Below are 72,089 nucleotides of genomic sequence, written 5' to 3'. Positions count from 1 at the left end.
GAAGAAATTATTTCAACTGTTAACTTGGTGCTAAGAACATCAAAACCATAGTTTTGGAGCAATTTATTTTATATTTGAAATACTATACTGCTATTTAAGACATTTTATGGAAACAAAGACCTTCACACAGATATTGGCCTCTGCAAATTATATTGCATTGGAGAGTGCTCAATATGTAAACTCATAAGATATCTATATATTTGTGCTGAATTGGCTCTGCAAATGTGATCTATAGGTATGATGTGTTATGGAGAGAGTGTTTATAATTATATTGCATTCTAAAGTGAGTTTTTGCCTGCCTCATTGCTGCCCATAGCCCCAGGATACAATTTGTATCCCATTAATGGAGATATCAAAGGCATCTAATAGTTATGATCGGCACTCTGAGTTAGCTATAAACAAGATCCCTTGAGTCCTGTTCTTTAAATTGTTTAGAGCAAGCATTAGACATGTTATTAACCAGTTAGTATGTCTTACTAACCAGATAAAAGGTAGGTATGAGCATAAACATGGAAGATCCTTTCACTGTCATGTTAACAAGAGCTGCCACCTGTTAATTGGAGGAACAACACTTGATTTTCCGTCCGGGCACTCGCCAACTGGATGACATTAACATGGACTTCTCCAGTTTCTGCTAGCCTTTTCTCAATTCTCTCTCTCCTTTCCTTTTCCCCTTGTCTTCTTTCCCATAGCTCTCCACCCCTTCCCTCTCTATTCACAGAGCTATCCCTCCTCCACCTACTTGCTGTTCTTCACTCCTTCCCTCATCCACCTACTACCTCCTGGCTGTCGGACAATGCTCCTCCTCACCTATAATTTTGGTTGGATGCCTGCCGACATTTTCCCATGATGATGAGCTCAAGCCCGAAATGTCAGTCATGTATCTTTATCTTTGCTACATGCTTCTCTTCTACATCATTGTGTTGTTGCATCAACTATGGTGTCTACAAACTTTTGGGTTTTACTCAAGAGCTGAGAGGAGAGAGAGAGCAGCCTGATGTCTTGGTACATGTGGGTACAAACGACATTGACAAGAAAAGGGAGGAGGTAATGAAAAGGGATTACAGTGAGCTGGGACGAAAGCTGAAAGACAGGAACGCTAGGGTGGTGATCTCAGGATTACTACCTGTTCCAAATGCAAGTGATGAAAAGAATGTAAGGATAAGGAAAATGAACGTGTGGCTGAAGCGCTGGTGTACAGGGCAAGGATTTGGCTTCTTGGATCATTGGGATCTCTTTTGGGGAAGGCATGATCTTTACAAGAGGGACAGATTGCACCTAAATCCAAAAGGAGTCAACATTTTGGCAAGTATGTTTGGTACATCAGTGGGGCAAGGTTTAAACTAATTTGGCAGGGGTATGGGAACCTGAGTGATAGGGAAAAGGGTAGGGAAGATAGGGAAAAGGGTAGGGAAGATACAGTAATGGCCAGGAAAAGTAAAATAGGAAAAGTAATGTTGGGAGGAGAAAGTAAAAGATCAGATGGTGCAGTGAGTTTTCGGGTCAATGATAGTGTTAAGAAAATTACAAAGAAAAATAGTGCGCAGAAAAATCAAAAGAAAACGTTACAGAAGTCACTAGATATTAAAAGGACAAAGAGGATAAGGGCACTTTATCTGAACGCCCGCAGTATTAGAAATAAGGTTGGTGAACTTGAGGCGCAAATCGGTACCCATGCCTATGATTTGGTAACCATCACGGAAACATGGCTACAAGGTGACCCTAAATGGGAATTAAACTTTCAAGGGTATCAGGTGGTGCTAAGAGATAAACAGGATGGTAAAGGAGGTGGAGATGCACTCTTAATCAAAGATGAGCTCCATGTAGTAGTGAGGGATGACATAAGATCTGAAGAGCATAATGTTGAGTCCATTTGGGTAGAGATAAAGAATAACAAAGGGAAAAAATTATTGGTGGGTGTTATCTATCGCCCACCAAATAACAATAGTTTAGTGGCACAAGAAATTAATAGAGAGATAAATGAGGCGTGTAATAATGATATGGCAGTAGTCATGGGGGACTTTAACTTCCACATAGATTGGGAAATTCAAGTTGGTCGTGGGAGTCTGGAAGAGGACTTCATAGAATGCATCCGCGATAGCTTTCTTGAGCAGCATGTTAAGGAACCCACAAGAGAAAATGCTCTCCTGGATCTAGTGTTGTGCAATGAGATAGATAGAGTAAATAATGTAATAGTCAGAGACCATCTGGGAAATAGCGATCATAGTATGATTGAATTTCTCATTCAGATTGAAGGGGAAATAGTTAGATCTAAAACTAATATATTATGCTTAAACAGGGGTGACTGCCATAGGATGAGGGAGGAATTGGGCAGAGTGGACTGGGAGCACAGGCTAATTGATGAAACAGTTGAGGAACAGTGGAAGATTTTCAAAAAAATATTTTGTAATGCTCAACAAAAATATATTCCGGTCAGGAAAAAGGGCAGCAAGGGAGGGAAAAATCAACCGTGGTTAACAAAGGAAATGAAGGAGAGTATAAAATTGAAGGCGCAGGTGTACAAAGCTGCAAAGAGCAGTGGGAAACTGGAAGATTGGGAAAACTTTAAGAGACAACAAGGGGATACAAAGCGGGTAATAAGAATTGGGAAAAAAGATTATGGAAGTAAGTTGGCACAAAATATAAAAACAGAAAGCAAAAAATTTTATAAATATATAAAACGGAAGAGGGTGGCCAGAGTAAACATAGTACCCTTGGAGGATGAGAAAGGAAAACTGGTGGCAAAAAATGAGGAAATGGCCGAGGCATTAAACAAATATTGTGTCAGTCTTCACGGAGGAAGACACGTCCAGCATGCCCAAGTGTGGAGTTAAGGATGCGAATGTTGGGGAGGGCCTTGATAAAATAGTTCTTACAAAGGAAGTAGTGATGGAGAAACTAATGGGACTAAAGCCAAACAAATCACGTGGTCTTGATGATGTGCATCCAAGGGTTCTGAAGGAAATGGCAGAAGTTATAGTTGATGCATTGGTGGTCATATACCAAAATTCCTTGGATTCTGGGCAGGTCCCGACAGACTGGAAGACAGCAAATGTCACGCCACTTTTTAAGAAGGGATGTAGGCAGAAGACTGGAAATTATCGACCAATTAGCTTGACGTCTGTAGTTGGAAAAATGTTTGAAGCTGTCATTAAAGATGAAATAGTGAAACTTTTCGAACATAAGGGTTCAATCAGGCAGACGCAGCATGGTTTTAGAAAGGGAAGATCTTGTTTGAAAAACTTGTTAGGATTCTTTGAGGATATAATGGGTGCGGAGGATAGATGGGAACAGGTTGATGTTGTATATTTGGATTTCCAGAAAGCGTTTGATAAGGTGCCGCACAAGAGACTTATCAGTAAGCTACAGGAAAGTGGAGTCCAGGGAAGTATATTGGCCTGGATTGAAAATTGGTTGTCTGACAGGAGGCAGAGATTCGGGATAAATGGGAGTTTTTCAGGTTGGCAGAGAGTGGTAAGTGGGGTAACCGCAGGGGTCGGTGTTAGGCCCACAACTGTTCATCATTTACATTGATGACTTGGAGGAGGGGACAAAACGTGGTGTAGCCAATTTTGCGGATGACACCAAATTGAGTGGAAGAGCAAATTGTAATGAGGATGTGGAGTGTCTGCAGAGGGATATAGTTAAGCTGGATGAGTGGACAAAGGTCTGGCAGATGGAGTACAATGTTAGTAAGTGTGAGGTTATCCACTTTGGCAAGAAAAATAAAAGAGCTGAATATTATTTAAAGGGTGAAAAACTACAGCATGCTGTTGTGTAGAGGGACTTGGGAGTGCTTGTGCATGAATCGCAAAAAGTTAGGTTGCAGGTGCAGAAGGTTATTAAGAAGGCAAATGGAATGTTAGCCTTCATCGCTAGAGGAATTGAATTCAGGAGTAGGGAGGTAATGTTGCAACTGTATAAGGTACTGGTGAGACCGCACCTGGAGTACTGTGTCCAGTTCTGGTCTCCATATTTGAGGAAGGATATACTGGCTTTGGAGACGGTCCAGAGGAGGTTTACTAGGTTGATCCCTGGGATGAAGGAGTTGACTTATGATGAAAGATTAAATCGTCTAGGATTGTATTCGCTCGAGTTCAGAAGAATGAGAGGAGATCTTATAGAAACATATAGGATTATGAAGTGTATGGATAGGATAGATGTAGGAAGGTTTTTTGAGCTGGCCGGGGAAACTAAAACGAGAGGACACAGTCTCAAGATTCGGGGGAGTAGATTTAGGACAGAGATGAAGAAAAATAGTTTTTTCAAGAGAGTAGTGAATGTTTGGAATTCTCTATCCAGGTAAGTGGTTGAGGCTGCTTCATTAAACATATTTAAAATTCGGATAGATAAATTTTTACATGATAGAGGAATTAGAGGATATGGGGAGAAGGCAGGTAGGTGGAGTTAGGTCATAAATTAAATCAGCCATGATCTTATTGAATGGCAGTGCAGGCTCGATGGGCCATTTTTGGCCTACTCCTGTTCCTACTTCCTATGTTCCTATGTTCCTACCTCCTGTCCAGAGAGAAATAACCCTATCTTCCAAATTCCATAATAGGGATTAACCCTTGAACATTAATACACATAAGTGCTAGAGAAATTTAGCTGGTCACGCATTGTTCTTTATGGCAAACATATATCACCAACACTTCAGCCCTGAGCTCTTCATCAAGGTATAAGCAAAAAGCAGGCAGACACTTGAATAAAATAGTATGGGAGGGGCAGACGGAGGAGCACAGGCCCGCGGGCAAGGGATCTTGTCAATATGGGTGGGAGGGCATGAGAAAATAGCTTGGAAGTAATAGGAGCAGGAGATAGCTCTCTGAATGGAGAAGGAAGGGAGGGGAGACCTGGAGGAAAGGAGACATAGGGATAGAGAAAGAGAGAGATAGACAGGGGCAGGGCCAAACAGAAACCAGGGAAGTCATTCTTAATGCCTTCTGGTTGGAAAGTGCACAGAAGGGATATTGTTCCTCATTTATGGAGGTAGCCTCAGTTTGGCAATGCATAAGGCCATGGACAGATGTTGGCATGAGAATGGGGTGCTGAGGTGGTACACCACCAGCCTAGTGCAGGGGGAAACCTCTGTATCTGCAGGAGTGTAAGGGTACAGGACAACACCTGACCGGCTGCCAATCAGTTGGCCTGAATGGATCAAGCCCCACCCGGTCGGTTGTCAATCACCTTCTGGGATATAAGCCTGCGCCGGCCTCCTGAAGCCTCAAACTGAATTGCTGCACCCACAGCCAGCCTGGCTCTGTGGAGGTTTTTGTGGATTAAAGCCTGTTGTTCAGACTTTAATTTGTGTGTGTCTGATTCTGTCTAACTGTGCACCACAATTTAATCCACAAAATTTTCCCACGGCTGCCATGGAAAAACTCCTGTGCGCAGGTCAACCCACACCACCCAGAAGCCCAGACATGCTTCAAGATCTGGCAGCATGCGGTCAAGGCAATCATTGAGGCACATGGGGGCGACATCCTGGACTCTGATCAGAAGAGGTTGGTCCTACTCCGGTCAAAGCTGGGTCCCCGAGCCTTCCAGGCAACCAAAGGCTGCTCCACGTACAAGACCACAATGAAAACTCTTGAGAACTTGTACAAGCCCCCCATGAATATGGTCTGTGCAAGGTACCTCCTCAACACCCGAGCCCAGCAACCCGGGGAGACGGCTGAGTCTTACCTGGGACACTTGTCTGGCTGAACCCGGGGTAGGTGTAGAGGAGGTCGAGAGGCTGATCCGGGATGCCTTCGTCCAAGGGCTACGCTCAAGGGCCATCCAGCAGAAGCTGCTCGAGGACAAAATTTATGCCCTAACCAGGACTGTGGAAGTGGTCCATACCCTGGAAGCAGCAGCCCTGCACGTCAAAGTCTTCAATTCCGGGTTCCCCCAGGCTCGCTCATGGCCCTCTCACACTGCAGCTGCAGCCCCAGGCCGAGCTTGGGAGGAGAACATCGCTGCAGCAGGCGCCCGGCACCCCTATAAGTACTGTGGGTCCTAGTGTGGGTCAAATTGACGATCGCGCCAAAACTGACCAGCTAGGAACCTGTATTGTTCCCGAGGAGGCAAGAAAGGCCACTTTGTAAAAGTGTGTCTCTCTAAACCTGCCGGGAGCTCAGCAATCCTCTATGACCTCCCTACCTCCCCCGCAGACCCCTTACGTGCACGTGCCAGACGGCACATTGTCCCCGCGACTAATTCCGTCTTCCCCAACTTTGATCACGCAACATCTGGCCCCACCAGCAACAGTCGCAGCATGTGCCCCGAGCATCTGCACCAGCCCTCACTGAGAACTACAGCGACGTCACTTCTGGCTCACGGCGTGATGTCACTTCAGGCTGACGTAACGATGTTACAGCCGCCGGCCGTGATGACATAACTTCCCCGACGCAGCGGACACATCTGGGAAGGAGGCCAGCCATGCAGCGCCTCCCCGCCTGCCGCCGCCATCTTGGGCCAGGCAGCGCCCGACACAGAGGGCTCCCGACAACATTGAGAATGACGTGGTCAACACGGGCGATGACCAGGCCACCCTACCCACACTCCCCACACCCTTGGAGGCCATCGGCTACTGCATGCTACACCTCACGACCGATGTCGACATGGTCAACACAGGCGATGACCAAACCGCCCTGTCGATGCTACCCATCCCTTTGGATAGTGAGGACTCCGATTCCGAGATGGTTCTGGCCACCACCACGCTGACCAGGGACATTCCCCATGATCTCGGTTGCTCGATGAAGGACGTGCAAGTCAACGAGCATGTAACAAAGTGCCTGTTGGACAGTGGCAGCACTGAGAGCTTCATTCACCCAAGTCTGGCCCACTCCCTAAGGTTTAAAGTCCACCTCACCACTTGCTCGATCACCCTCACCACCAAGGATAAAACTGTTGGTACCTTTGGGCACTGCTCGGTCGATATAACGGTGGGAGGAGAGACTTACACAGGATTCAGGGTCCTGGTCATGCCCAAACTCTGAGCACCACTCCTCCTGGGCCTGGATTTCCAGTGCCACCTGCAGAGTGTCACCTTTGCCTTCGGGGGACCCCAACATCCACTCACATTGCACAGCACGCCAACCAACCAGCCCCGGCCAACCTGCGGCTTCTCTGCACTGCGAATCACCCCACCAGCGCTCTTCCCACATCTTGCGTTAGGCTGCAAGCCGATCACCGCCAGAAGTAGGTGCATTGTGCTGCAGACAGGGACTTCATCAAGGCGGAGGTGTGGTGACTGCTGGTGGAAAGCGTTATAGAGCCCAGTAACAGCCCTTGGAGAGCACAAGTCCTGGTGGTCAAAGGGGGAAGTAAGCCGAGGAGGGTCGTGGATTACAGCCAGATATTAATCGGTACACCCAGCTGGATGCCTACCCCTGCCGAGGATCGGCGACATGCTCAATGAGATTGCCCGCTACCAGGTTTTCTCCACGATTGACCTGAAGTCGGCGTATCACCAAATCCCTATCCACACGAAGTACAAGCCCTATACTGCCTTTGAGGCAGACGGGCGTCTGTACCAGTTCCGCCAGGTTCCATTTGGGGTCACGAATGGGGTCTCCGTCTTCCAGTGGGAGATGGATCGCATGGTGGACCGGCACAAGCTGAAGGAGACATTCCCATATCTGTATAACATCACTATCTGCGGCCGTGACCAGCAGGACCACGATGCTAACCTGGAAAAATTCCTCCAGACGGCCGCCGAGCTGAACCTCACTTACAACAAGGAGAAGTGTGTGTTCATCACCACCCGCTTCGCCATCTTGGTGTACATCATGGCCCATGGAGTCGTCGACCCAGATCCGGAAAGGATGCGCCCATTAATGGAGTTACCCCCTCCCGCACACGCTAAAGGCCCTCCACAGGTGCCTGGGCTTGTTCTCTTATTACTCGCAGTGGGTCCCTCACTTCTTGGACAAGGTTCACCCACTGGCCCAAGCCACAACTTTTCCACTTCCACCTGAGGCGCAGGCAGCCTTCACCCGCATCTGGCAAGACATCGCAGACACCACGATGCAGAGTGTGGATGAGAACTCCCCCTTCCAGGTGGAGAACGATGCCTCCCAGGTGGCCTTCGCTGCTACCCTCAACCAAGGGGGGGGGCGCCCCATTGACTTCTTTTCCCAGGACCCTCCATGGCTCTGAGCTAGGGCATCCGCCATTGAAAAGGAGGCCCAGGCGATTGTGGAAGCAGTCCGCCACTGGCGCCATTACCTGGCCAGCAGGAGATTCACGCTCCTCATGGACCAGTGGGCCATGGCGTTCATGTTTAACACTACCCACAAGAGCAAGATAAAGAACGACAAGATCATGCGCTGGAGAGTTGAGCTGGCAACCTACAGCTACAACATCCAGTACTGCCCCGGGAAATTTAATGACTCCCCTGATGCTCTCTCTCGCACCTGTGCATCTATGCACGATGACAGGTTGCAGGCATTGCACGAATTCCTTTGCCATCTGGGTGTCACTAGGTTGTACCACTTCATTAAGTCCCGAAATCTGCCATACACCATCATTGACGTTAGGGACATGACCGAGGCCTGTCGGGTCTGTGCGGAGTGTAAACCCTGCTCCTTCCGCGCCCCCCCCCCACCCACCCCCCATGCCCATGTTGTAAAGGCTACTCGGCCTTTCGAGCATCTTGGCATGGACTTCAAAGGGCCCCTGCCTTCCACGAACCGAAACATCTACTTCCTCACAGTAGTGGACGAATACTCACACTTCTCTTTCGCCATCCCTTGTCCGGACACCTCCACGGCCACCATCATCAGGACCCTGGGGCAGATCTTCACCATGTTTGGCTACCCCGCCTTCATCTACAGTGACCGGGGGGTCTAGTTTCATGAGTGACAAGCTACGCCAGTATCTGATGGCGAGGGGCATTGCGACCAGTCGCACGACAAGCTATAACCCAAGAGGCAACGGGCAAGTGGAATGCAAGAATGGGATGATCTGGAAGGCAGTCTCCCTGGCTCTCAGGTCAAAAGGGTGGGCCACTGAATTCTGGCACTCCATGCCATTCGGTCATTGCTGTGCATAGCTACCAACAAGACCCCTCACGAATGTCTGTTCTCATTCCCAAGGAGGTCGGCAATGGAATGTCACTCCCAGCATGGCTTACATCCCTGGGACCAGTGCTTCTGCGTAAACATGTAAGGACACACAAGGTCGAAGGCCTGGTGGAGCAGGTTTTCCTGCTTAATGCAAATCATAACTACGCTTACGTTAGGTTAAGCAGTGGCAGGGAGGACACCGTCTCAACCAGGGACCTGGAACCAGCTGGAGAACCAACCACACCATGCCACCCTCCAACCCAGGATAACGTTGACCAGGCATACACCCCTGTCCCCATGCAGCTATGGGACATGCAGAGCCTTCTTGACCACCAGGGGCCCGCTTCAGCCTTAGGAGATGAACCTGCCCCCCCCATCCATCCAATACGATCCATATACATTGACCCCGGCTCCCCTGGCCACCCCTCCATGTGGCACCACACCAGCCACACATACCCCTGCCGCCAGCCCCCCCACTTCCCCTCTAAACAGTGACCAGGAGCCAATCCTACGACGGTCACAGAGACCCCAGCGGCCGCCGAATTGTCTCAACCTGTAAATATTGTATGTACATAGTGGGTGCGATTTCTTGTTACTGCCCCCCCGCCCCCCCACTTCCAGGACAATTTTAAAGAAGGGGGTGAATGTGGAGGTACACCACCGGCCTACTGCAGGGGGCAATCTCTGTACCTGCAGGAGTGTAAGGGGACAGGACCAAACCTGGCCGGCTGCCAATCAGTCGGCCTGAATGGATCAAGCCCCACCCAGTCGGGTGTCAATCACCCTCCGGGATATAAGTCTGAGACGGCCTCCTGAGACCTCACACTGAGTTGCTGCAGCCACAGCCAGCCTAGCTCTGTGGAAGTCTTTGTGGATTAAATCCTGTTGTCAGTCTTTACCTTGTGTGTGTCTGACTCTGTCTAACAGCGCACCACAGGTGCGGAATTGTAAGTGGCCAGCCATGGAAAGTATAACCAATATTTGTACTAACCCTCTCACCATCCATTCTCTGCTTTTTTCTCTTCTGCTATTACATCCATATCCATCTCTGACCTTTTGCCTGTGGTAGCTCCTCCCCTCCCTTTCTTCCCTCCTACCCCAACTCTTTGATTCAGGCAACTGCCTGCTTTTCTTCTTACCTTGACAAAGGGCTCATAATATTGGCTAGACATCTTTGCTAGAAGAAACACTGTGATTTGATGAGTTTCTCCAGCATTTCTATGTACTAAACTACAATTACAATGTCTGCTGACTTTCTTGTTTAACCCTCGAACCTTCCAGTTTCAACAATTAGAATACAAAGGAATCAAACTTGTACTGAGTAATTAAGCACTAATATCCAGAGTAAATTTGATTTCATCTGATCAATATGGGTTAATCCAATACACCACTTAAGCATTTGGAAGGGGGGAGCATTGGTTTGTTCCTGATGACTCAATTTACAATAGTTTCAGTCACCATCAACCTTGTGCACAAGGCTGGTCAACAATTTTATGGGTTCCAGTGTTCATACATAGAAAAGATGCTGCTTTTATTTTCAGTCTTTAGTATTTCCTTTTATTACAGATTCAGGTTGATATAATCAATAAAAGCAATTGTGAAAACCACACAAAACTGCAGTTGCCAGAAATTTGAAAAAAATACAGAAAATACTGGTCAGAAAGCATTTGTGAAGGAGAATTAAAGTTTTAGCTCATAGACTGTTCATCAGAACTGGGAAAGAGAAATAAGAAAAGGTAATTTTGAGTTGCAAAATTACAATTATTATTGTGGTTTTCAATTCTTCTCTTTGTAGACTGCAGGGGATGGATGTATTTCATGCTTCTGTACATGATGGGGATGACCTCCTTTTCACTACCCAACCACATGGCACTCATGAGATTGGGAAGCTCCAATGTTACAATGGTATGAGTGTCTTATAAGTCTGTCAGCTCTAGTACTCTGGATCCAACAGATCTAAATCTTTAAATGCAGAACAAATTTTTTTAAAAATAGTTAAAATGTTGAAGTATGAATGGATGAAGTTGCAATATTTATCCCAGAACCGGCACTGATGGAACACATAACTTGATCGTTATCACCAAGGTGCTTCTGGAAGCTGGCTGTACACATGGCTACTGAGATTCCATTACAGGACCCCCATCACCTCTTCTTACTGCTACCATTAAGAATGAGGCTACAGAAGCCTGAAGTCCAAAGTTTTTATCCAACAGCTGTCAGACTCACGAACCTCCTCGTACTAGTCCAACCATAAACTACTTTGGGATCATTTGCAAAAATGATCTGCCTGCATTATTGCAACACTACTTTTTTTTTCTTGCACTAACTGTAAACTGAATATTTATATATTTATCCTTTCTATTTATTTGTCCTTCCCAAACAGGGGTAATTTAATGCATGATATTGTAGTTGGTGTATCTTATGTATCTGAGGAAGGGCTCAGGTCCGAAACACCAGTAATATACCTTTACCACCTTTGGACGCTACGAGACTGGCTGAGTTCCTCCAGTATTTCTGTGTTTTGACTATCTAACATAGCTGTGTGGCTGCGGCAAGTAAGAATTCTGGTGCATTGATACATTGCATTGATTTATATTATAATATTATCATTATCATATAATTACTAAGGGATCAACTGAGAATGGGAAAGACTGAGCAGAATTTCAAGACTTTGTAGTATTGTTTATCATTAATAAACAAAAACATAATTTCCACAGGCTTTGTTTCCACAGCTGACAGCTATTCGTAAATGTAGGAACACAGTGCGCTGACTCCACCATCGCATACCCAGAGGGTATGTCAATCTTAAGTCAGGGAGGCAGCCAGGCAGTCTTGACATTTCATACACGCTTGATCTGAGGTGATCTTGTGCAAAGGAGGAAGGGTGAGCAGTTAGCTTTACCTGTCAAGAATGTGCGCTGCCTACAAGATATTGCATAGATATAGACCTCCATCTGGGTCATAATTGAAAGGGCTGTCTTATTTTACATCAGGTTGTGAATGGTGTATATAGAGCTATCTTTCTCAGCATTCTCATTCTCTTCTGCTTTCCTACCTGCATATTCCTATAAACTCTGACCTATTACCTATTAGCTCCTCTTCCTTTCCCTTTCCTCCTCCCTATTGTCACCCACCCCACCCCCAACCCCCCGCTCACCCTTTTATTCAGGTGTCTTCCTGACGAAGGGTCCAGGCCTGAAATTTTGATTGCTTTTCAGATACTGTGTGACCTGCTGAATTTCTCCAGCATGTTTTGCACTGGACCCCAGCATCTGCGGATTTTCTTGTTTACCACCAGTTTGGACAGATTGGCTGGTCATTATCACGTTTCTATTCATGGGAGCTTGCCGTTGTGCTGTGTTTCCAACATCCCAAAATCGGTATGTAGTAATTCTGTGGTTGTAAAGTGCTGGGGAGGTGCTGAAAACTGCAGAATTGGCAAGTTTTCTTTTCCTGTCTTGGTAAGTGTTGGCTGAAGATGTGGATTTCACAGTTATTCTTTTATGCCTGGAATGGACTGCCAGGAGTAGTTGTGGAAGCAGATGGAATGGTAGCATTTAAGGGGCTTCTAGATAGACACATGACTATGAAGGGTATGGGAGGGATATCTATAATGTGCAAGAGGTAGAGTTTTAATTTGATTTGGGCATTATGTTCATCACAGACACCTGTGCTGAAGGGCATGTTTTTGTGCTGCCCTGTTATATGTCAAATTCAGCAATTAGAGGTTCAAAAAAGCATGAGGAGGAACAGTGGTGAAGTTCACCAAATCCATTAAAGGATTTAAATGAGATTGGATTTCAAGGAATTTTGAAAACTGCAAGGTGTGAGAATGTTAGGCTGATAATCATAAAATACTAACTCATTGCAGGGGTCTATTTTGTTCATTGCATCTGATCTGGCTTCATGGAAGGAATATTAATCAGTCAGGGGATTATTCGGAAGAAGACGATGGAATTCTCCCCCGAGTTTTGGCCAATATTTATCCCTCTTTATTGTCATTAAGAATTCATCATTATGACATTATTCTAGAGTGGAATTTGACTTCATGAATCTTCCCATTCAGGTTAGCTAGTGAATAACAGAAGTCTGTTGACAATTTAAAAAAACAGATTATCTGTTGCAGTTGTAATGTGTTGTGGAGCTGTAATGTTATTTTGTTTTGGTGTGATATTAGAAAGGAAAGAATCTTACTGGTATGAATGTGAACAGAAGCATGGCAATAGATAACTAATGGGACTGAAGGCAGCAAAGTATATGGGAGCGATTATGTTCTATCCAAGGCCTGTTAAAGGGTACAAGTGAATTTACAGAGAAAGTACCAGTCATAATCTTGCAAAGCTCACTTAATATTGAGTTACAACATCAGAGGATTGGAAAATAGTGACTGCTTCACCATTATTTCCAAAGGAGAAAATGCACTCAGTCCAGTCCATGTCATGCCTTTGATGTGAAGGTTGATGAAACCTATTATCGGAGCTAAGAGCTAGACAGAATGTAGAAAAGCATAAAATGATCAGTTAGAATTGATGTGATTTTGGGAAAGATCATAACTATTCTAATAATCCTTTGATAGAATCACTGAAGTGGTAGATTGAACAGGATCAGGAGATGATGTTCATTGGTTTTCAGTGGGGGGGGAATACAAAAGTACATTTATTAATTAAAAAGAAATGAATAGCATGATTTAAAGAGGAGCATGAAAGAGATAGTGCATAAATATACTGTTTCCTTTGATTTGTTGCCTATTAAAATACTCAGACTACATGTATACTTGAGCACAAGCTTGCATAATGATATGACCCACAGTCTGCTAGATATACATTGCACACAACCTCTGTGGGATGAATTTTATAGAGCCACTTTCCATGCTATATGACTCAATGAACAGAGGATAAGAACCAGAGGGCTTTGATTCAAAGTAGTTCATTGAAGGTTCGAGACTTATTGTATCACTAAAGGAGAGTAATGGAGCTATGGCATTCTCTGCCTACTGAAGCAGTTGGAGCTGTCTCATCAAAGAGTGACAATTTTTTGGATGAAGGGGAATAAAGGGTTATGGGAAATAGGCAGGCTGGTGGAGCTGAGTCCATGGCCAGATCAGTGGTGATCCCTTTGAATAGTGGAACAAGCTCGCAAGGCTGGATGGCTCCTCCTACTATTCGTTCTTATTTCGTATTTTCCATAGGTAGAAGTGGAGACAGGTTTTACCTGGGCAGTGGTAGAGATCAGGAACTCTCTGCCCAATAAAGGATCATCAACTCATTGAGAGCTTGAATGGCCACCTAAAAGGCTGTAATTTGCGGGGGTATTTTGGGCTATATTTCTTTTCTTAAGTTTATGCCCATACTTGGCCTCTACTGTGCCAGCGATTTTATTCCTGTTCGGAGGTGGCCTCGAGAACAGAGCTGAGCAAAGCTCTAGCTTTGAATGGAGTAGAACCCATTGTAGCCTCAGATATCGCAAGGGGAATGATTTAAATGGAATTGGAAAGATGGAAAGGTGGAAATATCAAGAGGAAAGCTGCAAAAATATTTTATATATAACAAGAGATTTTTTTTTAACCAGGTTTATAATGGCAATGTCCTTTTGGATTATACAGAGATTATCAGGCACATTAGTTTCAGAGAAATACACAATGCACTAACTATCATTTCTTCTTTCACTTAGTCACAAGGACAGATAGTCCATGGAGACTCATTCAACATCATATTTAACCTTTAATACATCTGGATTGAGGTAGAGAAACATCTCAAGAATATTACTAATAGCACCCAGTATCTGCTGCTGTGTGGGCATTATGCGCTGGAATTGGTGCAGCATCTGGTGCGGAAATGCTCATCAGTCAAATGAATGTTAACTTGTCCTTAATGTAGACCTATTTGTTCTTGTGTCTTGTACCAGAAATGGCGGAGGACACAAGAACAAGTACTAACAGCAGGTGTCAGCCATCTGGTCCGTTGAGCCTTCCCTGTCATTCAATAATTCACGGCTGATCTGGCCATGGACTCAGCTCAACCTTCCTGCCCTTTCCCCATAACTCTTAATTCCCCCAACTATGTTAAAATCTACTTGACTGTGTCTTACATGTATTTAATTAGGCAGACTCTACTGCTCCCTTTCTGTGCTGAGGACTCCACAAGTCCAGCTCCTCTTTGGGAAAAGCAGTTCCTCCTTATATCTGACCTAAATCTACTCACCCTGAATCTTGAGGCTGTGCACCCTAGTTCTCATCTTGCCTACCAGACAAAACAACCTCCCTGCCTCTATCTGGTCCACCTTTTGAGGTTTGTCTTCACAGGGAAAAGCTGAGTTCCATGAAAATGGTACCACAATGAGTTTAAAAATTAATGTTGCATTTATTTGATTTTTTCCACATATATCCTGTAAGATCAAATTTTATTCTGTTTCTCAAATGTTTAAGGAGTGATGTGTTAATTTTGTAAGGGAGATTTTCCTTACCCGAAGTGGCATTAGCTTACCTGTACTCACTCTCCTTATCTCTGTCATTTCCCCCCTCGTCCCCCCCGCCACCACACACAACTGCTTTTATTCATGGACTCACAGTCACCCTTACCCTCCTGATAGAAGTCTGTAAATATCTGAGATGATGAGGCAAAGATAGGGTAGATCCCCATGGGAGGGGCAACAAAAATGAGGATGTGGGTTTAAGGTGAAGGAAAAAAGGTTTAAAAGGTAGATATTTTCCACAGAGAATGGTTGATATTCGGAACTCGCTGTCACAGGAGGTGGTGGAATCAAATGCAATCATTACAGTTAAGAAGCATTTGGACAGGAACTTAAATTGGAGAGCTGATAGAATTGAATGAGTTTAGATGTACAAAAGTATCAAGGAAGCCATGGTGGGTCAAAGGCCCAGTTTCTGTGGGTGTATGACTCCATGATGCTATTCACAGGGTGAACTATAATTCTCAAGATATAGTTGAAATGGAAGGGGTGTGCAATGCGATCTCAACTTGAAGGCTGCCATATAGAGCCAGGATGTGGCATGAACACTCCGTCTACTAAGGAAAGTTGTTGGGCCTTTGGATAACACAGTAAGGCAATCTGCATCAAAACCATCTGCTGGAGGAACTCAGCAGATTGAGTAGCATCAGTGGGAGAGAAAGGATGATTCATATTTTAGGCTGGAACCCTTCATCAGGACTGAGAGAGAAGACAACCACTGTGATGTCCTCATTGGGACAGGGTAGGAGGAGTTGGATGGGAACCAGTAGGGGATTGGTAGGCAGGGAGGAAAAAAAGGATGACGAACAGAGACAGGTGCAAAGGTGGAGCAAAGAAAGATATCAGATGGTATAATCTGCATTGTTTTTCAAAACACAGGAAGGCAAGTTTTCCTGGCTAGCAAGATGAGCCAAATGTACAAGGCTGTGTAAGGGGAATTAATAGCACTGCTTTTGACCGGGATAAGTAGAGTTAAGGGAATATCATCAACAGTACACAATCTGCTGAAGGAACCCAGCTGGTCAGGCAGAACCAGTTGGAGAAAAAGAATGAATAATATTTTAGGCTGGAACCATTGATGAAGTATCTCGACAAAGAGTTATGACCCAAAACTGGCCATTCCTTTTAACCCCACTGATGCTACTCGATCCACTGAGTTCGTCCAACACCACAGCAGATAGTGGAATCTAGACTCGCACTGGATCTCTGCTTCCCCACCTCAAGGAACCAATCTCCATTGTATTAGTCTGTGCAGAACTAGGCTTTACATCTGAAAGGCCTCCAGCCTGTCAATCAAGATGCTAGTGGCTAAGAACCCACAAAGAGCAGCTCTTTCCCAACTTCACAGTTACCTTCCGAACAACCCACCCCCCCAGCTCCCGTACAGAATCTGCCTCAGGGTTAAGATCCAGACCCATCCATTAGCAAAGGATCATCACTCACACACAATTCAGATTTTCAGTCTTTGTTGTTGGATTTTCATCTGTTATCCATGCGTATTTTCACATCCCTCTTTTGCTGTAATATGCATTACTGTGCATTTTTATTTGCCAATGTTAGTTCATCAACTTAATTTCTGCAATTTCATTGAAACAAAGCTTTGTATCAGCAGATTGGAAGCCTGAGGTTTGGAATCATCAGCAGATTTTATATTAATATGACCAGAAGTTTCACCTCCCAGGCATATTATGAACTGCATAAACAAATGAGGACCCAAAACAAGTCTCAGTTGAATTCTATTCATTCTCAACCCCAGTAATTTATAATCACGCTTTGCAATTATTGAATCAATATTTGAGTGAACTGGTTAAATCGTCCTTAACCCTTTTTCCCTGGGTTTGAACATTTGTATCTCGTTAGTTTGCAATCCATTCCCTGAGTTGGAAAGGAATGGGCTCAGATCTCACATTAGCAGCCTGACCTGAGATCCCAGTGTTGTGCAGGGGGGCTCAGTGTTGTGCAGGGGGAGTATAGGAGAGGGCAATTTGTGGAGGTGAGATGTTGAACAGAGATTCTGTTAGCTTCAGAAGAAAATCCAATTGTGCTATTTCAAAGCACAGCAGGGAAAGCTGTACTCCTGAATATTTAAACTTCGCACAGAGTCACAAGGAGTGTTAATCAGAGTTCAAGTTTGGAACCAAAATGGAAAACTCACCACTGAGAGCTTGGTTTGGCAGTTTGATTAAGTGTACATCCGGTACCACACGGATGGCAGTCTCTTCAATCTGAGGCGCCTGCAAGCTCACACCAAGACACAAGAGCAACTTGTCAGTGAACTACTCTTTGCAGATGTTGCCGCTTTAGTTGCCCATTCAGAGCCAGCTCTCCAGCGCATGACGTCCTGTTTTGGGGAAATTGCCAAAATGATTGGCCTGGAAGTCAGCCTGAAGAAAACTGAGGTCCTCCATCAGCCAGCTCCCCACCATGATCACCAGCCCCCCCACATCTCCATCCGGCACACAGAACTCAAAACGGTCAACCAGTTTACCTACCTCGGCTGCACCATTTCATCTGATGCAAGGATTGACAAAGAGATAGACAACAGACTCGCCAAGGCAAATAGCGCCTTTGGAAGACTACACAAAAGAGTCTGGAAAAACAACCACCTGAAGAAACTCACAAAGATCAGCGTGTACAGAGCCGTTGTCATACCCATGCTCCTGTTCGGCTCCGAATCATGGGTCCTCTACCGCCATCACCTACGGCTCCTAGAACTATTCCATCAGTGCTGTCTCCGCTCCATCCTCAACATTCATTGGAATGACTTCATCACCAACATCAAAGTACTCGAGCTGGCAGAGTCCGCAAACATCAAATCCATGCTGCTGAAGACCCAACTGTGCTGGGTGGGTCACATCTCCAGAATGGAGGACCATCGCCTTCCTAAGATCGTGTTCTATGGCAAGCTCTCCACTGGCCACCAAGACAGAGGTGCACCAAAGAAGAGGTACAAGGACTGCTTAAAGAAATCTCTTGGTGCCTGCCGCATTGACCACCGCCAGTGGGCTGATATCACCTCCAACCGTGCATCTTGGCGCTTCACAGTTTGGCGGACCGCAGAGCCCACCTCACTGACAAAAGACAAAGGAGGGAAAACCCAAGACCCAACCCCAACCAACCAATTTTCCCTTGCAACCGCTGTAACGGTGCCTGGTTGTCCCGCATCGGACTTGTCAGTCACCAACGTGTCTGCAGCAGACGTGGACATACCCCTCCATAAATCTTCGTCCGCGAAGCCAAGCCAAAGAGAAAGACATCACACTAAGTTATGCCGCCAACTGCAAACCCCAGTTGAATTCTGATTCCAAAAGCTTTAGAAACTAAAAGATAAACAAAATAATTATACAGCTGCTTAATTTCTGCTCCCAGTTGCTTGAGAATCAGTTTCTCTCCTTCTGAACTTTCATTGAATTCTGAGTCCCATCCTTCATGTTGTCAATTCACTTCTCATAATTCTACCAATTTCCATGACCCTGACCTTCCATGACTCCCTCGTTTAGTCCTTGCATCAACCCGAACTAAAACCTTACCTTGACTATGCATTGAGTTGTACCTCTCCCTGACCCCTCCCCCACCGTCCTTTAATCTAATCCATCCAATTCCTGATCCAATCCTTGTCCTAATCACCCTTGTGACCTCCTAGCTCTGAAGTAGACTCTTCCCAATGACCTCATCTGACTCTTAAATTACCATTTTCTTTGCCTGGTGCCAATACCTCCTTACCACCCAACTAGCATTTCCCTTTCCTGGAATTTCCCCCCACCCCTCCCCTCCTCTCACCATCCTCACACAGATCACAACTTCCTTGCTCATACTTGAATAACTTCTGTTCAATGTTTTAATTCCACACACCATCCTCAGACCAACATGTATCTCCATGGCCTCATGCACCGCCAGACCAAGGCCTCCCACAAATTGGAAGAACAACACCTTATATTTCGTCTGGACACTCTCCAACCAGACGGCATTAACACAAATTTCTCTATTTTACATTCCCTGAGTCATTCTCTTTCCTTATCCCTCTTTCTCCTTTCCTCCAGCTACCCACTGCCTTCCCTTCCCTCTCTATTCAGAGAGCTATCATCCCCTTATCACTTCTCAGCTTTTTTCTCTTCTACCCTCCCACCTGTATCTACCTATGATCTCTTCTCTCTGCCTGTACTCCTCTCCCTGCCCCTCTCTCCTTTCTTGCTCCCCACTCCTCCCAACTTTTTATTCAGCATCTGCTTATTTTTTGTTGATGAAGGGGCCAGGCATAAAAAAAAAACATTTGGTAAATTTAGTTTCTCTGGTTGCTATGTGACCTACTGAGTTTCTCCAGCACTTTTGTGAACTGACCCCAGGGTCTAGAGACTTTTCTTTTTAATTTCTGATCAACGTGTTCCTGTGTTTAGCAGTCATGGAAAGGGGATTGATAGAGAACCCAGAACCCACCACAAAGAAGACCTGGCCTCACACCTCCTGGTGAGAGGTGCTGCTTCATGTCAGAAGCCACTTTCTGTCATGTAAATTATGTGTGTGAGGATATCAGTCATATGATGTGTCCAGGGTCAAAAAAATCTCTGATGAACTGGGTGAAGAAATATGCCCTCCAATGACAGATCTGTGTCAGTGGGTCTGACGCTGATGGTCAAAGACTAGCAACTTATTTTCTTCCCATGCATGAGTGGGAGTCAGATTGATTTTGTTTTAGGGAACCTCAACATCTTCTCAGCATTTTTTCCTTTCTCAAAAGTGTTTATTCTGTGATTACAATAAATCATATTAGTACAGTATTATATTATTACAGTATTTCAGTTACGTCCTATTTACCATCCAGAATGCACTCAAGCCCCATGTGGCGCCCACCGGTTCCAGAAATCCCCATCATACCTATGGACTCGGAGTGCTCCCTCACCAGGGACACATGGGCATGAAGATAACTACAGAATATGGGCAGGCAATTATCCAGGCTGAACCCTCAACTGCCCATGCATGGACCCATGGATGGCCAACTTGGTCAGGGCCAGAAGAAAATCGACCAGGAGATTCCCCAAGCAGCCTACCCACTTCTTCGACAGGTGACCGAAAATCAGGAGCATGGGGCTGAAACATCTCACACACCATGTATATATGGTAAACTGTCTCCTCCCAGTCGCAGAATTGACAGGCAGCTGGGGTGTCAGTGAACCAACTTAAAAATCTGTTATGTGGGATTGCACTGGATGGTAAATTGGATTGCTGGTGAGTGTTTGGGTGGAAGATGAGGGCCAAGAAGTGTAAGGTGTGCAGGAGCATTCAATACAGTAAACACCTCGGTGCATCACAAAACGGCACAACAGGCATCTCTGCAAGACGGCTCACGTGGTAAGGGACTGGCTCCTGAGAAAGATTCTCCCGCGAAAGACCCAGGATCGCTCCACACTCCCTAGCTCCACGGATACCCACTACAACAGGGTGAGATGTGACTGTACTGGTAAAGGTTAAGGTTTTAACCTTAATTTTAATTTTATGTCTATCCCTTTAAAAATCATTGTTGTTGGTAGTGTTACCATAGTTACTATGATGTCATATGCCATAATATCTGGGCATATGGTGAGCTTGCTCTCATTCTTTGAGGAATCATGACAGAAATGTAAGCTCTTGAGTTACTTTTCTTTGAATTCATCTTAATCATCTTATTTTGTTTATTTCTTTTATATTTATTTAAAGTTGAATATCATCACTATACAGGATGCTTTGTTTACTCATTGTATGAAAATCTCAATGCATAGTTATGAAAAATGTTTTATGAATGAATTAAAGCTACTTACAGCTCCAAATATGAAGTTTGATTTATATTGGAAATAAGATAGTAATTTGGAATATCGATGCTTACGCTTCTGTGAAGATGACATGTTTTGAAATTGGGAAATACGAGAGATTGGAAAGTGTCGTCTATACATACTCCAGACACACATTAGTTCTCGACAGAATCCAGACAGCTTCTGCAATAGAGCATGGTTGACATTTGCCACTGGGAGCCATATGTCCTCCTGATGTCAACACCCTCGGTGAAGAATAAATGTCACCAGTACATGCCATCACAGAGGGTATTCAGTAAACAGGTATCTCTGCAGTGGAGAGCTGCCAGCTGAGTACTCACGTTTCCAATGACTGACAACCCTCCTCAGTCAGGAGGCTCAGGACTTTAGCAGAGACCTAGTATCTCCTGTTGCCCCAGAATAATTCCACCAACGTCCTCTGGGTCATGTAACAAAGAGAGCAGGCAGGACCAAAATGACTAACCAGTACAACATAGAGGCCACCAACTGGTTTATGACCAGCACTCTGCCCCGGTAAGAAATTGCTAGGAGTATCCCTGACCAGCATACTAGCCGGGCACTGACTTTCATCTCCAGTTCCTGCCAGTTCATCTGCTAGGTCTCCTCTGTGGAACTCAGGTGAACACCAAGATACAGGAGGTTCATGGTGCTCCACACAAAAATTCTTATCACCTCCCACAGGCCGTCCATCTAACACTGACCCACCTAGAGACCAGGATACTTCTCCAAGTTAATCCTGGTAGAGGATGCAGCCAAGAAAAGCTTCTGGCGCTCGTACATCTTCTGTAGGTCAACAGGATCGGTCACCACAAGGACATCATCATCAGCATGCACTGAGAAGATGATCTCCATATCAGTATTTGTTTGCAGTCACATACTTTCACCACGGGCTCGCGGGTGAATGGAAAATTAAAACAACAAACATGTCATTTAATTAAGAATAAAATTGAGAAATGCACAAATTATATGATTAAGTCCACCAGCACAGATCAGAACTTGCTACCATCTCTGTGCTAATAGCCTCCAGTAAGCTCTCTACAATCATCGAGCCAAGCTCGATTGCACAGTTTTTTTCCTCTTCCTGGAAGACCTTTTCATGAATTGCTATTATCTCAGCTGGGGTTGTTCATAATCTACTAATTCTGTCCCAAAACTCTCATCTCACCTACGGCATAAACGCTTTCTTGCTCCACTTAATTTTGTTTAAATATTAATCACTCGGCAGGTACTGGAGTGTTCTAATGTAATTCTAATTGCTTAACAAACAAGTTAAATACAAGGCAAAAAAAAATAAATGAATAAACCTCAGCTTTGTGAATATATTAACCGATGCTTTCGTAAACATACTGACACATTCAGCAATACAGTGAAATGCAGTATTCTGAGGAACTCGGCAGGTAAAGCAATATCAGGTGGGTGAGGAAGAATGAACAATGTTTGGTGCTGGAAATCTTCATCAAGACTGACTGTTCTTTCTCTCCCACTGATGCTGCTTGACCCACTGGCACTCCTCCAGCAGATTGTGCTTTGCTCCAGATTTTAGCATCCGTGGTCCCACAGGTGTTTCTAGAAAAATAATGAGATTCATTCTGACATTTCCTTCTCGACAATCCTTTCCTTACATCTTTCCCTGCTTCTAACTCTATGTAAATTGAGAATGAGTTTATTGTCTTATAAATTGTACAATGTACATTTACTCTTTAATTCTTACTTGCTGCAGGTGAACAGCTATTTTGCAAGAAAACAGTTACAAAAAACAACCAATTAAAAAATAATTTATTCAATTGAATTATAAACAGACAAAAATAGAGATAAATAATACTCACAGATATCCTGGTGACAAACAAGTGTCTAAGCAATAATGCAGACAGTCCTCTTGTGATGTCGGAACATTCCCTGATCAGTGTAACAAGGGGAGGTTCAAGAGCCTTGAAAGAAATTGTTCTTGAACCTAGAGGTGGTGTTCGTCAGGCTTCTGTATCTTCTGCCCGAATGTAGCAGTGAGAAGAGGTTGTCTCCAGCACGATGGGGGGACCTTTATGATGCTGGCTGCCTTCTTGATGCAGCACCTCTCTTTGATACATTCAGTGGATTGGAATTTGAAGTAAGGTGGATAAGGTTAGGTAAAATCTTAACAAGCTAAGCTGCATCTATGGAAAGAGAAACAGTTAACATTTTGGTTTTTCATAGAACTCGAGGGGAGATAATTCAAGCAAATACTGAATAGAGAGAAGGCTAGAGGGAGGGGATGTGATGATGTGGAGAACTTGAGGCTGAGTCCCACAGCCTTGCAATTATCAGTACATCACACAGAGCTAATGTGCTGAGAGTGGCTCACTCATTCATTTAGATATACCCAATCTGAAATATTCCCCTTTTTTTACACATCCCTCCCCGCCTTCTCTCCTACTGAAAGCAGCTTTATTGATTTCCTCCTGGCTCTGCCAAGGGTCTTGTGCCTAAAATGTTGACCATTTCATTTGTTTGTTTTAATTCTTTTGTGGGACCTTGCTTTGTTCAAATTGGCTAAATTTAATAGTAATTTTACATCCAAAAGTTCTTCCTTTGGTGGCACTGTGGAGTGAGGGTTGCTGTCTCACAGCTCCAATGACCTGACCAGGTGCTCTCTCTGTGGCATTAGCAGGTTCTCCAAAGGGCCTCAAGCAGGTTCCTCTGCACCCTTTGAGGCACCAAAGGGACAGAATCCCAAAGGTACACTGGTAGATTAAGAGAAGAAAGTCTGCAAATGTTGTGATTGCAGTTAATACACAAAAGTACTGGAGGCAAATATATATAACTATGTTCTGGGCCTGAGACCTTCATCAAAATTATACCTTGATGACAGTCTCAGGTCCGAAACATTGCTTGTATATTTTTGCCTACTATGGTCTCTGCAGGGCCTGCTGAGTTTCTCCAGCACTTTGTGTATTAACTGGAAGATTAATTGGTTCCTTTGAATTATTCTTTAGCGTTGCTCTGTGTGGTTGCCATCAGCAACAAGGTAAGAGTGTGATTGGCCTAACGTCTCAGGAAAGCTGCCAACAAATTAAAGCACTCATTCTACTCCAGACACACTCCCTCCTTCCATTGGGAAGAACCTCTAGGTTCAAAGATAATTTCTTTCCTGCTGTTATCAGACTCCTAAATGGATCTCATACTGGCAGTAACTGTTTTTAACCGTACTTTTCTCTATACCTTGCACAGCTTGACTTATTTTAACACAACTCCCAAAAGCTGCTGTTTATTTATTTATTTCTTTATGCGTCATTATTGCACTACATGCTATACAAATTGACTTGACTGGAGAGGACGCAAAGCAAAGCTTTTACCCTATCTCTGCACAGGAGACAATAAACAATTCAATTGAACTCATTTCTGGAGAAACACAGCAAGTCACACAATGTATTTCATATATCAAAGATAAAGATACATAACCAAAGTTTTGAGGCCTGAGCCATTCATCAAGCTATGATCAAAATGTAGGCAAGTGCCTGAATAAAATGGTGGGAGGGAGGGAAACAAATTAAAGAACTCATCCCACTCTGGACCCACTCCCTCCTTCCGTTGGGAGAAGATACATAGGTTGAAAACACAAACCTCCTGGTTCAAGGATCATTTCTTTCCTGCTGTTATTAGACTGGGATATTGCTTCATTGAGCACCTTCACTTTATCCCCCGCGATAGCATGAATCTCCCTATGGCAACTAATTTCAATTCCCCACTCCATTTCCTTGTCTTGCCTTTGTCCATGATCTTATCCACTGAAACCGGATGAAGTAAGATGATACCAGTTCGATGGGGCAGGACCATGCAGAAATAATGGGTTGACCGTCACTAGATTTGCAGACTCTAATTTTTCATTCAATTCAAATCACTTTCTCTTTATATTACATTGAATATTTGTGAAGCATCAGGCCTTCAAGAGTTACAAAATATAGCTCCATCTTTCCATTAGAATCTTTATTGAATTTATCCTTTGACCTTCCTGGTGTTTTTGAGATGTAGCTGCAAGTTTATCTTGACTATTTCATGAGTTCATCCAAATGAATTACGAACAAATCAACCATCTCTGCTATGCTTGGCTGCATGTTGTGAGTTACATATTTCAATGAATGATTCAAAGGTCCTTTTAAACCTTTAGTTTTGAACTGAGCTCAGAAGCAACTTCAAAGATGATGGGAATTCCTGCAGATATCTCATCACTCCTCCACTATCCTCATACGCCAACAATCTCATCTCTCTTTGTTTTATGTTCATTTCAGCAGAGAAGTTAGGGGGTTTGGCCATTTGTTTATTCTACTGGAGACTTCTATAACAGAGAAACAAGTCCTTTAACACAGCTTGTTCATACCCAGAGCTAGTCATTCCATCAAAATGTTTTGTGTGTGAAACCAGTTTGATGGGTTCCAAGGGCAACGAATCTGGTTGAAGAGCAGTTTTTATTTACACACATAGGGGAGTTGCAACAGGAATAAAAGACACACACAAACACACTTGCTGGGTTAAATGACATACTACAGGTAGAAGGCTCTACAATCAAGTTACAACAGGTGATACCCGCCACCTCTTGATATCTCTTGCAGGTGCATCTCTATCTAAACTAAACCAGGAACATTTTTAGACACACAGCTCCCAACCCTTTGTCTGTGCATACTTTACAAATGACTGTCCAGCATTGCCCACAATTCTCAACCTGGAGTAGAGCTAGAGTTTGTCCCAGATGAAATGAGGCAAATGGCTCACATGTGGTGAGCCTTATAGTGCCATCAGCGAGAGAGTCTGGCCCAGGTATCATTGAAGCAATTAAAGGGGCAAATGACCAGGTGTGTGCTGACCTATGGGCAAGGCTTGACCTTGGTTGACAGGGGAGGTGGCTTCTGACTAGTTTCCTGATGGAGAGGTCACATGACCTGCCATACTCACACTACACCATATCCCTCTGAACCTTTCCTTCCCGTGTATCGTCCAAGTGTCTTTTTGGTGTCATAATTGTCCCTGCCTCTATAACTTCCTCTGGCAGCTCTTTTCACACATCCGTCACCCTGTGCATGCCCCCACATAAATTTTCCCTCTCACGTTAAATCTGCGCACTCTAGTTTTAGATTCCCCTTCCCGTGGGTGATCTTTCACTTTAATTATGTCCCTCGTGATTTTACGTGCCTTCAACTAGTCACCACTCAGCATCTGACACTCCAGGAAAAAGAACGGTTGGCATGTTTGCTGTAGCAGTTAGCACAACACTGTTAGAGTGGCAGCAATCAGGACCAGGGTTCAAATCCCATGCAGTCTGTAAAGAGTTTGTATGTTCTCCCCATGTCTCTGTGCATTTTCACTGGGCGCTCCAGTTTCCTTCCACCATTCAAAACCTACTGGGGGCTGTAGGTCAATTGGGTATAATTGGACAGCATGGACTTGTGGGCCAAAGGGTCTGTTATTGTGCTGTATGTCTAAATTAAATGTCACCCAATCTAGCTTCTCCTTATAACTCATGTCCTCCAGTCCTGGTAACATCCTTATGAATCCCATTTTGGACCCTTTCCAGATTAATGACATATTTTCTACAGCTGGGCATCTAGAACTGCAAACAATACTCCAAGTGTGATTTGGTACAGCTGTAACATGATGTCTTAACTAACCCAAATGTCCCAATATTGTCAATGCCCTGACTGATGAAGGCAAGTGTACCAATGCCTTCTTCACCACCCTGTGTCACTACTTTCAGGGAATCATGTCCCTGTATCCTGAGGTCTCTCTGTTGTACAACGCTCCCCAAGGCTCTGCAATCCCTGCTCTGGTTTAACTTAGCAAAGTGCCACATCTTGCGCATGTCTGAGTTAATTTCCAGATTTCCTGCAGCATAACGATTTCCAAAGTGGATGGGCTGTACGTAACAATGCCATGCCAGTGCCCCAGTGTTCTCATTTCCCTGTAGAAATGTCAGGAAGTTTGGAAAGTTTATTCAAGTAACTGTGAACATGAAGATCCCAAATTTGTGGACGCAATGTTTGCCAGTGACATTGCAGCACTGGACTCCAGCAGTAACACTGCCCACTGAATTCATGCCAATATTTTGAGTATATCCATCATTTTCTGTCATTTTCTTTAGATTTCCAGCATTTTTTTTTGTTATTTAAGAGCATAAGATTACAAGAAATAGGAGGTCATATTCATGTGCCTGCTTGATCCAATGCCACTTCCATGTATCAACTCCATATCACTTTATTTCCTTAATAATTAAAAATCTATCAAGTTTAAATTCATTATCATCTGACTGTACATATATAACTAGATGAAATTGCTTATCTCTGGACCATGGTGCACACACATACACAGCACATAAAATCATATTTATGCAAAAAGATATAATGTTTAATTAAAAAATATATAAATATTTTGAGATGATTTACTTGGTTACAAGATACTGTTCCTCAATCTCACAGCAGTCAGGAAGAAGTTATATCCCAGACTGGCAGTCCTGATTTTGATGCTCATGTACCTCCTTTATGTTGGTAGTGTGTCAAATATCTAGTGTGCTGGATGGAAATTGACATCCATAATTCTTTGAGCCCTATTTAAGCAATGCTTCTGGTGAACATCATCAATAGAGGAAAGGGAGACCCCAGTGATCTTCTCTGCCATTTTGATAATCCTCTGTATTGACTTCTTATCCAATACTTTGCATATACTCTTCCAAACAATGATACAGCTAGACATGGAACTCTTAATTGTGCTCTTTGAAAATGTTGTCAAGATGAGGGACAGTAGCCCTGTCCTCTTCAACCTCCTCAGGATTCCCCTGTCTTAAATATACTCAGTGTGTGTGAGCCTCCAAGTCCTCTTGGTTAGAGAGACCCAAAGATTCACCATCAATTCACTCTCATCTCAGTTCTTTATGAGTGACCTTAATTTTAGACACCATAAGCCAGTGGAAACATCACTGATGTAATAAGTTTTCATTGCATAACAAAATCTTCTCCCATTCTGTAAACAACGCCAAATAAATAATCACAACTGCTTGATTCTCAAACTCACTAGTCTTAAAATTTAGATTTTTCCCAATATCTTCATTTGATTTAATACTGTGCAATTTTATTTTTGGGAGGCTTGGTTAGTGTAACGCTTATTATAAGGTTACAGGGTTATTATAGCGCTAATAACCCTGATTCAAATCTAAAACTCTGCATGGGTTTTCTCTGGTTCTAAATTTTAAATTTAGATTTCTTCCTACCCTTCAATAAAGTATGGGGTTTGCAGGTTAATTGGTGTATTTGGGGGGATATGAGCTTGTGGGCTGGAAAGGCCTGTTACCATGTTGTATATCTAAATTTAAATTTAAATCTCAATCCAACAAACTTCCCACACCTCCACCCTCACCCCCACCCTCACCCATCATTATTGCCCCAGGGCTTCTGCCTTCCGTCAATCTTTTGATTGCACCATTTTATTGATTCTCCATGGGCCCAAAGACTGGAAACTCCCTCCCTCTGCCGATTCTGCTGTGTTAGCTCATCCTTCTATTTTACAAGGCACTGCTTGATGAATCATGTGGTAACCTGTCCCAATATGTAAAGGCTACTCAGCATCATCTTTAGTTTGGTTGCAGCCCTGTGAATTGCTCTGAGTTTCTTTTAAAAGCTGTTTCAAAATGCAAGCACAGAAGTGCTGGAGAAACTCAATAGGTCACACAGCCTCCTCCACAGCTGCTGCATGAATGGTGTCTACCTGTTTATTCCATGTCATTACTAAAGGGTTCAGGCCTGAAACATTAGTTACCTCTTACTGGCTATGAGCACTGTATGACCTGCTGAGTTTCGCCTGCCCTTTTGTGTAATGTATTAGACCCTGGCATCTGCAGATTTTCTGGTTTAACTCCATTTTAATGTAAGCTGTTGTAAAACATACACTGACACATTCAGCTAAGACAACATCATCATTGAGGTGAGCATCCAGAACACCCAGACCAACATATTCCACAGCCTTATCATTCAGATCCCTCCTGTCATGAAGGAACAATGATGGGTCTGAAGAATTGCTTGGTAAGATTCTAGTCACAGCGGTTCAAACAGAAGAGACATCCCTGACTGTCAGTGTCATTCACAGCTGATTAATTGCTTTACAAACTAACAAGAGGAACTTCTTTGGATTGTTATCTGCTGAAATGTTATTCTAGATGCAGAATTCAAAGGGTATGATATTTACAGATTCCAAAAGGTCTGCCATAGATTAGGCTTTTTAAAGCCAATGAAGTTTCGGAATGTATTTTTTGCTTCCTTAGAATGCAGAGAGAACCAACATGATCCAATGGGCCTAATGACCTCCTATGTTATATGAAAATCCCATTTTGGTATTTCTTTAAGTCAATAACACAGGATAATATAAAGGTAGCATCAGCAATAGTGACCAGGGAACTGCTGGACAGCAGTGAAAGTCTTTGGTTTCTCTGATGTCTTTCAGGGATGGAAGTCTGAGTTTTGGGTGATGAAGAAGCCTTTTGCCTTTCCCCCACTGAGGACAAGAATAAGATGTGTGAAAGCATTCACCAACAGGCTTAAAGACAGTGCCTTCCCCGTAGCCATCAAGCTCGTGAATGAACCCCACAACAGGGTTGTCATGCTGACCTGCCTTGGTGCTAATTGTAATCCTATACTCTGTAAATCGTGCTTTTACATGGTTGTATAAATAATAGCAATAGCTTGTTCACTGAAGAACCCTTCACTTGTACTTGGGAACTTGTGACAAATAAACTGTGGGATGATTGTGTGTGAAATTCCATGAGTACGAGGGTGATAAGTAAAAACACAGAAATGCTGGAAGAACTCAGAAAGTAGGAGGTAAAGATACAAAAACAAAGTTTTGGGCCTGACCCCTCCTCAATGTGTGAGCAGAAAACAGGCAAGAGCCCATATTAGAAAGCTGGAGAAAAGGGGAGAGGAAGGAGTACAGAGCAACTAATTGAAGGTGTTAATTGGATATGATAAGAGGACAGGAGAGAGGAAAGATGAGAATTAATGGGGGGTAGTCTTTGGCTCTGTGAAAGGAGGCAGAGGAAAAGGGAAATAGAGAAAGAGAGAGAGAGAGAGTGAGGAAAGGAGACAAGGAAAGGATGGGGGCGTCTAATGGAAACTGAAGAAGTCAGTGTTAATGCCATCTGATTGGAGGGTGCTCGGATGGAATATAAGGTGTTGTTCCTCATATGTCTCTGGGTGAAGACCATGGACAAACATGAAGGCAAGGGAATGGAGCGGGGAATTGAAATGAGTTACCGCTGGGAAATCCATATTTTGTATGAGGCTTCACTATCTTGCTCTTGCAACAAACAGTGTGAAGCTGCTCAATGAAGCAATATCCCAGTCTGTGTCCAGTCTTTCTGATGCAGAGGAGACCACAGCTGGAGCACTGGTTACAGTAGATGACCAATGCAGATTCACTAGTGAAATGTTGCTTCACTTGGAAGGAGGACTGTTTGGGGCTTTGAATGGTGGTAAGATATGGCCACAAGTGGAACACCTGAGATCACAGGGGTAGGGGCCAAGGGGTGATTGGTGGGAAGGGTGGAGTGGACGAGGGAGTCACATCCCTGTGAAATGTGGAGAGAGTAGGAGAAAGGAAGATGTGTCCTGGTGAAATCACACACTAGGTGGCAGAAATGGTGGAGGATGATATGTTGGATGCAGAGACAGGTGGGGTGGTAGCTGAAGACAAGGGGAATCCTGTCCTTGTTGTATCTGGGAGCAGAGGGATCCAGGACAGAAGTGTGCATAATTAAAAATATGTTGGTGAGGGAAACCATGTTGTTTGAAGGAGGACATCTCTGATGATCTAGCATGGAAGATCACATCCTAGGAGCAGATGCTATGTAGGTGGAGGAACTGAGAGAAAGGAATGGAATCCTTTCAGGGGACAAGTTGTGAAGAGTTGTAGTCAAGGTAGCTGTCGAAGTTGATCTGTTTGTAGAAGATTTCTGTCAAGACTATGCCTCCTGAGATGGAGACTGAGGGATCGAGAAAAGGGAGATTGTTACTAGAGGTGGACAAAGTGAATTTGAGGTCAGGGTGGAAGTTGACAGCAAAGTAAAGTAAATAAAGTTGACAAATTCTTCATGGGTATACAAGGAAGCACCAATCGATGTAGCAGAGGAAGAGTTGGGGGCCTTACCTGTGTAGGCTTGTATCATGGATTGCTTCACAAAGCCAACAAAAAGGCAGGCATAGCTTGGACCTATGTAGGTACCCATGGTTACTCCTTTAATGTGGAGAAAGTGGGAAAGTGGAAAAGGACAAGTTATTAAGGGAGAGAATAAGATCTTCCAGGTGGAAGAGGGTGGTGGTGGAGGGAGACTTGTTGGGCCTGTTGTCAAGAAAGAAACAAAGTACAAAGTACGCCTCTTTGAGCACTGTTGAGGGGGACATCAAGGTTGGGGGGAGCGACAGTGGCTGTGCCTCTGTCATGAGGTCGGCCCCTGTAGCTCAGAAAGGGAGGGAAAGGAAGAGGAGGGCAATTGTAGTAGGAGACTGCATAGTTAAGAGGACGGATAGGGGATTCTGCGGACGCAGCAAGGAGAACCGGATGGTGGTTTGCCTCCCTGGTGCCAGGGTCCGAGATGTTGCTGCTCGTGTCCCAGATATCCTAAAGTGGGAGGGATAGGAGCCACAGGTCGTGATACATGTAGGTACCAATAACATAGGGAGAATTAGAGAAGAGGTCCTAAAAAGTGAGTACAGGCAGTTAGGTAGGGAGTTAAAAAGAAGGACCGCAAAGGGGGTAATCTCTGGATTACTCCCTGTGCCACGTGACAGTGTGAATAGAAATAGAATGAGGTGGAGGATTAACACGTGGCTGAAGGGGTGGAGTAAGGGGCAGGGTTTTAAGTTTCTGGATAACTGGGACCTTTTTTGGGGGAGATGTGACCTGTACAGTAAGGACGGGTTACACTTAAATACCAGGGGGACCAGAATCCTGGCAGAGGTATTTGCTAGGGCTACTCAGGATCCTTTAAACTAGAATGGTTGGGGGGAGGGAACAAAATAGTACAGAGCAGTAAGGAGAAGGTTAGAATGCAAACAAAGAAAGTTTGTAGTAAGTATTTGAATATGGATGGGCAGGTGATAGAGAAGGGAAATGCTCTGGAAGAAGATGAAGGGCAATTGGCAAGAAAAGTAAATAATGTTGTTATTAAAGATGAGGGAAAACAGGGATTAAAAATTGGGAAATCTCTGAAATTCATATATTTTAATGCCAGGAGTATTGTAAAAAAGGTGGATGAGCTGAAGGTGTGGATTGATACTTGGAAGTATGATGTGGTAGCGATTAGTGAGACATGGTTGCAGGAGGGATGTGATTGGCAACTGAATATCCCTGGGTTTCGTTGTTTTAGGTGTGATAGAGTCGGAGGGGCAAGAGGAGGTGGGGTTGCATTGCTTGTCAGGGAAAATATTACAGCGGTGCCTAGGAAGGATAGATTAGAGGGCACATCCACGGAGGCTATTTGGGTGGAACTGAGGAGTAGGAAAGGAGAGGTTACACTTGTAGGGGTGTATTATAGACCACCCGGAGGGGACCGAGACCTAGAGGAGCAAATCTGTAGGGAGATAGTAGATATTTGTGATAAGCACAGGGTTGTAATTATGGGAGATTTTAATTTTCCACATATAGATTGGGAAACACATTCTGTGAAAGGACTGGATGGGTTAGAGTTTGTGAAATGTGTGCAAGATAGTTTTTTACAACAATATGTAGAGGTGCCGACCAGAGAAGGAGCAGTGTTAGATCTACTGTTGGCAAATGGGATGGGTCAAGTGACGGAGGTTAGTATTGGCGAGCACTTCGGGTCCAGTGATCATAATGCCATCAGCTTCAATGTCATTATGGAAAGAGAGAAGTCAGGGCCAAGGGTTGAGGTTTTTGATTGGGGAAAAGCTAGATTTGAGGAGATGCGAAATGACTTGCAGGGTGTGCATTGGGACAATTTGTTTTATGGGCAGGATGTAGTAGAGAGATGGAAGTCTTTTAAAGATCAGATTTTGAGAGTGCAAAAGCTTTATGTTCCTGTTAGGTTAAAAGGAGGGGCAGAAGATTTGAGAGAGCCGTGGTTTTCAAGGAATATTGGAAACTTGGTTAGAAGAAAAAGGGACGCGTACATTAGATATAAGAAGCATGGAGTTAAGGAGATGTTTGAAAGATACATTGAATGTAAGAGGAATCTTAAGAGAGGAATTAGGAAAGCTAAAAGAAGGTACGAGGAAACTATGGCAAGCAGGGTGAAAACTAATCCAAAAGAGTTCTACAAATATGTTAATGGTAAGAGGAAAGCTAGAGACAAAATTGGTCCCTTAGAAAATCAGAGCGGAAAACTGTGTGTGGAGCCTAGAGAAATGGGGGAGATATTGAACAGTTTCTTTTCTTCGGTATTCACTAAGGAGAAGGATATTGGGAGATGTGAGATAAAAAAAGCAAATTGGGTAAATATGGGGAATATAGAGATTACAAAAGGTGTAGTTTTAAGGCTTTTGAAGAATATAAAGGTGGATAAGTCTCCGGGACCAGACGGGATCTTCCCCAGGACATTGAGAGAAGTGAAGGAGGAAATAGCAGAGGCTCTGGCGGTAATTTTCCAAATGTCATTAGATATGGGGATAGTGCCGGAGGATTGGCGCATTGCGCATGTGGTTTGAGATTGTATAAGACGTTGGTGCGGCCTAATTTGGAGTTCTGTGTGCAGTTCTGGTCACCTAATTATAGGAAGGATATAAACAGAGTGGAGAGAGTGCAGAGAAGGTTTACCAGAATGTTACCTGAGTTTAAGCATCTAGAATATAGGGAGAGATTGGACAGATTAGGTCTTTATTCTTTGGAGCGTAGAAGGTTGAGAGGGGATTTGATAGAAGTATTTAAGATTATGAAAGGGATAGACGGAGTGGCTGTGGATAGACTATTTCCGTTAAGAGGAGGAAAGATTAAAACAAGAGGAAATGAGTTAAGAATTAAGGGGCAGAGGTTTAGAGGTAACATGAGGGGGAATTTCTTTACTCAGAGAGTGGTAGCCGTGTGGAATGAGCTTCTGGGAGAAATAGTGGCGGCGGAGTCAATTGTATTATTTAAGAAAAGGTTGGACAGGTCTATGGATGAGAAGAAGATGGAGGGTTATGGGCATTGTGCAGGGAGGTGGGACTAGAAAGGGGTGTTTGGTTCGGTGCGGACTAGAAGGGCCTAATGGCCTGTTTCCGTGCTGTAATTGTTATGTTATGTTATTATGTTATGAACTTTGAGACATTCATTATGAAGGATGGAGGTGTAGAGTGATTGGATGTCCATGGTAAAAATTAGACAGTTATATTCAGGTAAATGGAAGTTATTGAAGTGATGAATATTGTGGGTGTAGATGGGAGGGACTGGACCAAGAGGGACAAAACAGAATCAAGGTAAGTAGATATCAGTTCAGTGGGACTGGAGCACATGGACACGATGAGTCTGTGGGACAACTGGATTTGTGAATGGATTTGGGTAGGATGCAGAACTAGGCAGTGCAGGGTTGAGGAAAAATGAGACTGGAGGCTGTGCAAGGGAGATGACTGGCAATGATGAGTTCAGAGATAGTGCTGGATACAGTGGTTTGATGAGTTTTAGTGGGGCCTTGTTGGAGAGGGTAGGTAAGAGGAGGTGTCTGAGTGTCGTCATCTGGCTTCGGCCAAATAGAGGTCAGGAAGCAAGACAACGACCACATCACCACCACCATTGTTTGCAGGAATTTGTGCAGAGAGCAGTGTTGCAAAAGGGTGACATTGAAATGAGTGAGGGGATGTGGTGAAGTTGAGAGTTGGTATATGTGTTGGAGTGTCTCTGAGTCTAGGTGTAGGAGATTGTGTATTAGTGAGGAAGTGATTGCATGTGGGTGAATCTGTGCATGTGCACAGATTGTGCACATCTGTGAAGATGAGAGAGTGTGTATGTGTGTGTGTGTGAGAAAGAGAGAGAGAGAGAAAAATTCTTGGCTCCTAGATACTTCAGAACCTGTCTTTGACCCTTCAGCTGTGATGGTGCCTCAGTGAAGCACTCCTCGTGTTTTTTACTGGTTGTGTCTCCTGGATGTTTGGGCATTCTCTTTCTATCAGGCTTTGCACTTTCCGGCAGCAAAATGAAGATGGGTTATTTATTTATCTCTCCATTTATTTATGTATTTATTGAATATTTTATTTTGTGAATTTTCAATCAACATTCAGTCAAAACGAAGAATAATCAAAAAGAAAAACATCAATATCAATAATATTAACAAAATAATGCAAATATCGATCCGCATATTGATATTAAAGTAAGTGAGAAAAAAGAAAAGTTGATGTGATTCAATTATTACAAGGAAAGAAAAAATTACAACAATACTACAAAAATGCAAATTCAATGTCCATGTTGAACCAAAGAGAGAAAAAGGTAATAGAGAGAAAGAAGAACGAGAAGAACCCTCCAACCACCCCCCCCCCCCCCCAAACCAAGAAACAAGAAAAAAGAAGAAAAGAGAAAGAATAAGAAAAAGAAAAGATTGGCTTCACCGAGGATAAACCCCACTCCCATCAAGGGACAAATAACCTGCCATCCAGGGTCCTTGGAGCTGTGAGCACTGGTGGGGTGGAGGGGTGTGGGGAATAGACAGGAGGGGGAATCATTAAAGATTTACCGCAATGTACTTGAGGTATGAATTCCATATTCTTGAAAATACATGGTACCTGTTTCTGAGATTATATGTGATCTTCTCCAGGGGACACCATTATGCATCTTCCAGCAGGATAAACCTAGTTGGGGATCAGATTTCCAAGTAACTGGTCTGCATTTCCTGGCCACTACTAAAGCAAGCTTAACGAATTTTAATTGATATTTCAACAACCTTATTTTAGGGCAGTGGTTCTCAACCTTTTTCTTTCTACTCACGTACCACTTTAAGTAATCCTTATGCCATAGGTGCTCTGTAATTAGTAAGGGATTGCCTAAGGTGGTATGTGAGTGTGAAGGGAAGGTTGAGAATCACTGCTCTAGACCAATTGTTACTGGAATATCTTGCTTGAGAAAAATTATCAATGGCTCGTTTCCTTTGGAGTTATGAAACCGTGCATGTAATGTCAATTAGGTATGATTAAAACAGTGGTTTCCAACCTTTTTCTTTTCACCCATATACTATGGTAAGCAATCACTTACTAATCACAGAGCACCTATGGCATAGGGATTACTTAAAGTGATATGTGAGTGGAAATCAAAAGCTTGAGAACCACTGTTTTAGGTCTTACATCTTTTAAATTCCCCAATAAAAATAATTCAGGTGCCTGAGGGTATTGAATTCCAGTAATTTTTTTTAGGAGATTACACAAATCTTCCAGGAAAGGCCTCACTTTAGCGTATGATCAGGTTGAATGCAAGAAAGTATCTATTTCTTGACCACATCGAAAACATTGGTCTGATATTTTCGATTTCAATTTTTGTGGAGTGAGGCAAGAAGTTATATTGCACCAGCCGATACCTTACATTAATTGTGTTAATCATCCTGTCCTGACATGTCTGACCAGCAAAATGGATCAATTTCTATACCCAAATCTGATACCCAACTTAAGAGAGGTTATTTATAGTGGAACTCATGACAGGCCAGTCCTCTGCCACCACAGATGCTGTCTGACTCGTTGATTCCTCCAGCAGTTTGCTTTTTGCTCCAGAGTACAGCACCTGTGACTCTGCTTTGTATCTGTTGCTGGTTGCAAAGGACTAGCTCAGGTCTTGTGTGTGTGTGTGTGTGTGTGTGTGTGTGTGTGTGTGTGTGTGTGTGTGTGTGTGTGTGTGTGTGTGTGTGTGTGTGTGTGTGTGTGTGTGTGTGTGTGTGTGAGTGATTCTGAGCATATGTGATTGTTTAAGTATGTGAGTGCAAATATCTGTGTGTGAGTGTACGAAAACTGACTTGAAGATGGCCATGTGTATCTCACACTCTGGTATATGTCTACCTTATTACTGTATTTCCATTCTCAACATTCTCATAATGGAAACAAAAAAAAATGAAACATTACTGGTAAAACAAATCTTCCGACAGCACCATCAAAGTAATGAAAATGAGTAGCAAAAAATCATTCCGTTCCTGGATATGTGGAGATTGTCAGGAGCTATTAAGAAGCTCCTAGCAGTAAGTGCCCCTTACAGTGTCCTGTCAAATTGAGACATTAGGTTACTGTAATATGGCAGCATAGAAGCCACAGTGTGTCATTCCTGCTTTAGCTTAAAAGGGTCATGCTGATCATTTGATCAGGAATCTAATTAAGGAGGCAGTAAACAAGGTCAAAGAGGCCTTGATGAGGTAAAATGCATTCATTTTACAAATGAGTATCCATGCCCTCCATTTAAGATCATTTTTTCGACACTGTTCTCAGGTACAGCTGGTTATTAATCATGATGTGTGAACATTGTATGTGTGTATGTAAGAGACAGAGATTCTGTGTGTGAATTAGCGTGATTTTGGTTAGGAGTGGTGTGTGTCAAAGAGAGTTATGATTGTATGCATCTGTATGAATGTAGTTTTGTGTCTGATTGTGCCTATTGAACGTGTGTGTTAAGGTTTAACACCTCACCTGCAATAAATACATCTTAAGTACCCCAAAGAGGAAACTGTTTCAAAAATCAGGTGATCAAAAATTAATTAAAATTACTTATAGTTTGTTAACTTTGAAAAGCTTGATAGAGATGGCATACCGTCTAAAAGATTGAATGTTGTGAGAAAATATGGAGAATTTTTTTTCCACCCTACTATTTCTGCCTAATTATGGAATTCTCTGCCCAATGAAGCAGTAGAGGCTGCCTCATTGAACGTATTTAAGGCACAGATAGGTGGGTTTTTGAAATATTGGGAATCTACAGGCTCTGGCGACTGATGGGCAAGTAGAGCAACATACAAAAAGCTAAAGGAACTTAGCAGGTCAGGCAGGACCCATAGAAGGCAATAGACAGTCAATGTTTTGGGCCTGAACCCTTCCTCAGGAATAGCAAGAAATGGGCCAAGTCCCAAGTAGAGAGGTGGGGGGGGGGGGGGGAAGGGAGGAGTACAGGTGATAGGTAAAAGCAGGTAAGAGAGAAGGAAGAAATTCAAGGAGGTTCAGAAGGAAGAGGATGAGGGGTGAGGAAGATGCACTTTGACAGGAGAAAGGAAGGGGGCGGAGACTGCAGGTGAGTCCATGGCCATATCAGCCGAGATCTTATTGAGTGATGGAGCAAGCTCGATGGACTAGATGGACGGCTCTTATCCTTGCTATTAGCTTCTCACTTGAGTGTTTGTCTGACATAATTTCTGAACGTCTAGGCTCCTATCTTCAATCTTCTTTCTCTTGCCCTTGACCCCTTGATCAGCAACAGTAGGTCTGATGGCTGGACATTCATTTTTCTTTGATCTACCACTGGTTCTTCTCTAGTGGTGATTTTTTTATTTAGTGACCAGCAGCTTTTCCACCTACATAGGTGGAAAACTGGTATACTCTTTGACTCATTGAGCCAAGAAAGTGATCTATTAAGATGTAGCTGCTTCCATAACCCTTCTAGGGTTATATAATCATGAGGGGTATGGATAAGGTGAATGCTCACAGACTTTCTTTCCAGGGTAGATCATTCTAATTGAGGGCATAGGTTTAAGGTAAGATCGATACACACGAGGAGATGAATGGCCCTACTCCTACTTATCCTTTAAATACAGAGGTTGACCAGTAGCATAAGGTTGTCCAACTTTTTGCATTTCTTCCTCATCAGGTCACCGTAACCCACTTGCTAACAAATTGTATTGAGAGTGTGATTCACACTCTACATCTATTTTGCTTGCCAAACTCTTACTTACAATGATGAAGATTGCCTCCAGAAGAGGACCAACAAATGAGAAGGGATCTTGTGGAGATCAGCCATGATCTCGTTGAATGGCGGAGCAGGCTCGAAGAGTCGAATGACCTACTCCTGCTCCTATGTTTCTATGTTTAACCTATAAGGCCCAAAAGCAGGGTCCACACCCTCAGGATATGGGGTGTTCCACTTATAACCCTACTGACCATATGTTTTGGAGGGTGGGAAGAAACTGGAGACAGGTCACAAGGAGAACATATACACTCCCTATAGACAGCATCAGGTTCAGACCTGAGTTCTGGCACTGTAATCATGTTGTACTACAGTTACACTAACCATATTGCCCTCATCAACAAGTTGCCAATTGGATGGTGCAGGAATCTAGACACATGGAACATTTGCCCTAATCTTCCAATCAAATCGAATTAGCCAATTATAACTTCAGCTTCTAACAAAAGAAAAAAGACGGAAAGTGTGACTTTTGTGGAGGTATATAGAATCAGGAGGGGTGTACATAAGGTGAATGGTCAGCCTTTCTTTACAAGATAGTGAAGCCTCATACAAGAGGATATGGACTGAAGGTGAGAGGGGAAATATTGAAAAAGGAACTGAGGGGCAACTTTTCACACAAAGTGTGATGGAGGTGCCAGAGGAAGAGGCACTGGTGGGTAGAATTACAACCTTTGAAGAAGAGTTAGGCAGGTTCATGGACAGGAAAGGTTGAGACGGTGACTCACAGGAGACGACAGACTCTGTTATCTGGTGCTAAACACAATGTGCTGGAGGAACAAAGCGGGTCGAGCAGCATCAGGGGGAGAAATAGGACAGTAAAACGTTTCATCAAGTTTAGAGGGAGAGAGGCCCAGGCAGACATTTTGGTCAGCATGAGCAGGTTGGACTAAAAGGCTTGTTTCTGTTCAGCCTGACTCTATTGGACATAAACAATGGAGAACGTTGATGCACTATTTAAATCAGATCACCAAGCACAGGAAAGATGTGTGAGTTAGGACAGACAACAAAGATTTTTATTTGTCTAAATGAGGATTCCTGTGGACTTCAGATTCCATTAGCTTCAATTTCTCCACATTGTCAGCCTCAAATCAGAAATGGGGGCTTGCTGAATTTTATAGATTATCTATTAAAGTAAATAGTGTGATTGTTTGAAATCCTAAAATCCCCACATTCATATTTTCTTTCATCATCAGAATTGCTCAATAATTTTTAAAAATGACATTATATTGAGGAGTATATTTGCACTTGAATTATAATTCTCATGGAAAAGTATTGTGCTACAAGCTTTGCATCATTATATTTAATGGGGTGATTGATTAACTCTGTCCATGGTTAATAAATGTTCCTGTTGATTACATTTATAGCCAGCAATGAAACTGTTGGACTGCCTCGTACCTCCGGAATGACTGAGAATTCTCTGGAACTGAATCGATGGTTCTGTTGACCAACATTAATGTTAGGTCATAGTCCCACAAAAAAGTGAGAGCCAAGTCAGAACCTGACACCATATTTATGACCACTTTCTGTTAACCATTGAAGAGCCACGTCTGCAGCAGAGGGCTGGTGAGAATTAAAGGCTTGAATGCGTTATATGAACAAAAGAAATCTACACTAGATTGAAGTTTAATAAGATAATGTGCAGATTGGAGTTAAACAAGGAAGTCTGGGGATGTTGGGGTCGAGTGCAATACTCAAATGTGCTGGAGAAACTCAGCAGGCCGTGCAGCATCCATGGCAAGTAAAGGACAAACAACGTTACAGTAAAGCACGAGTCTGCAGACACTGCAAAAAATACAGAGATGCTGGAGGAATTCCACAAGTCTCCCCGTGTTCATAGGAGGTACCAACATTTTGGGTCTGAGCCCTTCATCAGGTATAGGCAAAAACAGGTAGACATTTGAATAGAAAGAGGGGGGGAGGAGTGGATGGTTGAAAGGGCAGGGGAGGAGCACGGGCAAACAGCTAAGAGGTACACATGGCTGCAGAAGCAAGCCTGGGCGATCACATGGTCGCAAAGCTTGAGAGCAGCAGGGTTAACAGAGAGGGAACAGTGAGAGAGAGACTATCACAAAATTCCCTTCGAAGAGAGAACTTCTTCAGGGCAGGCATCCTTTGAAGAGACTTCACGGTTGTTAGGTCTGCTTTGTTCATGAATGAGTGAGACAAACACCAGGCTGAGTCGAAATCAGGGTTCTTTGTTCTTTATTACCGGATTGTAACACTTGCGACCAACCATGTTAGTCGGAGAATGCATTCTGCCGTTATCAGCAAAATGGTGATTTTTTATACCCTTGGATATGTGCTTAGAACATCATCATATCATTACTTGTCCAATGACTAAAACTGTTGCTATCCTTTCCCTGCTAGCTTCCTGCCTCTCAATCCATCAATGTCTCTCTTATCTTGTAAGTACAAGGATGCATTCACATCTTGTTACAGCCCTGTACATTCCCATCTCATGATGTTTTACCTAACAGGAGTACAAGGACACCTCCCCTTCTTGTTACAGCCCTGTACAGGGTAACTCCCTACACATTCCCATCTCATGATGTTTTACCTTACAATCCCTCCTTTGTCCTCTTTAGAGGACAATCTCGCCCTGACTATGCTACCACCGCGTTACATTAGTTCGCCTATTATTGCCAAGCTCTATACGGGTTCTGTTCACAGGGCAGTTCGGCTGGTGGGCGAGGGCTCCCCCAACCCTCCTTTGCGTACACCCCCCATCCGTCACCCCGATCCCATTGCCCGTTTACAAGTTTCATCCCATTTTCCCCCAAGCAAAAAACTAGCTAACCCCCCGTACATTAGTAAATTCCCAAGTTAACATATGGTCTACAATCTAATTCATAATACTTGTTCTACAATCTGATTAATAATGTTTGTGTTACAATCAATGTTATAATATTTGTTCTACAATCAAGGTTATAATATTTAGGTTACAAGCAAGGTTAAAATTATATGTGTAACAATCTAATTCACACGGTGGAGCAGCTGAATGGAGCAGATGCTGATGTCAAGTGCAATGCATAAATGTGGTGGAGATACTCCACACACATTTATGTATTAAATAACACTGGACTGATCGGTTCAACCCCTGAGCCTTTTCCTCCAGCCAATGAGATTGTAGACTGATCTACATTTTTTTTTAAATGTGGCTTGAACTTCCATATTGATAAGTCACAGAAGTCGCTCAGACTCAGATTTGATGTGATGGAGGAACTCAGCAGATCAAGTACAATTAGTGAGACAAAACAGGATGGCAAACATTTTGGGCCAGAACCCTTCATCAAGGCTTAAAGGTCTTGATGCAGAGATCCAGCTCTAAACATCGACCACACCTTTTCTCTCACAGATGCTGCTCAAACCTCTGAGTTCCCCCAGCAGATTGCTGGTTGTTCCAGATTCCTATGCATCTTAGATTTGATGGGCTTGGATCCACTACTGTGTAGATGCAGGTCCAAACTTCTGATGCAATTCTCAATTCTGTCCCTGGGAATCTTGGCTCTAAACTTTCTGTTGTACCCCTGATCATGCCTCTTAATGTTCTAAACCTAACCTGCAGCTTGCCCTTAATGTTTTGTGAACTGAAAACTTCAAGGACTTTCTATATTAAGTTAATACCTAATACCTTTGCAAACTTTACACTTGATCCCAACTTGATCTTGGTCACCAATGCACATTTGGAATTGGAAAGCAAGGAGAGACAGATATGCTTTGGGAAAATCCCAGGCAAGAAGAAAGGAGAGAAGATCAAACACACACACACACACACACACACACACACACACACACACACACACACACACACACACACACACACACACACACACACACACACACACACACACACACACCCTGCCTGCCTCATTCCCAGAGCTCCATCTATGACAAACTTGCCATTAGGACTTTCTGTGGAATTCACTGCTGCTTTCACTTTTCAAGAATGGCTTTTAAATTAGCAATCACAAATGTGATAATGTTTTGATTCTTCTTTCGTTGTATATCAGCATGCCATTCAGTTTTGGTATTTTGTTGTATAAATCTGTGATGTTTCATTCATTTTGTTTATTTTGTAACTCCATGTTGATTGCCCAAGCAAATTCCAACCCAGAAAGTAATGGCTAATAGTTTTAAGACTAATATGAATAAACCACAATGGAATCTAATTCTGGTAGGAACATTGGAATTGCAGATGATGCAACAATAATAATGAACTTATCATACATATTGTACAATGTACAGATGCACTGAAAGTCTTAATTGCTGCAGCTGAGTCGGTACAAAAAAACCACAATAGTAAACTTAATTGAATGAAAAATGGGAATAAATACATAATATAGATCGATAATAAAGTCACAGTTATACAGATGCGAAAAAGGTGCAGACAATCCTTATGTGGTGTCAGACCAACATGAACCAGAGAACCACCCTTACGGCACAGAAACAGGTTCCCTCGGCACTTCTAGTCTGTGCCGCCAAATCATTTTTTTCCCCCCACTGACCTGCACCCAGTTCGTAATCTACCACACATCTCCTATTCATGTGCCCGTCCAAATTCTTCTTAAATGTTCAGATTGAGGCCACATGTTCCACACTCCCACCACTCTCTGTGTGAAGAAGTTTCCCCTCACATTCCCCTAAACTTTTCCTCTTTCACTCTTAACTCATGTCCTCTAGTTTGATCTCATCTACCCTCTGCGGAAAATATCTACTTACATTTACCATCTATTTCCCTCATAATTTTAAATATCTCTATCAAGTCTCCCCTCATTCTTCTTTGCTCCAGGAAATAAAGTCCTAACCTGTTTAACCTTTCCCTGTAACTCAGTTCCTGAAGTCCAGGCAACATTTTAGTAAATCTGTGCACTCTCTTTATCTTATTGATATCTTTCCTATAGTTAGGTGAACAAAACTGTACACAATACTCCCTATTTTGCCTCATCAATGTCTTATACAACTTTAACATAACATCCCAACTCTTATACTCAATATTTTGATTTATTAAGGCAATATGCCAAAAGCTTTCTTTACAACCCTATGTACCTGTGTCGCCACTTTCAGGGAATTATGTATCTGTATTCCCAGATCCCTCTGTCCTACTGCACTCCTCAGTGCCCTACCATTTACCGTGTACATCCTTTCTTGGTTTATCCATCCAAAATGTAACACCTCACACTTGTCTGCATTAAATTCCATCTGCCATTTTTCAGGCCATTTTTCCAGCTGGTCCAGATCCCTCTGCAAGCTTTGAAAACCTACACTGTCCACATACCTCTAATCTTAGTGTCATTTGCAAACTTGCTGATCTAAACAATCGTCCTAGCACCAATCCCTGAGGCACACCAATAGTCACAGGCCTCCAGTCTGAGAAGCAATAATCGACCACTACCTTTTAGTTTCCCCCATCCAGCTATTATTAAATCCAGTTCACTACTTCATCATGAATATTTAGTGTCTGAACCTTCCTGACAAACCTCCCATGTGGCACCTTGTCAAAAGCCTTATTAAAGTCCATGTACACAATATCCACAGCATTTCATTCATCAATATTCCCAGTAATCTCCTTGAAAAACTCTATATGATTGGTTAAACACAACTAATCATGCACAAAGCCACATTGACTATCCCTAATCAGTCATTGGTTATTCAATTAATTGTATATTCAATCATTTAGAACACTTACCAATAGTTTACCTACTACTGATGTCAGGCTCACTTGACGATAATTTCCAGAGTTACTTTTGGAGCCTTTTATAAACAACAGAACAACATGAGTTTCCCTCCAATCTCCGGCACCATACCCATGACTAAGGACATTTTAAATATTTCTGCCAGAGCCCCTGAAATTTCTACACTAGCCTCTCTCAATGTCAGAGGGAATATCTTGTCAGGCCCTGTGGTTTATCCACTGTTATTTGCTTTAAGATGCAAGGACGTCCTTCTCCTTAATTTGCAAATGTTCCATGATCTCACTGCTTGTTTTCCTTAGTTCCTCCGACTCTGTGCCTATTTCCTGAGTGAATACTGATAAAAATAAACATTTAAGATCTCCCCCATCTCTTTGGGCTCCATACAAAGCCAACCACTCTAATCTTCAAGGGGACTAATTTTATCCCTTACTGTCCTTTTGTTCTTAATATACCTGTATAAACCCTGAAGATTTTCCTTCATGTTGTCTTCCAAAGCAAACTCAAGTCTTCTTTTAACCTTCCTGATTTATTTCTTGAGGATTATCTAGGATTTTTTTGACTCCTCAAGTATTTCATTTGTTCAATATTGCCTATACCTGCTTATATACCTCTCTCTTCTTCTGATCCAGATCCCAAACATCCCAAAAAAGCCAAAGCTTTTTATGTCTGTGAACCATGCCAGTAATCTTGACAGGAACATACAAACTCTATACTCTCGAAATTTCACCTTTGAAGGTTCTCCACTTACCATGCACATCCTTGCCTGAAAACTCCTATCCCAATCCATACATTCTAGATCCTTTCTCATTTCCTCAAAATTGGCCTTTCTCCAATTTAGAATCTCATCCTGAGGCCCAGACCTATCCTTCTCCACAATGAAGTTGAAACTATTGGCACTAATGATCATTGGACCCAAAATGATCCCTAAACATACTTCTGTCACTTGTCCTATCTCGTTTCCTATTAGGAGATCCAGTATTGCCTTCTCTCTAGTTAGTACCTCTATATATTGATTTAGAACATTTTCCTGAACACATTTGAAAAACTCCAACCCATCCAGCCCTTTCACAGTATGGGAGTTCCAGTGAATATGTGGGAAGTTAAAATCTCCTACTATCCCAACCTTACGTTTCCTGCAGCTGTCTGCTATCTCTCTACAGACTTGATCCTCCAATTCTCATTGACTATTGGGCAAAATAACCCCATGAGTGTGATCATACCTTTACTATTCCTCAGCTCCACCCATATTGCTTCAGTAGACGAGCCCTCTGACAATAGTGTAGGTAGTCCTTTTTGTGGCGTTGGACCACAAAAGTGTAACAAAGGGAGGTTCAAGCATCTGATAGCTTTTGGGAAAAAATTGATCTTAAACTAAGAGAAAGGATGTCATCTAGTTAGTGTTCAATAATCTGGATCTCGCACTATTCAGGAATAATTAGATGCTAACTACTTGGTGAGATCAAATGCTTGCAATTTAACTACTGTCGTTAATTGTGGAGGAAAGCTGAGAATAGGGGTTAATGGGTCTTTTTCTGGTTGGCAATATGAGACATATGGGTGGGTGGAGTTGTACGAAGCCAATATATTTTAAAATTTATATAAATGAGTTGGATAATGGCACCAAAGGCATAATTACTATTCTTTGGATAATAGCAAGGTAGTTCAGAAGATTAATTGTGACGATGTTGAAAAAGGTCAGTTAAGTGAGTGGGCAAATTTCTGACAGAGAGTTCAATGTAGTAAAAAGTGAAATCCCATTTTGTTTGAAAAAAAATAAACAACAAATTGTATAAATGGTGACAGTTCTAAACTGCAGGGAGATCTGAGAGATCTGGGGCAAGATCATGAAGTTAATAAAATATTATTGTTTATTGCAGGGAGAATTAAATACAAAAGTAGGGAGGCTATGTATTGGTGAGACCACCTCTGAACTCTAGTGTAAAATGTTAGTTTCTTCATTTGTGAAAGGGTGTTTGTGCATTAGAAACAAATCAGAGAAGGTTTACTTGACTGATTATTGGAAAGGCTAAATTATCTTTTGAGGAAAAGTTAAACAGACTAGGCTTGTGCCCAATGGAGTTTAAAAGAGAGATTGGGGACTAATTGTATGAGATCCTGATCGATCTTGACAGGGGGTTCTGGAGAGGATGCACCATCTTGTGGGACAGAGATGAGATGAAAATTTTTCTTACAAAATGTTATGAGTCTTTTAGTTTCTCTTCTTCAAAGAACGTTGCTTGGTTTGGAGTACATGTCATATGAAGTGAGATTGACAGAGCTAGAGCTTTTCTCTCTGGAGAGATGAAGGATGGGAGGTGACCATAGAAATATACAGTATAAGATTATGAGCGGCATAGGTAGGGTGGCCAGCCAGTACCTTTTTTCCCAGGGTGACCATAGCAAATACCAAAAAGCATCTATTTAAGGAGAATGGAGGCAAGTTATGGGGAGATGTCAGAGCTAATTTTTTTTTACTTAGAGAGCAGTGGATTTCTGGAATGCATTGGTGGTAGAGGTTGGTAAAATAGCAACAAAAGTCTTGTTGATAGGTACACCCGATCTAAGCCCCTCATAAATCTGGTGTTCTGTTCACAAATATTTTGTCCTTGTGTGCTCTCAGTTTGCTTTTCTCAGCCTACTTCTTTGCACTGGGTTTGTCTCACTTGCCCTAATACTCCTTTGATGTCTTAGTGAAAATTTAAATTGGATGATGCCCCTGTGAATTTGGTATACAGGCTTCATACCTTAGTTTCTTATGAAATATAAATTTAACCTTTGATTAGATTTGAATGTTGCTATTCAAGTTGCTCACAACAATACAAAAACACAAAATGTACAAAAATCTCAAATATCTGACTGCCTGGCTAACCAGTAGATAGAAACACAAAGTAAAACTCATTTCACAGGAGGTAAGAACTGTAATCTGAAGGCAGCTTTGCATTGGGAGCTCACTGGAGCTTGAATTATGCATTAATTTAAATGGAATTGCAAAGACCCATATAAATTTCTGAATTGTAACCAAATATAATGCAAAATAACTCTCAGAAAGGTCACTCTCTCCTATGAAAGCAGGTGCTCTGCATTATTGCATTGCTCAGAGTTTATATGTGTTTAACCATGTAAAAATAGAATGCAAGATAAATGCAATCCAAAATTTGGCAGATCAAGTTACAAAGATCCTTGGGTTTAATTGATATACCACAAAATATGGATTCTATATGGTTTTGATTAGTGCATCCATTCATCAACTATGAGCTGAGTATAAAGAAGATCGAATTAGAATTGCTTTTTGTTTCCTTGTACACACTTATGCAAAGCTATTAAATGCCGTGGATTAATTGCACACGAGGGTGGCTTGCTTTATTGTATGGGCTTGATGGACAGAGGCAGCATATTAGAAAGCACAGATCTTATCAAGTGGTTCTTCAGTGTACGCAAGCAGAGAGATGCTTTGTAGGCCTTGATTTGAGTACAGATGGTGGCATGACATGTCACCACTGTACAAGATAGTGGCAAGACCACCCTTTAAATAATGTGCACAGTTCTGGCCTCCCAGCTGTAGGGAAGATATCATTAAACTGGAAAGGGTGTGGAATAGATTCATCAGAATGCAAGTGAAACTTGTGGATAAGGCAGACCTGGAGAGGTTGCGGCATTACTCCTAGTAGTGCAGGATCTGAGAGAAATTTACAAAATCATGAGGGACATAGTTCTAGTCGTTTTCTTGGGAGGAGTGGCACAGTTAGTGTGGTAGTTAGTGTAACACAATTGCAACAGCAGCAAATCAAATTAGAATCCAGTGCAGTCTGAAAGTAGTGTGTACATTCTTCCCCATGACCTACGTGGGATTTCCCCGGATGCTCCAGTTTCCTCTCCTCCTCCAAAATGTAGGGAGCCGGTAAGTTAATTGGGTGTAATTTGGCGACACAGGTTTCATGGGCCAGAAAGACCTTTTATCGTGGTATATTATTTAAATTAAAAGAAAATAAATTAACAATTACTCCACCCTGGGAAAGATTTAAGGTGAGAGGATAAGGATTTAAAGGGGAACTAAAGGGCACCTTTTTCACACAGAAGATTGTGGGTACATGGAACAGGCTGTCAGAGGAAGCTATAGGAATATAGGAATATAGGAAGTAGGAACAGGAGTAGGCCGAAAATGGCCCATCGAACCTGCTCCGCCATTCAATATGATCATGGCTGATCTAATTTATGACCTAATTCCACCTACCTGCCTTCTCCCCATATCCCCGAATTCCTCTATCATGTAAAAATTTATCTAACCAAATTTTAAATATGTTTAATGAGGCAGCCTCAACCACTTCCCTGGTTAGAGAATTCCAAACATTCACTACTCTCTGGGGAAAACTATTTTTCCTCATCTCTGTCCGAAATCTACTCCCCCGAATCTTGAGACTGTGTCCTCTCGTTTTAGTTTCCCCGGCCAGCTCAAAAAACCTTCCTACATCTATCCTATCCATACCCTTCATAATCCTATATGTTTCTATAAGATCTCCTCTCATTCTTCTGAACTCGAGCGAATACAATCCGAGACGATTTAATCTTTCATCATAAGTCAACCCATTCATCCCAGGGATCAACCTAGTAAACCTCCTCTGGACCGTCTCCAAAGCCAGTATATCCTTCCTCAAATATGGAGACCAGAACTGGACACAGTACTCCAGGTACAGTCTCACCAGTACCTTATACAGTTGCAACATTACCTCCCTACTCCTGAATTCAGTTCCTCTAGTGATGAAGGCCAACATTCCATTTGCCTTCTTAATAACCTGCTACACCTGCAACCTAATTTTTTGTGATTCATGCACAAGCACTCCCAAGTCCCTCTACACAACAGCATGCTGAAGTGTTTCACCCTTTAAATAATATTCAGCTCTTTTATTTTTCTTGCCAAAGTGGATAACCTCACACTTACTAACATTGTACTCCATCTGCCAGTCCTTTGTCCACTCATCCAGCTTAACTATATCCCTCTGCAGACTCTCCACATCCTCATTACAATTTGCTCTTCCACTCAATTTGGTGTCATCCGCAAACTTGGCTACACCACATTTTGTTCCCTCCTCCAAGTCATCAATGTAAATGATGAACAGTTGTGGGCCTAACACCGACCCCTGCGGCACCCCACTTACCACTCTCTGCCAACCTGAAAAACTCCCATTTATCCCGACTCTCTGCCTCCTGTCAGACAACCAATTTTCAATCCAGGCCAATATACTTCCCTGGACTCCACTTTCCTGTAGCTTACTGATAAGTCTCTTGTGCGGCACCTTATCAAACGCTTTCTGGAAATCCAAATATACAACATCAACCTGTTCCCCTCTATCCTCCACACCCATTATATCCTCAAAGAATCCTAACAAGTTTGTCAAACAAGATCTTCCCTTTCTAAAACCATACTTCATCTGCCTGATTGAACCCTTATGTTCCAGAAGTTTCACTATTTCATCTTTAATGATGGCTTCAAGCATTTTTCCAACTACAGACGTCAAGCTAATTGGCCGATAATTTCCAGTCTTCTGCCTACATCCCTTCTTAAAATGTGGCGTGACATTTGCTGTCTTCCAGTCTGCCAGGACCTTCCCAGAATCCAAGGAATTTTGGTACATAACCACCAATGCATCAACTATAACTTCTGCCATTTCCTTCAGAACCCTTGGATGCATATCATCAGGACCAGGTGATTTGTCTGGCTTTAGTCCCATTAGTTTCTCCATCACTACTTCCTTTGTAAGAACTATTTTATCAAGGTCCTCCCCAACATTCGCATCCTTAACTCCGCACTGGGGCATGCTGGACGTGTCTTCCATCATGAAGACTGACACAAAATATTTGTTTAATGCCTCGGCCATTTCCTCATTTTTTGCTACCAGTTTTCCTTTCTCATCCTTCAAGGGTCCTATGTTAACTCAGGCCACCCTCTTCCGTTTTATATATTTATAAAATTTTTTGCTTTCTGTTTTTATATTTTGTGCCAATTTACTTTCATAATCCTTTTACTCATTTCTTATTACCTGCTTTGTAACCCCTTGTTGTCTCTTAAAGTTATCCCAATCTTCCATTTTCCCACTGCTCTTTGCAGCTTTGTACACCTGCACCTTCAATTTTATACTCTCCTTTATTTCCTTTGTTAACCACGGTTTATTTTTCCCTCCCTTGCTGCCCTTTTTCCTGACGAGAATATATTTTTGTTGAGCATTACAAAATATTTCTTTGAAAATCTTCCACTGTCCCTCAACTGTTTCATCAATTAGCCTGTGCTCCCAGTCCACTCTGCCCAATTCCTCCCTCATCCTATGGTAGTCACCCCTGTTTAAGCATAATATATTAGTTTTAGATCTAAGTATTTCCCCTTCCATCTGAATGAGAAATTCAATCATACTATGATCGCTATTTCCCAGATGGTCTCTGACTATTACATCATTTACTCTACCTATCTCATTGCACAACACTAGATCCAGGAGAGCATTTTCTCTTGTGGGTTCCTTAACATGCTGCTCAAGAAAGCTATCGCGGATTAATTCTATGAAGTCCTCTGCCAGACTCCCACGACCAACTTGATTTTCCCAATCTATGTGGAAGTTAAAGTCCCCCATGATTACTGCCGTATCATTATTACATGCCTCACTTATCTCTATTTATTTCCTGTGCCACTAAACTATTGTTATTTGGTGGGCGATAGATAGCACCCACCAATAATTTTTTCCCTTTGTTATTCTTTATCTCTACCCAAATGGACTCAACATTATGCTCTTTAGATCTTATATCATCCCTCACTTCTGCCTGGAGCTCATCTTTGATTAAGAGTGCAACTCCACCTCCCTTACCATCCTGTCTATCTCTTTGCACCACCTGATACCCTGGAAAGTTTAATTCCCATTTAGGGTCACCTTGTAGCCATGTTTCTGTGACGGCTACCAAATCATAGGCATGGGTACCGATTTGTGCCTTCAGTTCACTAACCTTATTTCTAATACTGCGGGCATTCAGATAAAGTGCCCTTATGCTATAGAGATTGATACAATTAAATATTTCAAAAATATTTAGAAAGGTTTAGACCAACTTGGAGAGACATCTTGATCTATTGGTGACTGTAAATCTCTATGATTCTATGATTGTGGCTGTTAATACATATTTTCCTGCCCACATTTTTATTCAAGCCCTGCCTGCATTTTTGCATACACCTTGTCAAAGGGCTCAGGCCTGAAACATTGGTTACCTATCTGGACACCAAGGACAACATGTGATCTGCTTGTTATATGTCTAAAGCTGATTTGAGACAACTAAACACAACTGTTTAGTCACAATAATTGGTTCTTCAGTGGAATATTTATTTGGAAATGTAGACTGGCAATATTGGCATAGTAGTTATAGAAAAGTAATCCTAAAGGGGTATTTAAATTCAATTAATTAAATAAATTTGGAACAAAATGACTAGTCATAGTAACATTGACTGTCAAGTTGCTAATTGTTTAGCCCTAAAGCAATAGTTCCTGGGACTAGGCTCTTTGGCCCAACTTGTCAATGCTGACCAAGTTATCCACTTGATCTGGTCCCATTTGCCTGTGCCCCTTAAACCTTCCTTATCTACCTGTCTAAATATTTTGAAAGGTTGAATCCACCACCATAGTTTCATCTGCCAGCCTGTCTAGGTTGACTATTTGAGCTAGTCTCATTTGTCCTTGTTTGGCTCATATCTTACGTCAGTGGGGTGGAAACTATTAGAAAGGATTCTTAAGGATAGGATCTATGAACATTTGGAGTACAGTCTACTCAAGGATGATCAGCATGGCTTTGTGAAGGGAAGGTCATGCCGCTCAAGGCTAATTGAGTATTTTGAGGAAATAAAAAAATAAATTGATAATGGTAGGGCAGAAGATGTGGTCTATATAGATTTTAGCAAGGCACTTGACAAGGTTCTTCTTGAGAGATTCATTCAGAAAGTCATGAGGCATGGGATCTATGGAACTTGACTCTGCGGATAAAAGAATATTGGCTTGCAGTTAGAAAGCAGAGTAGTAGTGGAACGAAAGTCAGTGACTTAATGGAATACTGCAAGGATCTGTTCTGGGACCTTTGCTCTTTTTGATTTTTATATATGACCAGGATGAAGAGGTGGAAGGATTTGTCAGTAAATTTTCAAATGGTACAAAGGTTAGAGGAGTTGTGGATGGTGCTGAAGGTTGTCAAAGGTTACAAGAGGATATAGACAGCATGCAGAGTTGGGTGGAAAAGTGGAAAATGGAGTTCAATCCAGATAAGTGTGAAGTGATGCATTTTGAAAGGACAAACCAGAAAGCTGAGTATAGAGTTAATATTCGATTACTTAAGAGTGTGGATGAACAGATAGACCTTGGGATCCAATACATGCATCCCTCAAGGTCACTGCGCAGGTTAATAGGATAGTTAAGAAGGCCTATGGGATGCTTGGTTTCATTGAGTTCAAGAGTAAAGAGGTCATGTTGCAACTCTATAAATCTCTGGTGCGATCACATTTAGAGTTCAGTTCTGGTCACCTCATTATAGGAAGGGTATGGAAGCTATGGAGAGGGTCAGAGGAGATTTACCAGGATGTTGCCTAGAGTTGAAAATATGTCTTATGAGGCAAGGTAGCAGAGCTGGGACTGAATGTTCTATGTTCTATTCCTCCGTACATCTCTCCATGTACTTGTCCAGATGTTCCCGCTAAACATTTCCTCTTTCACCTTAACCCATGCCGTCTTGTCTGAATCTCACCCACTTTCAATTGAAAACGCTTATCTACATTTACTCTGTCTAACCCCCTCCCCCCTCATAAACACCTTTATCAAATCTTCCCTCATTCTTCTATGCTCCAGGGAATAAGGTTTTAATCTGTTTAACCTTTCCCTGCAAATCAGTCCCTGAAGTCCAGGCAACATCCTAATAAATCTTTTCTGCACTCTCTCTACCTTTTTGGTATCCTTCCTGTAATTAGGTGACCAAAACTGCCCACAATACTCCATAATTGGCCTCATCAATGTCATTAACATAACTTTAACATAATATCCCAACTCCTGTACTCAATACTTTGATTTATGAAGGCCAATATGACAAATGCTCTCTTTACAACCCTATCCACATGTGACACCACTTTCAGAGAATTATCTATCTGTATTTTCAGATCCCTCTGTTTTACTGCACTCCTCAGTGCCCTATCATTTACCATGTATGTCCTTCCTTGTTTTTTTGGTTCAAAAATACAACACCTCACACTTCCATCTGCCATTTATCAACCCACTTTACTAGTTTGTCCATATCCCTCTGCAAGCTTTGAAAAACTTCTTCGCTGTCCACCACACCTCCAATCTTAATGTAATCTACAAAGCTACTAATCTAATTTACCACATCATCATCATCGATATAGATGACTAACAACAATGTTCCTAGTACCGATCCCTGAGGTACACCACTACTCACAGACCTCCAAACTGATAAGCAATCATCTACCAGTACCCTCTGGCTTCTCCCGTCCAACCATTGTTGAATCCAGTTCACTACTTCACCATGAATACCTAGCCTTTGAACCTTCTTGACTGACCTCCCATGTGCAACTTTGTCAAAGGACTTACTAAAATCCATATAGACTACATCCATAGCCTTTCCTTCATCAACTTTCCTGGTAATCTCCTCAAAAAACTCTATAAGGTTGGTTAAACATGATACACCTCACATAAAGCCATATTGACTATCCCTAATCAATCCCTGGCTATCCAAATAATTGTATATCCGATCTCTTAGAACACCTTACAATAATTTACCTACTACTGAAATTAGGCTCACCAGCCTATAATTTCCAGGATTACTTTTGGAGCCTCTTTTAAACAATGAAACAACTCCTCCAATCCTCCAGCACCTCATCTGTGGCTAAGGACATTTTAAATATTTCTGTCAGATTTCCTGTGATTTCTACACTAGCCTCCTTCAAAGTCCAAGGGAATATCTTGTCAGGCCCTGGGAATTTAACCATCTTATTAACTTTAAGACAGCAAGCACTTCTTCCTCTTTAATCAGTATAGATTCCATGACCTCACTGCTTGTTGTCTTTACTTCCCATGACTCAGTGCTTGTTTCTGAATGAATACTGATAGAAAAAAACATTTAAGATCTCCCCCATCTCTTTTCATAAAAAGCTGACCACTCTGATTTTCAAGGGGGTTAATTTTGTCCCTTACTATCCTTTTGCTCTTAAAATACATATCAAAACCCTTAGGATTTTCCATCACATTGTCTTCCAAAGGAACCTCATGTCCTTTTTAGCCTTCCTGATTTCTTTCTTGAAATTTTTCTTGCATTTGTTACACTCCTCAAGTACCTAATTTGTTCCGTGTTGCCTATACCTGGAATACACATCTCTTCTTCTGAACCAGATCCACAATATCCCTTGAAAACCAAGGTTTCCCCATACCTTCTAACCTTGCCTTTGATCCTGACAGGAACATTCAAAATTTCACCTTTGAAAATCTTCCACTTACCTTGCAAATCTTGCCTGAAAACAACTTCTCCCAATCCACGCAATCTAGATCCTTTCTCATTTCCTCAGATTTAGCCTTTCTCTAATTTAGAATCTCAAGCTAAGGCCCAGACCTATCCTTCTCCATAATTAACTTAAAACTAATGGCATTATGATCACTGAACCCAAAATATTCCCCTACACATACCTCTGTCACCTGTCCTGTCTCATTCCCTAATAGGACATCCAGTACTGTATTCTCTCTAGTTGGTACCTGTATATATTGGTTTAGAAAATTAGAAAAACTTTTCTGAACACTGCCACTTTCAAACCTCTGTCAGGAGCTAACAAGAGTAGAGGCACATCAGATCACCCACGCAAGTTCTCCCTCCTGTAAGTGAACAGTGTAATACTGAAACAGGCCAAAGATGCAAGAGATACACAGTCACAGCTCTGCTGGTTAACTAGTGGCAGACAGGTGACCCAATGCCAGGCAGCTCATGGGTGAGATGTTGCCTAACTGCACCGGTTAATTAAAGTAACCTCTGCTGCGCTCATATTTCCACTTCAATTAGATTTAATTGTCTTTGTAATTTTGTGCATATTAATCAAATAATAAAGCACAAAGAATTGTCATGTTCATTAAATAAATGTATGAAGTGTATTAATTCTTATGTCAGTTACACTGAGGTATATAATATAATGCTAATTCGTATTTTTTATGACCGTTACGAGAAGGAATTCAGTATTTTGCATCTGAAGGATTAGAAAAGATCTTATTTTCACAAGATGTTTGGACAAGATATAGATTTCTTCTATTTTGAGAAGACTCTGATGGTCTTAGTTATTCACTAATTGCAAATGAAATCAGGCCATGAAGTTTTTAAATGTTATGTTGGCATTTGCAGAAATAAAAATCCATTCAGTAGTAACAATCCTTCACTGCTTTTGAACAGTTTGCATATCAAGAATTACTCAGCTGTGAATCACATTTGTGTGGGTCAATGCAATTTGAGATTAACTGGATGTTTCTCACTACCATTAATACAATAAAGTGACCTAAAGTTAACAAGCTGGGAGAGAGCTGGGAGTTATCTTCTAAAGGTAAATACAAAGTGATTGTTTCCATCTAAAGAAGAGAGAGAGAGAGAGAAGGAGCAAAATGGAACTGTTGGGAAGGGATTGTGTATCTGCGATATTGTATCTGTTATGGAGAGATTGTGATGATATGTGAGGTATCCATACGAGGGACATGAAGCCTCTTCACAAGGCAAGGTAGGAGTCATCAAATCAAAGACAGATACAGCATCGATGCAGACTCATTGGTTTAAAGTTTCCACTGATCATGAAGCACCCCCATTTTAAACCAATCCTGTATTAATCCTTTATTTTTAATGGATCACAGAACATAGAACTGTACAATGCAGGAACAGGCTCTTCAGCCTGTGTTTGTGTCTGTGCCAAACATGATCACCAAATCAAAAGGTTTCTACCTGAAATGTTGACTGATCATTTCTACCCATGGATGCTGTCTGATCTGCAGAGATCCCACAGTAATTATTTGTTTACTCAAACTAAAACTCTGCTGCTTGCCCATGTTAGATATGCCGATGTTAAATATCCCTCCATCCCCCTTCCTACTCAAAGGAAACCATGGGATATAAGAGCTAAAGACAAGATTTGGAACATAAAGTTAATTTAATTATCTGTTAAGGAAAGATATGGATCCATTGTAATTCACCTATAATCACAATCACTCCTTAGCAGATACAATATCACTGGCTCTCCACTCCATTCTGGATCACATGGAAAATAGTAATTCATAAATATGGCTGCTCTTCATCGACTACACCATTCAATACCATTAGTCCATCAATGCTGGTCAAGGAACTACAAACTCTAGGCCTCTGTAACTGGATCCTTGACTTTCTCATCGGAAGACCACAGTCAGTACAATTTGAAAACAACATCTTCTCCTCATTGTTTATCAACACAGGCGCACTCCAAGAATACATGCTTAACCCACTGCTCTACTCATTATACACCCGTGTCTATGTGGCCAAGCACAATTCCAATCCTATCTACAAGATTGCCAAAGACACCACAGTTGTCAGCAGAATCACAAATGGAAATGAGGAAATGTACAGGAGGGAGATAGATCATTTCATTGAATGGTGTAACGACAACAACGTTGCACTCAATGTCAGCAAAACCAAGGAGATGATTGTGGACTTCAGGAAGAAATCAGGGGAACACAACCCAATCCTCATCAAGGGCTCAGTAGTGGAGAGGGTTAAGAATTTCAAATTCCTGGGTGGCAACATCTCCAAGGATCTGTCCTGGAGCCCCAAAGTTGATGCAATCACAAATAAGGCTTGCCAACAGCTATACTTTGTGAGGTGTCCGAGAAGATTCGGTATGTCACCAAAGACTCTTGTAAACCTCTACATGTGTACCGTGGAGAGCATTCTGGCTGGTTGAATCACTGCCTGATATAGAGGCACCATCTCTTAGGACAAGAATAAACTCCAGGGGGTTGTTAACTTGGCCTGCAACATCACAGGCACCAGACTTCACTCCATCGAGGGCATCTACATGAGGTGATGTCTTAAAAAAGCAGGTTCTGTCCTCAAAGACCCCCCACCACCTAGGCCATGCCCTCTTCACCCTGCTATCATCAGGAAAAAGGTACAGGAGCCTAAAGATGAGGACTCAGTGGCACAAGGACAGCTTCTTCCCCGCTGCCATCAGATTCCTGAATAATCAATGAACCCAAGACACTGATTTACTTTTCATTTACTTTTTTTTAAATTTAGTAATGTAAGATGTTCATAATATGAATGTTTGCACTGTGACCCTGCCACAAAACACTGAATTTCATGACTTGTTCATGCCAGTAAATTCTGAATCTGATTCTGCTAGCTAATAACTATCTAGCTTAAGGTTAGGCCACCAAGTAACTGCTTTTAATGATGCTTCGGTAATCAATTGATCTAAGTTTTTTACAGATCTTTAACTATTTTAGCTCGCTGGCTTCTGTTGCTCCATTAATTTATTGATCAGTTTGTGTGCCAGCTGATGTGTGAATTGCATGCTGGATCTCAACTTTGTGAACAGTTGTGTTTCTGCTCCTCTATTTATTAAAATGTAGCTTTGTTGTTTGCCCACAAATTCATTCATTAATTCTCATCCACTCGCTCCTTGAGTTGGTTCACCCCAGAAGAAATTTATCACTTGCTATCTGCTACCTCAACCATTGATTCTGGAATTGGAAGTCAATCCTTTGCTTCCATTTTAACATTGATGGTGGATATTGAGTGTGTCTTCTCATCAAACTATCCCATTTCCCCGCAAATTTTACCTGTAGCCTATTTCCCCCACTTTCCCATCAACTTCCCCAGATTCTACCAGTCACCAAACCAACCAACCTGCATGCCTTCTGCTATTCGTGGAAACCCACATGGTTACAGGGAAAATGTGAACACTATGCATTAACAGTGCTGGAGGTCAGCATTGAGCCTGGGTCACTGGAATGATGAGAACAGCTTCAACAAGCGCCTCTGTAAACCTCTGCATTCCTCGGTTCAGCACTAATTTCTATACTTTTTTCATTTGTGTCTGTGGATCACAAGATTCAGACAACTGTACTAATCCAGCCTAGATTAATGAGATAGAAAGGTAATGTCATATTTACTTCCAATTTTAAAGGAGCCCCTTTAATGCAGTGAGTTTATGTGGCTCTCAGAGCAATCTCAACAGTTCCATCTCCCAACTTGTTTTACTGTAGCTTAGTCTGCCATAAACTCACACTGATTCTCCAACTGCCCACCTCCAGTAGGGGCAAGAACATCATGATCCAACATTACTTGTTGTTCCCCCATTTTTCTTTCTCTACTGCTTGAAACAAATACTACATAGGTTGAGTTTGGACAGTCCAGATCTGTTTCCAATGGAGAGCAGGACAAAAACTGACCACAACTTGTGACTACATCACTCATTTGATTGAAACTAGGCCTGTGAACAGCATAAGTTTTACTCAATTAATATTCTTGACCTAGGATCATTTGGAGCTGACAGTGGCTGTGGATAATGAGATGTTGATGGCATCTGACACGTCAAAGTACAGAACCAAATGAAAAATGTCAAATTAAATATTAAAACTTTAAAAACTGTGTAAACATAAATGCAAATTAGCAAGCCCTAATTGCTGGCTTTATGTATCATCTTTGTAAGATACAGCTCTATTATACTAAATCAACACTGAATAATATAAAATCCAATGAGCCATAAGCCAAACTAAGTAATGGTAGGAAAAGGATGCTTAATAGTTCCATACAACATCATTGCACCTATTCTTTAGATAAAAAAAGCTTGCTGAGTAGTTAAACAAGAAAGTCTTCAGATGCTGGGGTCGAGTGCAATACACAAATATGCTAGAGAAACCCAACAAGTCATACTGCCCTACTGAGTTTCTCCAGAACATTCGAGTAGCTTTATAAATGTCTTTACCTTTTCAAACTTCTGAGAAGCTGAGTAGGGACATTGGGACATGGGAAGTATTTACTATCATAATTTACTTGGGACATAGGAACTGCAGAGAAGACTTTGTTCCTTGTTATGATAAGGTTATTCTCGTCCGTCGAGTTGGCGGCTTCACTGCACAATGTTTTAAGCTTGGCTCAGGCCCTACCTGGTCTTGTCCGGGGTACTCCCCCTCACTGCCACTCTGGTCCAATCATCCCATGCAGCACCATAACAATATCACTGCTTGCTTTTTGAGGCCCCGGCTTCCACGAAGCCAGGTTGGTGCAGTTAGACTTGGACCCCACCTTCAGTGATGATAGATCTCTGTCACATGATCTTACCCCCAGCGGAGGTAGATCGGCATTGCTGCTATCATTTGCAAACCCCAACTTCAACAAAGCTAGGTGGGTGCACCTAGCCTCAGGGCCCCACCTTCAATGCCTGATCCCACCCCCAACAGTGGTAGATCAGATTTGCTGCTCCTCAGCTGGGACACTGCACCCCAGCAGGCCCGGTGGATTTTTGGTGCTATGGGGGCTCTTCTTGGGGGCCTTCCTCCTTGGGCTCTTGCCATCCTGCCTCTGCCCCAGCCCCTCATCAGGACCCGGGAACCTACCGCCAAATGTCTCAGACCTTTCCCGGTACACTTCCACCTCCGGAGGGCTACATCGGGCTGCACTCCCGAGTTGGCACCTTGTACTCCATGATCAGGGACATTACAACTCACCAGGAAGCCATGAACATTCTCAAAGGACAGTGCCTGCGTAAAATCAATGTTGTCCACGCTAGACACCTAGTGACCGAAAACAACGAACCGGTGCGTCCAACGCCAAATATCTTTGGGCCCTGCGAGCACTTGGCAGAGCCTGAGAATGCAAGGCTGTGTCCACCGTGGAGTACACAGCGGACCTGACCCATGATGCCTATGTCGCGGGGATCAGGTCGAACTATGTCCGACAGAGACTCCTGGAGCAAGGGGAGCTTAGTCTACGGAGAGCAGTTGAGCAGGCAGGTACATTGGAGGTGGCTCTCCAGAACATGGACGCCTACTCAACCGACAACGTGGTCACCTCATGGTTACCCCAGGTGCCGCCATCTCTTTGCTCCACTAATGACTTGGTCACAGCAGCAGTGCTCTGCGACCACCTCCCACTGCCTTCGTCTGGCTCCGGTGGTGACTCGACCACAGCTGCGGTGTTATGGGAGCAACCAAAGTGCTACTTCTGCGGCCTGGGCAAGCATCAGAGGAAATGCTGCCCAGCGAAAGATTCCACCTGCTCCATGCCAATCCCCAATATCCTACGTGGCCTACCCGAATGGACTCGAAGGCACCATCTCTATCAGAGACTTGGGTCCCTCGGGTCCTGGAGACCATGACTATTCTCCCCACACTCGCCTTACGTGGAACACACACAATGCACCTGTCCCTTGGTATCTTGCCTCTGTCCTGAGGAAAGTTACATCAGGCTCATTGGCATGAGTATGTACAGATGCCTGAGACTGTCCAGAAACCACAGCCGCACCACAGCCACAACTGGTGCTACAAAGGTCCCAGGAAATGACCAGACCACCTGAAAGACTGAACTTGTGACTGAATTGTAGCCTTGTAAGTTCCACATCACCTGCTGGACTCTCTTTGAAAACAAAGGGTGAATGTGTTTAACCACTGTTATGAATAATTGTCTGGTCAGGCACATCTATTGGCCATTTGTACCTGTGGCCCCTCCCCACAGGCTCCTGTATATAGGTGACTGTTCCACAGTCCCCTACAGCTCAGTGCAAGACAACCAAACAGTATGGATATGCTTGTGTTCTGGTGAATAAAAGCCTATAGGTTTCTCAACAAGCGTTTTGAGTAATTGACAGTGCATCAATTAGAATTACCCAAAACTTCAGTGGTTATAGTTTCACACTGTGCTAAACTACTGTTATGCTGTGATTGGCTACTGCTGGCCGGACACGCCTCCCTAGGCTGATCCTACCCATAGACCTTTGCAACTCCCGATTCCACCCTTCCTTGATCAATCAATAAGTTTGATGGCTGTTCCAGTCTATAGTTAATAGAAGCCCATCAGTTTCACAACTTCAGTTTTTTGTGTTTATTGATGGTGCATCAATTTTATTAACTACAATTTTTCAAAAAACATGGAACAGTACCAGAAAGATGAGAAGCTTATCATTACCCCTTGATCGCCTGATGCCCTGAACACATTTGAATTCTGGCTACGCTGTTTTGAAGACTTCCTGGTGGTGGCCATGGGCGTTAACACCACGAATGCTAACTGACTGAGGCCACTCTTCTTGTGAGTCAGACCCAAAGAATTCCCATTGATCTGCTCATACTCAGCAGCCATGAAGACTCAGAAGGTCCAGTATCGCAAGAAAATAAATGAAGTCGACGGCAGGCACTTTCTGGCCACCGAAAAGCAGTGACCTGGATGAGTCAAGCACCGAGACCTGCAGGCCCTCCACAACTTATGCAGAGCATGTGATTGCAAGGCCGAGACTGCCACCCAGAACACTGAGGACCTCATCCGGGATGTGTACGTGGTCGGTATCCACTCGAGGTACATAAGAATGAGACTCCTAGAATAAAAGTTACTTGATCTACAGACAGCGGTTGAGCTGGCAGGTGGTCTTCCAAAACTCGAATCATTACTCGGCTGCCTCTTGGATCATCCTGCGCCATGAGTGACTGGTCACTCACAATGTCCCAAACCTCTAGTGACCTGAACTCGACCAGGTGACAAGAGAATTGGGACAATGGCTACTTGCCATTGCGGGTGATCAACCCAATTACTACTTATGCAGGCAGGGTAGCACCCAAGGAAACACTGCCCTGCCAAGGAGAAGGTATGCACTTGGTGTAGTAAAAAGGAACATTATGCCAAAGTTGGCCAGTCCAAACCATCTGTGAAATCTAGCAGTGCAGCATGCAGACAGTCCCAATCCAGACAGTGCGATCGGCACCATCTCCTCTACTAACCAGCAACACCATGTGCATATTATGGGGGCCGCCATCTTGGACAGAGCAGCCAAAGGCATCTTCTCAGGCATACAACATCACAGGGGAACAGTAAGAGTGGCCATCTATGGATCAAGGTTGGCCATCTTTGGATCTTGAGCTCCCATCGAACTCAGACAGCAAGTCTATACTGGCCTCCATCACCCTGTACCAAGAGGCACCACATGAACTTGCCAGGTCTATGATGGACGTCCAGGTAAATGGGTGCATTACGAACTATTAATTCAATAGCTGGAGTACAGAAAGTTTTATTCACCCCGATACCACTAAACACCTATCCCTTAAAGTACAGCCTGCCAAACACAAGATATCACTCGCATCCAAACCACACACAGCAGCCATTCATGCGTCCTGCGTAGTGACCCTGACCATCGGAGGCAATAGTTTACAGACATTTCAGGCTACTTGTCATGCCACAACTCTGAGCCCCCTTGCTATTGGGGCTGGATTTCCAGTGCTAATTCCAGAAAGTTACATTAAAATTTAATGGGCCCCATTCCCCCTTTGCTGTTTACAATGAACAGTTAACAGACAGCCCCCTGCATGTGACCTGTTGCCTCTCGACCCTCAAGGTTGACTCCTACAATCCCCCACGCCATTCACCAACCTCACCCCTGACTGCAAGCTGGTGGCCACCAGAAGTAGGCGGCACTGTACTGAAGGCAAGGTGTTCATCAAGTTGGAAGTTCAGCCCTTGTTGGGCAAGGGCATCATCGAGGCCAGCAATAGTCCTTGGAGAGCCCAGATGACTGTGGTAAAGAACATGGAAAAGAATAGGATGGTCATAGATTACAGCCAGACCATCAACAAGTACACGCAGCTCGAAACGTACACCCTTCCCCGCATATCTGATATGGTCAACCAGATTGCACAATATTAGGTATTCTCCATGATCAACATGAAGTCGGCAAACTTAATAAGCCCTCAGACGCTCCATCCCATAGAACCTGTGCCAGTGTCCAACTGCAGACCCTCCATAATAACTTTAGCCACCCCGGAGTGTCTAGGTTTTTCTATTTTATCAAAGCTCAGAACCTACCATACTCTTTTAAGGAAGTCGGGACAATGACTAAAATCAGCCAGGTCTGCACTGAATGCAAACTGCAATTCTACCAACCTGACAATGCACACCTGATTAAAGCTATTCACCTCTTTGAGCAGCTAAGCATTGATTTCAAGGGGACCCCTCCCCTCCTCCAACTAGAATGTCTACTTCCTTACAATTATCAATGAATACTCCCATTTCCCCTTTGCTATCCCATACCTGGACATGACCATGGCCTCAATTATCGAGGCCCTCCGCAATATTTTCATGCTCTTTGAGTACCCTGACTTCAACCACAACAACTGGAGGATCTCATTCATAAATAATGAGCTGCAGCAGTACCTTCTGACCAGGGGCATCACCACGAACAGGGCATGAGCTACATCCCTAGAGGGAATGAGCAAGTGGAAAAGAAGAATGCCACTATCTGGAAAACCATCCACCTGGCACTGAGGTCAAGGGGCCTCCCCATCTCCCAATGGCAGGATGTCCTCTCGGATGGACTCCTCTCCGTCCAGTCATTTTTAACCGCTGCAATCGTGTCTGCCTGTCCCGCATCGGACTTGTCAGCCACAAACGAGCCTGCAGCTGACGTGGACTTTTTACCCCCTCCATAAATCTTCGTCCGCGAAGCCAAGCCAAAGAACTAATGACTCACCTCATGAATGGATGTTTGCTTTCCCTAGTCCTAGTGAGTCTGTGTCAGAGACTACGCTGCCCGCCTGGCTTATCTCCCCAGTCCAATCCTGCTTTGGAAGCACCTCAGGTGCCAGATCCACCGGTTGAGAGGGGCCATTTCCTCTACAATAATCCAAAGTATTTCTACGTTGTCTTCCCCAATGGGCATGAGGTCACTGTCTCAATCCGGGATCTGGCACCAACAGGTGCCCACCCGGCCACCACTGACCACCAACAGACACTCCCTCCAAGGGCTACCTTAGGGGTCCCTGAGCCTGCAGCTGACCACTCTCCACCCCAGCTACTGTTGTCACCCATGATACACCAGCACCATACTCTCTTACCCCCTCACCTGTACTCCCACCCCCCCCTCGTTGAACTGTAACTGACAATGACAGGCCAAACCCCACAAGCTGCTCAGGACACTATGGCAGCCCCGCAACCATTACCACATCATTCACTGTGGCAAAGGAGACCCCCGACAGACTTAACCTGTAAATTGTATATATGTATAGTAGCTTCATCTATTTTCTCTCACCCCCCAGGAGGGGTGAATGTAGTAAACCACTGTTTTGCTATAAGTGGCTGCTGCCTGCTGGGCATGGCTCCAGAGACCGATCCTACCCATAGTCCTTTACATGCTCCCCATTTCACTTTGCCTTGATTAGTCAATGAGGTTGACACTTGTTCCAGTCTATAGTTTTGTGATTATTGATGGTTCATCACACACTGATCAGTGGAGGATGTTGGATCCACAGTGAGTGAGTCATTTGGTACTGGACTATTCTAGGTGGCAAACTGTGAAGGTGGTGTTGTTTACCAGAGGAAGGATTGCGCACCAGGTTATTCCTTAAGTTTGTTGTCTCCTACTTGTGTCTCACTCAGAATAGCAATAATGATATCTGAGTTTCTGAGCTGTGATCATAGCGGAGCACTGGGACAGCCCAACAACAACCTGCCCAGCTTCATACTGAGGAATGGACTTGCCTCTCTGTGGTTTCTTTTAAAACAGGGTAACTATTGTCTTCCAGATCTCATACCAGCTTCACAGAACAAGGCCTTGTCTGTGGAAAAGGGACGCAGGTCAACTGGAGACTAATACATATGTACACACATATACAGCCCCTAAACACACACACAGACACACACATACACACAGACACACACACACACACACACACACACACACACACACACACACACACACACACACACACACACACACACACACACACACACACACACACACACATATGAAGCCCTTGCTACACTCCCTGCTCACCTCTCCCTCTCTGTCTCCTCTGGGGAAGACTGGGTTGCATTTCTTATCCCTGGTTTTAATTATGAGCCTGCCCATTCTCCTATTCACTGGTTCTGAGGTCATGCTGAACCCAGGTTCCAACCACATCCAGGCCCTGATCCAAATCTCCAGTCTCGGCCTCTAACATCTTCATTTGACAGATGTTTAACCATCTGGGATGAAGTTTTCTGCTTACTGTCTCTCTCACTTTTTGAATAAAGACATTTGCTATTTTACAATCTTATAGAAGCTCTCCTGGACCTTATAAATTTTGCAACTTTCAAGCCAATGAACCAAGCTCTTCACTAGCCAGTTATTTTAAAGACTGGGAATGAGATCCTTCAGGGCTCAGTGAATTACCAGCCCAGAGCTCCAATATTTTATCCAGTCCCACTGCACTGGTGTTTATCATTTTCCTGAGTTCTCCCCTTTCTCCCAATTTCCAATGTATAGCCATTTTTGGGATGTTATTTGTACTCCCTTCATTGAAAATATCTGTTAAATCATCTGCCATCTCCTTGTTTTCCATGATTATTCCCCAGATTCAGTTTCTATATGGTCAATGCCCACTTTGTTACATTTTCTCTTTAAAATATATTTTTCTATATTTCTGACAAACTCATCTTGTATTCTCATTTTTTACCATTCCTTATGAATTTGTTGGGTATTCTTTGCTGCTTTTATATTCTGCATCATCATCTGACCTGACACATTTCTTTGTAAAATTACATATTTTTCCTTTAAATCTGATCCTATCTTTACTTGTCTTGATTAACTGCAGATGGCAATTCGTCCCTTGGAATTTTTCTGTCTTCTTGTAATGTATTTGATTCAAATCCTGAAAGACCCAATGAAAGCATACTGACAGATCCTACAATCTAATATGCCAGTTCATTTTAGCCAAGACTTTTTAGAAGACAAATCAACTGTCGCCATATATATTATGACCATTGGTTTATTTCATGGTCAAAAAAGAGCAAAATATAATTTTTTTTATTGGATATCTTCCAGTTCTTAAGCGGTGGCCAACCTTTTAATTTTTAATTTTTAATCTAGACATACAGCATGGTAACAGACCATGTTGGCCCACAAGTCCATGGCGCCCAATTAACCTATAGCCCCAGTACAGACTCGTAGGCCAAAATGGCCTGTTACTGTGCTATATGTCTAAATTTAAAAATAAAAGGGTGGCCACCCCTGAAACAATGGAAGAAAATAATTCCATTAATTTATTATTTCATGATATCGGGACATCCCAGTGATTTTACAGCCAGTGAAAACATATTTGATCATTGCAGATATGTGGAAAAGTTCTTCTTAATAAGTTTGCATAAACAATCAGATATTAATTTTTGTTCATGTTAAAACAAAGCATTAATCAAATAATCAGGAGAACCAAGGATCTTGAACATCCCACTGAGAGAGGAGACAGGTGTAACAATTTATTTTAAAGGAGAAGGAGGGAGGCAGAAAGGAGAAAAGGGAGGGAGAGAGAGAGAAAGTAATAGGAGAGACAGAAAGGCAGAGATAGAGAATAACAATGGAGCACTCCTTCAGTACAGCACTGTAGTATCTCTGGATAGGGTCTGTTGCATGCATCTACACTTTGTCATCTCTTTCTTCACCTGTAATGAATAATCCAGATTAAAATCGATGGTTGTAGAGATTCTACACTCTGGACTTCTCAGACTAGAGTGCACTGGAAGAATGGGTTGTCTTCCCAAAAGAAGCATGAGTTATTTGACATTTTCTGTCTCTCATATCCAAATGCTCTCATTCAGGCGCTGGTGCCATTTTATAAATGCATAATTAACCAAGTGGAAACTGAAGTATTTGCCAGATCCTGTAAATATCCTCTGGATGTCCAGATTAGTCTTGTCTTATTCATTCCAGTTTGTCAATAGCAAGGCCAAGGCCATTGTTTATTGTCCATCCCTAATTGTCCTTGCATTGAGTAGTTTTTCCAGTCATCATCAGCATGTTGTTGTGCATCAGGAGTCTCGTAAGTGCCAGGGAAGGAGGTGACAGCAGATTTCCTCCCCCTGAGGGAACACTTGGGATTCTGATTGGTTTTCTCAGCAGTGGAGTGGAGATAGCAGTCTCCATTATTTATCATCATCAGAGCCCCCATGGACAATCTCCCACCTCCATTAACCACTCTACTCCCATCAACATTCACCTCTCATCTCCTTACCATCTGTCTCTCCTCTTTCTTCTCTCCCAACTCTCAGTCCCGAGGCACAGTCTCATCCTGGGATATCGACAATTCTTCCCCACCCCCCACCCCCACAGATGCAGCTCCCCCACAGAATGCCTCCAACAGATTGACTTTGCGACCGATTCCAATATCTGCAGCCTCTTATGTCCCCATCTACCTAACCATCAGCTATTTCATATAATCATAGAATATATGAACAGGAGAAGGTCATTCAGCCTTTTGAGCCTTCACCACTATTCAATTCGATCATGGCTGATCCTGTAATCTCAAACTTGTTTTTTTTTCTGTATACTCTTTGATCCCTTTAACCATAAGGGCCACATCCAATTCCCTCTTGAATGAACTGGCCTCAACAACTTACTATGGTCGGAAGCTCCACAGAGTTCATAATTCTCTGAGTGAACTTAGTCCTAAATAGCTTTCCCCTTCTCTTTGGACTAAGATCCCTTGTTCTGGGGAACAGCTTACTTGTTGGTCCTGTCAAAATGTTACATCTCAGTGACATTTCCTCTCATTGATCCAATACCCCACTTGCCTAAAACCCAAGCCATTTTCTGATTTCCCCTCATCATCTGATGAACCCTTCTTTCCTATGTGATCCTCACTTTGACCCCTGCCCTCTCCTGCCTAATCCAAGGAGAGAGATAGACAGACAGAAACATAGGGAGAGAGAAGGAGGAAGAGAGACAGGCAGAGATGAAGACAAATAGGAAACCAGAAAGAGAAATTGGCAAAGAGAGGGGGGAGATGAAAAAGATTGGTTGAGGAAAAGAGGAGAGGCAGAGAGAAAAGATGAGAAAAAGAGTGAGAGAAAGAGGTAGGGTCAGACAAAGACAAAGACAGGGACAGCAAAAGTGAGATATGTAGGTAGATTGATGGATAAGCAGAGATTGAAAGAACATGAGACAAAACATTGCAAAATGAATTGATATGAGGCGAGATTGGGAGTGAAGAAGAGAGAACAAAGCATACATATTATGATGTCATGTGGGATTACAGATTTGACATGCAGATGGGGTTTTGCACCTCTATTAACTGAAGCCAATACTTTAAATTATTCTCCTGAACAAAGTTCTCATTTAACCGAAGTCTATAGTATAGTTTACAGCTTATTGATAAACTCACAACCATTTAAAGATCTTATGACTCAGTTGATATCTGTATGACTGGATGTAGGTCCAAATCTGAATATTTGCTGATGAAGGCATGGTACCCAATGGGTTAACATAAGTTATGTCAATCATTTGAAGTAAATGGAGCAGCATAAATGTGAAAATATCCTTGTTTAATTACGTTGCTGTTTCATTTATAATTTTATTTAATTTCGTAGCTTTCTTGATGTCTCCAGCAGTGGAGATAATGTTGTAACTCCCTGACCCTGGCTGGGACTATTATAAGCCCTGTAGGAAACTGTACAATGAAAACAGAGCATCTTGGTAATAATAACCAATAAGGAAAGGTCTAGACATATGCTTCAATCAGACTTGACAAAATGGGTTCTTAATGTAGCTTCAAGGCAATTGTAAATTAATGTAGCTTAAACTTAAAGACTACAATCTTCAAATCCAGCTGTATTTTCATTCACATTGTGTTTCTGCACAGTGCACGCATTATCCTGAGTCATAGAGACTTGCTAAATCAAATGCCCACACTGCTTAAATATTCTGTAAAGTACTGGTTCCAAAGTCCTGGGTGTTCCGCTGCACTGCTGTGAACTTAAATATTCTATAAAGTACTGCTTCCTAAGTCGTGCTTGTTCCGCTGAACTGCTGTGAACTAATGGTTGCTATTTGGCAGCAGCCTTGTCCAGTGCAGGAGCTTCTTGTTCACTGATTTAAATAGAGACAGATATTATGAGATGTTAGGGCAAATGTTGTGTAGTTAACGGGCGTTGTGGGTGAAAGACCAGAAGGGAAACCTCAAGCTCCATTAATATATTTCAGGCAAGCTAAATACCTCTGCAAACAGATGAAGTCAATATGGAAAAATGTCAAGATTTACCCCTGCTTCATAGCCTGGTTGAGTTCTTGAATACAGTGGAGGAGAATTCAGGGGAGTGGTGATGCAAGTAGATATGGTGGTGAAGAAGGTGTTTGGCATACATCCCTTCATCAGTTAGGGCAACGAACTAACTTAAACTAACTTAAGGAGCAGTGAAGCCATATTACAGCTGGATAAATTATTGTGAGATCACAATAAGAGATTGTGCACAATACTGGTGACCCAAATGTTGGAAGGATGTCATTAAGCTGGAAAAGGCAGAGATAAGACTCATAAGAATGTTTTTGGAACTAGAGGGCTTGAAGGTGAGATTGGATAGGCTGGTATTTTTTTCACCTAAAGTATAGAAGGCAAAGATGGGAAACTTAGGGAGATTCATAAAATCATGAATGTCATTGATAAGGTAACTAATTGTAATATTTTTCCCAAGGCAGAGGAATCTAAAGTGAGAGGACATAAGGGAGAGGTAATGTGACAGATTATGTTGTGTTTGTATTGTATAGATATGTTTTTGGGAAATAAATTGGGACAGGGTTTTAATATAGGTCACATACAAACACTTTAAAACAGATCTTATTTAAAATACTGGATCTCTGCTAATGCTAGACATATCAGCCCAGAGCCTTTGCAAAAGCTTTGGAGAGTGCCCAAGAGACTTCACTAATGGATTGTGGTTTACAAAAAGGCAACAGATGAAAGAATGTGTCGGAGCCGCAGACTGTCTGGAGTGGAACTTGCTATTCTGTGAGGGTCATGTGGTTTTGCAAGCAGAGGGAGAAAAACAGGCTTTGCTTTGTGTGTGTGTGTGTGTGTGTGTGTGTGTGTGTGTGTGTGTGTGTGTTTGTGTGTGTGTGTGTGTGTGTGTGTGTGTGTGTGAGAGAGAGAGAGAGAGAGAGAGAAGGAAATACAAAGATCAGTTCTGCATTTTTACAGTCAGTAGCAGCAGTGGGACTGAAACAGGACAAGCTGGCAAGCTTGAGGAAAACCTCATTTCAAAGATGGGTTGTGAGTGCTTAGTTCAACCTGGTCAAAGCCCTTGTGGATCATGTAAAATGAGAGAACTGGCTGTCTAATGTTTCACTTGGAATAAGAGAAACAAGAAGGCACTCTGTGGTGACCAGAAAGAAAAAGATTACCATCTGGAGAACCCTGAGGGGACAATTTTCATCAGAAAAACACTGAAGTGCCTGATTAAAAAGGAATCAGTTGTGGGCATCATGGAACAAAAAATCTCTCTCTGAAAACTGACAAGAACCTTCCTGAGTGGTAATCATTTACCTTTCAAGCACCAAAGCCTGGTGAACTTTATAAATGTTAAATTCTGTACACAGTATAAGAATTGCCTACAGCCAGTGAACTTAGAGGAATGAGAAGTGAGATTGGACTGTGAATCAAAGAACTTTTCTGAACTTTCACACACATTACGGACATACGCGCTTAGAATTAGGAGGGGGTTAAGTTAGGTTAGTTAAGTCAATAGTGATAAGTTAAAGTGTGATTCTGTTTTCATGTTTAAAGATAATTAAAAGCAATTTTTGTTTAAATAACCATTTGTTTTGGTGAATATCTATTGCTGCTAGGTTTTGGGGTCCTCTGGGCTCATAACAGTAGTACTAAGGGAATGCTGAACTGTGAGAGGCAGTAATGAAGGAGAACTGCACAGCGAGGGGTAGTACTGATGGAGAACTGCACAGAGAGGGGCAGTACTGAGGGAGAACTGCACAACGAGGGGTAGTACTGAGGGAGAACTGCACAGTGAGGGGTAGTACTGAGGGAGAACTTCACAGAGTGGGGCAGTACAGGGAGAACTGCACAGTGAGGGGTAGTACTGAGGGAGAACTGCATAGAGAGGGGTAGTACAGAGGGAGAACTGCACAGCGAAGGGCAGTACTGAGGGAGAACTGCACAGTGAGGTGTAGTACTGAGGGAGAACTGCAC

At 42.8% G+C, this 72,089-nt stretch overlaps 1 long non-coding RNA gene across 1 annotated transcript; it reads right to left on the bottom strand.

Annotated features, from left to right (window-relative positions):
- Window positions 1-22,751: 22,751 nt before the first annotated feature.
- Window positions 22,752-70,255, bottom strand: LOC138757788 (uncharacterized). Its single transcript, XR_011353887.1, has 3 exons — window positions 70,152-70,255; window positions 23,152-23,398; window positions 22,752-22,891 (listed from the first exon to the last, which is right to left on the bottom strand). It is a non-coding gene; the product is annotated as an uncharacterized lncRNA (long non-coding RNA).
- Window positions 70,256-72,089: the final 1,834 nt, after the last annotated feature.

Source organism: Narcine bancroftii, chromosome 3 (genome assembly GCF_036971445.1).
Source record: "Narcine bancroftii isolate sNarBan1 chromosome 3, sNarBan1.hap1, whole genome shotgun sequence".
Classification (NCBI taxonomy): domain Eukaryota; kingdom Metazoa; phylum Chordata; class Chondrichthyes; order Torpediniformes; family Narcinidae; genus Narcine; species Narcine bancroftii.
The sequence above is the reverse complement of the archived record's forward strand: the minus strand, read 5'-3'. Positions and strand labels throughout refer to the sequence as shown.